Source organism: Poecile atricapillus, chromosome 10, assembly GCF_030490865.1.
Source record: "Poecile atricapillus isolate bPoeAtr1 chromosome 10, bPoeAtr1.hap1, whole genome shotgun sequence".
NCBI classification, from domain to species: Eukaryota; Metazoa; Chordata; class Aves; order Passeriformes; family Paridae; genus Poecile; species Poecile atricapillus.
In genome coordinates this window covers 17242491-17314386 of record NC_081258.1, presented here as the reverse complement: position 1 = coordinate 17314386, position 71896 = coordinate 17242491, and the positions used below count along the sequence as shown (strand labels likewise).

The following is a 71896-nucleotide window of genomic DNA, read 5'->3' as shown; positions in this document are numbered from 1 at the left end:
CTGACACCCTGGCTTTGCACAGGGACTGGAGAATTGCCTGTTCCCTCACTCATTGCAGAAGTTACTGCCTCTTTAACAGGAACTGGAAAAAGCCAACCTTCCTCAGCTCTTCAAACCCTCCAGCCCCTCTTTGCTGGCATAATTACATGCAGTGATGTGAAAGCTACACCAAAGTTGGGATGAAAAAGCAAGACAGAAGTAGCCGGCACAGATCTCTCAGTGTAAGCCACCAGGAGCAAATTAAGCATGGATTCATGTCCTATTTAGGGCTCAGGCTATAAATTAGGGCTCAGGCTATAAATCACAACCAACCATCCTTTATTCCCAAAGTCATGTGTCTGGGTGACACCCCAGTCTCCCACCTCCAGCATGGCAACACAAACAGTGGTGATCTTGGGGAAAGCAGAGGCAGTCCCAAGGGTGCTTACTGTTTGTAGGTACAACTCCCTTTTAAGAAGGAAAAAAAATAAAGAAAGACAAGAATAGGGCCCAGGAGGAGCCACAGAAAGGGAGCAGACCCCACCAGATGTACACAGAGCTAAATGCTCTGATCAGACCTCCCTGTCCCTGACCCATCAGACACATGAACTCACTTGCAAATACTGAAAGAGCACCAGAGGAAGTGGGATTTGGCACCATGCGCAAGCAAAGGGGAGCAGCATATGGTCAGTCCATAGTACATGACCAAGTCTGTGTGTGTTTTCAACACCTTGGCACCCCTGGGAAAGCTGTGGCCCTGGTTGTGTTAGCTCTAGGTGCAGGCTGGGCTTGGCCAGCACCACCTGCCAGCACCAGAGTAGCTACTGTGGATTTGCTTCCCTGTGGGTGCAGGGAGCTCCTTTCTGGACAGAGTCATGATGATGCTGATGTGGCAGAACAACTCCACTGCCATGTGGGAGGGCTTGATGCTGCAGCAGAAGGACTTGGAGGGTGTAAGCTGGAACCCAGTAAGTTTCATGAGTCACCATTGCTCCTAAATTCCCTACCCCTTGGGATGCTCCAGGTTTGGTGCACGCCTTAGAGAACCCCTGCTAGGACACTAGGCACTGGTGAGCCCCAGGACAGCCATGAACAAAATGGAATTCAAGCATGACCTATCTCATGGTTATCACTCATGTTGAGAGTAAGTTTACATACAATTTGCATAAAACCTTGGGTGGGGAGCCTCAGAGAAGGTTATGGTACCACTTGTCACCAAGTAGCTTCATAAAGGCAAATTGAAACATAAATCTACTGAAGAGACTACTTTAGAAAGGGAAGGAACTCATTCCTCTTGCCATCAGAAGCTCAGGGGCATTCACAGGAGATTCATTTCCCTGGAGAATATAGTTTCTGTTGAGCAGGAGGGGATTATGATGACCAGAAAAGCAAAGAGAGTGAGCAGGGAGGTCTAAAGGTGCTGGAGCAGTTTAATTTTGTTCTTACTTCCTCCTTCCAGCAGCACTGCTGTGCACAGAGGCATGGAAGGTGAGAGAGATCTCTTTGCATCATACTGGGCCCTGTGGCAAAGGAGATACCAGTCTGCCCCTGCAGCTACAGGGGACTTTCAGAACAGGAGTGGTGCAAGAAATTACACTTATCTCACAGTCAGCTGACAGCAGAAGCTCCAAGCAAAGTCCTTCCAACCATGATGGTATTAACCACCTCCCTGAGCAGCCTCTTCTCTCTCCCCCATGTCTACACACCATCGAGATGACTCTGCTCCCCAAAAAACCTCTGGAACTACTGTAGGAGCTCTAACAGCCTCATTCAGGAGGGGTGAGAGCCTCGGCCATCAAGGGTCAGCACTGAGGGCCAGGCTGTTCTGTGCTCCTCTGACAGGAACAGCTCCTCCAAGGTATGACCTGACTTTGAAGCCAAGAGCTCAGAGGATCATCCTGAACAACTTTCTGGCACATTCAAAGATCTGCCGCTCTCTCACCTGCCATTCACACAGACGTGCAAAGGGCAAGGACCAGAACTGAGGCCACCAGGAACCAAATCTCCATCCTCTTGCTTGACCATTTGTCTTTACCCCTGCTGAGTTTTTTACGATAGCTCTCCAGCATTCTCACCTGCAGCTCATTCACTGACACACAGCAGGTACGTTACCCCAGCTGGCAAAAGCAAGGCTGATTAACGGAGAAAAACACAAAATTTTAGGTGCTTTTCTGATACCAAACAACACTTTTACAGCATGAAGAAAATTAAAACTACCATAATTTCAAGTTACTGGGACCTCCTTTTTGTAAAAGGAAGATACAAATGGTTAAGATTTGAGGCCTCCAATATAAATAGAAACAGATCACATTTATGAGATTAAGACTTAGTATTTTTAGGTAATATTGTGAATTTGATAACATTCATGATTTAGTAGGACTGCAATGCAGAAACACTAAATCTGCTTTGTGCTTTGGACAAATCACTTAATCACTCTGATTCATGGCATCCAGCATTAATGAGAAGAGTCTCTTACACTAAACTTATCACACATGCAAGCTTTATTTCGCCAATCAGGACTGTGCCAGGAAAGTGCAAATACCCAAAGATTATAGGCAACGGTAACGGATGTAGCAATAAGGATGATCTTGATAATTATGTACCTTCAAATGAGAGGAGAAACTTGTTCTAACTTGCAAATGGAATAAACCTGTCATAGCTCTGATAGGAGTCACCCAGGCTGGCAAGAACTAGGGATTTTTTTTTTTTTTTTTTCAGGTCTCTTTAATAAACTGGTACCGTGGGGGAGTGGTGGAAGATTCTGTGAGAAGTTCTGCTGAGAACACACTCCTTTGGTCCTCTGAATTTTCAGATTTCCCAATCTGTTCTGCTTTCAACCACGCGCCATTCCAGGTCCAAGCAACACTTCCCTGTCTAGCAGTCTGCTACATTCACAGGTGCCTTACAATGTCAGAGCAAAGACTTTGCAAATAAAAGTCTAAGGAGAGCTCTAAATATTTGTTGGATTAGGGCCTTACTTTGAGCTCTTAGTGCTGCTCATAACCCAGGGTCAGCCCCAAGAGCAACACTGACATCACATGTTGGAAACACTGTGGTGATTCAGCCCAAGAAGTTTTGCAGAGTATTTTTTTCTCCCCAGTTTCTCTGAAACCAACAAAGGGATAGAGAAGCCTGTGGCTGTTATGATGGCTGTTTCCTTTAGTAAACAACATCATTCTAGCATTCTCCAACTCAGTTACTGTCTTTCCCAATGGTTAAATGCAGTCATAAAGAAAGAAGGACATCTCTCCATTTAACCACAAATTCAAAGCACATCCAGAGAACTGAATGTACCAGGGAAATCCTGTAGGAAGATGTTCTCTCACCACACCGCCAAGGAGACTGAAAAAGTGGAAACAGAGAAGACTTCTTGTTCAAATTCACTTCTAGAGATATGAAAAAATTTGGAATAATATTATACCTTCCTTTTCAGGAAGGTATAATTCAATGATAAAGTAGCCAACAGCTATGGTACCCCTAAGTCATTCCTAGCATCTATTTAGGCAAGAAAAAGTTAATCTTTAGGACCTTTATAACAATGTGCACAAAGAAAACCGAATCCAAGAAGCATCTGTCCATCTGTCATCTCAGAGTCTGAGGGTGGTGCCATTTTAATTACATCAGCTCCAAGGAACAGGTTGGATTAAGGGAAAAAAAAAAAAAGAGCCACCAGACTAATATCTTGAGAACATAAAACACCATCCAGCATGACGGAAAAAAGGTTGGGAAAAGATGTTAACATTGAACTGAGTTGTGGTGCACTTGATCCTGATGTTACATCTCCAAATGAAGACAAATGGAGCATGTCTGCGTTTAAAGCCACTTTTACAACACAAGAGAATGATACAATGGCACAAGGTTACAGGAGCAGGAGTCCCTGAGCAGGGACTGTTTAACCTTCACCACTGCTTCACACCTGAAGGGCTTGTCTCAGAATGTTCTTCCTCGGCCCTTTCCTCTCTCATCTCTTAACATTGGGGGTTACACAACCATTCAGCTGCAAACCAGTTTTGTTTTCATTTTAGCTTTCACAACTGACCTGTTTTCTTTAAACAGGTACAAAGTAGTGAGGGGATTTCTTCGTTACCTTTCACTGAAATATTCATACTAAGATGGAAAATTCCAGGGAGCAGTTAGGAACAGAGAAGGCAGGATTATCATACATCAAAGGGAAGCAGCATTTGCTAACTCTTTCATTTTACATGTATGTGATTCACGAACTACTTCATGAAAATGGAAAAGTGATCGAGGAATCGCTCAGGTCTGGAAAAAAAATAAACTAATAGCAACAACCTAATTTACATGAAAATGGGCTGGTCTCCAAAGCATCTGCCAAGACCAGACACTGTAGTGCTTGCAGCTTTCTTTTGTTTGCTCTTCAAAGCAGGTAGAGCCAGGAACATTCCCGTGCCTCATGGCAAGCTCTAAGATGTGGTACATGACTTTCAGATGAGGGAATCTCACATTTCTCCCTGAATATTTCACACTACAACAGCAAGGAGAAAAGCACAGACACAGCTGAAATGAGGAGGAGATGAATTGAAAAGCTAAAAATGTATTCTTCAGCATTACTCTGTAGTATGGGGAACTGAGAAGGCAATTAAAACCAACATGAAAGGAGATTTAATTGCAAATCAGCGAAACCTCCTGAAGCACAGATAGCAAGAGTCAAAAAAACACCCCACCTGAAGCACAAACCCTTCGCAGAGGAGAGCATTGCCTTCAGCTCCACGGGCAGCTGATGGGGAGAGACAGGCCCTTCCCAAGGCTCTGAGAGGCCCGGGGAGCCTCTCACTCAGCCGGGATTCACCCTCACACACACGGCCACAGCAAGGGAAGAGATGCGGGACAAACCCACCCAACCTCCCCTCCCCATCCCTGCCGGTCACCGCATCCAGCGCTGAAGAGAAAACCGAGGCCAGGTGCAAGAGGCCCCGATGGGCCCCGCTGAGCCCTGCCCGGCCGCCTCCCCCCGGCCTCGCCTCCAGCACCGCGCCATTGTTTCTGTGCCTGGGCTTTTAAAACTGAGCTCCACGGACCCCAACACCTTCCCCGAGGACGGGGAGCCGGGAGAAAGGGGATAGGAGGCCCGGCAGCTGCTGAGGACACAGCGGGAGGACAGGCGAGACTGGTTTGGAGGCGGTGGGCAGCGCACGTAGGAATGGAACGAGGCAGGTGGGAACACCCTCAGCCCGTCCCTTTGGTCAGGCAGCTTTTAGCATTTCAAAGCGTTTCTTCCCTTTGTGACTCCAACCGCTGACTAAAACAGGCAAGCAGGTATTTGCAGGATCAGCCAAGCCCCTCCTGCCTAGGTGGCCTGAAAGGCATCGGTGCTGTGTCCTGCAAGCAAATCGCGGTGTCTCCCTCGTTCGAAGGCTTTCCTGGTGCCGGGCAGGATTATGGAAAGGGAGAGCGGCGCCGGCTGTGGGAAATAGAAAATGTCAGGGCCCTGCTGCTGGTAAGGAGAAGCCTGGACTCGCCCCGGGTGGCGAGCGGAGGTGTCCCGGGTGGCAGAGTCCGAGCAGGCACAGTGACAAACCTTTGCCCTTCTGGACAAAGCTCCCCAAACCAAAAAGCAGCCCAGGATCTCAGGCACCTGATGTGCTGCTTGTTCCAGAGGCATGCGGTGGGGTACAAGGAGGGGAATCTGCTTTCCTCTTCAACACAGAAAACATCAAAGCTTTCCTAAAAAATTAAAAGCTTCTGGATGGGCTCTTGGTGTATTTTAAAACACAAAACAGATTCGTTTCAAAGCACTCTTTCCAAAGGTCTTTCCTGAACGTACATCACATGCAATGGAAAAACACTGCATGCCTGGCATTTAATATTTTTCACCTGTGACCCAGGATTGATGTCTGTGTAACTCCCTGATTTAATCCAACTACATGTCTCAGCAAGAAAAAAATCCTTTCACAGTTTGAAAAGGAGTTGGAAAAAAATAAAGTCACGCTCAACACTTCCCCTTCCCTGGAGAGATAGGAGTGCTGCTTGCCCTTTCCTGACGATAAGCATATCCTGGTGGTTAAAAATACATTTTGCTCTTACCGTAAATTCTCCATTAGCCAACTCCTTCAGCCCAGCCCACAGTGTTGGGGTTCATGATTCCTTAGAGGCCACATGTGACAGAGCTTGGCTTGTGCACGCCCAACTGCGCTGGGGAAAAAGCAAAAGTAACAGCTCTGATCCTGCTGCCACTGGCTTCACCTGGAGTAAAGAAATCTGTGGAGTGGCAAAAACATTCAGCTCAATTAATTTTCTGCCTTTACAGCTGCTTCCAGACAAAAAGTTGTATTGAATTATGAACAGCAATTATTTCTGTTAATTTTAGTGTTTCCAGTGATCATTGTGCAAAGGGACAGCTCAGTAAGATGGAGCTTAGTGAACAGCAGCGTCTCACTGCTTGATTTGAGATTCTGAAGGCCTGAAGCTTATTCTTCACATGGAAAACTCAGCCTGTTGAAAGATGGCTCCAAAACTTGGGCTGTGTGAAGGACACAGCCGCCACCTCTTACCAAGGAGGCACCAGCCCTGGCAAGAGCCTGGTTCAGCAAAGCTGGAGCTGCTCACACACCCAGATGCCTCCACAGCAGCTCCAACCTGAAGGGATCCTTTGCCAACTGCATGCCTCTCCTAGTGTATTCCTATCAGGAGAAAGCTGATAGGACACTCCTCTCTCAGGCTGAGGTAAGAAGCTAGTGAACAACTGTGACTCCCTGTGACACAGAAATCACCAGAGTCACAAGTCCAGTTGCGTAAACTCAATACTTTGCCTTCTTGGCAAGTACCTTGTAGTTAAGGAGGCACAGAGAGGCCTTGCTCCCAGGCATCAAGAGCTTCAGCTGAAAATCCTGTTTGAGGAACCAGTTCTGGATTTCTCCTGTGAGACTTAAGGAAAAAAATTTGAGGGGTTAAAAAGTGGCAGAAACAGGCCCTTCTAAAGTTCTATCTCCTCTGTGCATAAGAGGTAAAGGAAACCAGGCAGCAGCCCTCTTCCTTTTCTGTTAGGATTCCAGGCTGTGGAATAAAGATAAATCCAAGTTCACTCTCCTGTCTTTGTTTCTAAGACTCAGTAAGACAGGGGAGATATGGCAGAGCCCATCTGTGCAGCCATAACCATGGGAACACCATCAACAAGGGTAAATCAACACGAGATTCCCTATCATCAGTCTGTGTTTACACTGGAGGCCTCGGGCTCCCTGCACCAACCTGGCTGGCAGTCCTGGACCTTGGTATGGCTGTGGAACTAAGAACAGGGATTTATAAAACAAATATTCATTTTTCTGTCCTTCTTCCCACCATCTTATAGAGCACATATTTACAGCACCTGGTTTCTGCACTCTGCTTTGAAGCCATGATGCTGCCTTCCCCCTTCTCTCCCCTTGCCCAATCTGCCCCAAATCTCAGCTTTTCCTTGACTCCTACCTCACATTTGGCCTTGCCTTACTCCTTTTGTTTAGGAAAAGGTAGAAAGAGCTCTGGGTATTTTCCTGAAGATCAAACCCAGGGGAGGCGGCCCCAGCAGAGGCAAGGGCCGGTACCCCAGTGCAGGGAGCAGGGCAGCACAGAGGTAAAATACTGCTCAACTGGAGTTGCAGCTACTTGGCATCTTAAAAATGTGCAGGTCTCTGAACTTGCAGGGGTTGCGTCTGCACGCTGTGACACAGCCAAGGGTCAGAATATCAGGCAGCCCTGGAAGGAGCTGTTTGTACCTGCCCTTGGGAGCAGTTATGCTTCACATATTTTTCTCCTCCGCTTTCAAAGGTCACATGGAAGAGCAGTATTTGTGAAGGGGACACGTGAAGGTGACTGCTGGGGAGAATGGGCACCTTGAAACAAACATGAGAGCTTTTCCAGGTGAGCAGAAGCTCCTTCCCACTCCCATTTTTCCTGGGGTGGCCACTGACAACATCCACAGCCCAGCAACCACAAGCATTTACTGCCTGGGCAGAGCCAGGGAGGGATTGATCCTGCCTCCCCTCATTTCCTCATTGCCTTTCCTCCTCCATTTATTTCCTTTGGGTTTTCCCCTTTGATTAAACTTCTGGCATGTTGGAATGTTTAATAATAAAACAGATAACTCATGGGAGATGATATTTATAAAATCTACTTTTTTTTTTTCACTTTTTGTAAGACCTTGAGAGAAAATCTTGATCTACGTTCTTCCTTTTAAAAGTAAAAAACAAAAGCGGAAGGTGCAGTTAACAAGTTTTCAAACAATCAATGTTTTATTTGGTTAATTTATTAAACACCTTTAAGACAATTAATTTTGGTCTGTACCCTTCTATAAAATGATTCAAGTTCTGAACAAACCTCCGATACATAAAGCAAAGTTACTTTTACCATACGCAAATTTCAGATCAAAATACAACACTCTGTTTTCTTACATTTATAAAACCCAGTCAAATACAAACAACATTAAAAAAGATAAAACACTTTCACTGATCCTTGGTACAATATTACAGCACAATTTGCACAGTGGCAACTAAGTCCTCAAAAGCACAAGTCAAATACTTTAAAAAGGGAGCCTCCCTTTAGTCACCCAACGTCCTACTGAACACGTAAACAAAGCGAGTGCTAGTGAATCCAGGAAAATTGCCGTGTCCCTTTTCATACCATGTGTGAGCCACGAAGCAATTCTGCAAGGGAAGCTACTGGTGAGTAACCAAAGAGCTTTCCTACTTTGCTGTTACCAGGTTTTGTGCAACTACTCCATGAAAATAAACGAATGGAGGTGGACCAGACTCTGCACTAGGCAATTTATGGCAACTAAAGTAAACCAAGAAATGAGTGTTTTTTCTAAAAACAGACCACAAAACTATTTTTAAAAAAATCAATACCAAATTATCCATGGGTACAACTGGAGTAACTGCCTTTTGCTTCACTTTCAAGACATCTAATGGAGATACAGAGTGTTTTCAGTTGTTGAGTTTGTTCAATTGCAAAATCCAGTGTTTCAGCAATGGGTCAAAGTGCCACTAGAATTGCACATTTTTCTTCAATTACAGAATGCATGGTTGCATGAAACACTCATTTGGTGCTACACCTGAAAGCCTGCACTTACACTAACCTGTGAACATGTGGGATCTCCTATGAAACAGAAACAAGAATGGAAATTAAAACTACAAACATAAAATGATAAAACTCAAGTCTCAATTGACAGACATTCCTGGGAAGGTCCTACTTAACAAACCTTGCAGCAACACCTAGGGAAGAGAAAGTAAAACCAGAGCAATTTGAGCAGGGTCTGATGTATCCCCTCAGGCTATGCTTTGCACAGGCAGTCAGGGCAGTTGTACCACAGTGCAATTTAAAGGGTTTTTGCCTGGAGTTCTGCAACCCCTTCATTTCCCCCACCCCCAAACCATTGATTTTACTCACAGTTCAATTGTAAGTTCACTTATTCAGTCTCAGCTAATGTGAAAACATGTACATAAATAAATGGAAAAAATACACTAATGGATCTAACTTTCCTTTCTCCTCCCTCCCCAAACCCATGTCAAACCCATGAGGACACCACACACTCCAAAACTTTTCCTACCTGTTAACGTTCACATAATCCCAACAGAACAGAGAACTGCAAACTGCACAAATAATACATAGTTAAATAATGCTCAAGTGTAAACAATACAGGATGGACACAGTTTAATAAAACCCTAGTGAGGTACAGCAAAAACTTAATTTCCTAATTTAGTGTTTTAAGAGCAATTGAAACGCTGCTGTACCACCCTTCTGCAAACATCTCTCCAGAATTAAGCTGCACTACAAGGCTTATTCCCTTAAAGCTACATACCCATGCTATAACTCATTTTATTGACTTAATGCAAATATTTGTGGGGGAAAATTAATTTACAGGGTTAATTAAAATCTTTTTAGTATTCAAAAGGAATGATAGTAAAGGGATCAACCATGGAAAATGTGGTAATACATGTTTTTAAAAAGATTTCCAATAATTCTAACACAAAACAGCAAGTGTATTTTGAAAAATGCATAGAAACCCTGTCAATACAAAAATCCCCACTGAAATTACACAACTAAGCAATTTTAATCTAAATATTTTATGTGCTTTTCCTATAAAGGCCACTTTGACATACAAATACAAAATAATTTACATTTTTCCCCAAAATAAATTATTTGTTCCTCAATTAAAAATACTGAATATGGAAGCATAACAACCCTCTCTCATGCCAGCTGCTCATCTGCAGTGGCAATTTCTGAAGAAGAAAATCTCTTAATATTTTCGATTACCAAAAGAAATAAGAAATGGCTTCAGCCTGTGGTCTGCTTAGCACTAAGGAAAAACCTGGGGGGAGGAATGGAACAGGCTGAGCCCCTTACACTGCATGTGCTGGGGAGGGAATGGATGTACACAGACACCTGCAGAGACAGCTTTCCTGCTTGTCTCAAAGGTTATGCACCAAAATCCCTTTTTGGAATCAGAGAAAGAAATCGAGGTCAATCTGAATTAAAGAGAGACAAAATAGTAGAGGGAGTTAGGAGGCAGAAACTGTATGAGGTCCAGGGTGGGTGAAGCAAATGAAGAGTTTGTGATCACCTGGGAAAGGAGAGCTCCTCATGGGAGGCAAAACCAGGAAAAAACTGTACCCGTTTTCTAACAGGGGGAAGAAGAGGAACACAAGGAACAAATTACACTGGAAAAATGAAGCAATGGGAGAACAAAGAACCTTTACCAGCAGTCCTGACCACATGGGCATTTATTCCTGAATTGCCACAGAAACAGAAAAATCAAACTTGTACAGAAGCAGCAGACATGAAAATGTACTTGGACTGGATTTGAGACATCACAGGGATTCTTTACTGCAAGCACCAGATCCACAAGTGACAGACACAGGGAAAGCAAGACAACACCAATCCAGGGGGCACAGCAAGCCCCAAACACCTGACATGCTCTAGGGCAGGGAGGTGCAAACATGGTGAAGTGGCCCCAGCGGGTAAAGCCACACAGGTGGGGTTACAGGACAAGCTCCAGTTGACAACACCACGGGACGACAGGAGGGGCACACTTGGAGATCACATCATTCCGGGCCAAAACACCCAACAACCTGACCTGGATAAACTGCCAGGCCAGGCGAGGGGGCAGGAGGAAAAGCAATGAACTAGAGTAGATCTGGACACAAGATTCTTGGGCAGCCATTGAGTACAAGCTCTCCTAACCTTGGACCAAGGACTGGGTTTGGAAGGACACAGGAGCTGCACTTCTGTATCACAAGGAATTCAGCTCTCTGGTGTGCTGTATTGCATAGTTTGATTGAGGTCAAAGAGCATTTATGTCTTATTTTTCCCTGTTTTAAACAGAAGTAACTCAACATACTCCAATCAGAGCATTCCAAACCCTGGCCCGAAGTGATTCTTCAATTAATTTCTAAAGATGTTGGGGTGGACACACAAAAGCTACAACTCCATTCCCACACAAAGCACAGAATGACCTACAGAACAGGTACACACATAAAAAGCCTGTAACAGTAACCACATCTGTAAAACAGGAGTCAGAGCAGGACAGCTGGATGATGGGGATAACCCTTGCTGTCCAGCTGCATGCCACAGATGGTAAACAAGAGGTGAGTGCTTTTACTTCACCACACCAATGTGCCTTTTGTAGAAAAAGTGGCAATATATTCTGACAATATCCAGGTAATTACCAAGATCTTAGATTTGACAGGACATTGAACCTTTAGGAGAGTGGCAGCAATGTGACATCACATTCCAACACCCTCCTGTTACTTGGTTCATGGAATACAGCTATCATAATTGGATTATTCAATAGTTGTTTCATTCTCTTAAGATAAAATAGAGTATATATACTGTACAAAGTCAGACTAAGTACACTAGTTATCATTCTTATAATACGTATTCATATTCTTTAACCCAATCCCACAAAATTCATGGAACTCAATAAATATGATTTACAGAAGGAACACTCTGAAGACAGAGAATCTAATGTGAAGAAATTTTAGTTTTTCCTTCTGAAAGTAAAAAAAAACAATTCCAGCTTATCAGGCTCCCACTCTGGATTATGAAGCTGTGGACATACAAACTGGGATGCAGTTTCACATCTCTGGTTTCTCAAAAAAAAAAAAAAAAAAAAAAGTGCAGTGGAAAAACAGGTGGCCAGAAGCTCCCCAGCTATTTAGGCCAGTACCTGTGGTTCCACACTGCAGACATAGTTCCAGAACCCACAGTTTCATAGCTCCAGAAGACCCAGATTGAAATACAACAAATACAAAACAGTGGATCTCCTATAACAGCCCATAAATCTTTGTATCTCACCCTTATGTAAGGGACAGTGCAGACTCATCCTTACCTGTGCAGCAGGGAGCAGCTGCAAGGCAAGGAATGATGCTGCTCCTCAGCCTTCCCTAGACTGAGAGGATGAGGAATTTGCAAGCTCAGTAGTTTCTCCATGGCCCCTCATTTATCAGCTGCTTTTCAGAAGTGCTGCAGGTAGCACAGATACTCCTGTGAGGCCACCAACCGGTGGCTCCTCTACAGTGACAGCCTGGATGAGTCCGGGTGGCCCAGAGGGCAGCACCCAACATGTGAAGGAGAAGGACAAGGCAGTCTCTGGACTCTTTTCAAAAGGCTAAAGGGCTCCGAGATTAACACAACTGAGAAATGCTGCAGAGCCTATGAGAAGGCAATAAATAACCTGCTGTCTGGAGATGGGACAAATTCAAACATCAACCCTTGATCCTTCCTACTGCTTCAGACAGGGTAGGAGTAGGACTTTATGTGCTTCAGAGAAGGAAAAGCCTTCCCGTAGCAGTGTTACCAAATGCCTAAGCCAAACTGATGATATGGATCCAACAAAAATAAAGACAGCACACGAAGGACAACAGCAAAATTCCTATGCAGGACTAAAATTCAGCTCTCTCCTCCATGGCTTGTGTCTACAAGAGCCTCTCCTCGTAGTGTCCAAGCCAATGTCACTGTAATGGCAGCACTTGGGAGCTTCCCTCCTCCTTCCTCCTGAGCACCTGTGGCACCCAAACCCTGGGGGGCTGAGCAGGAGGGGTCTGAGACAAACCCCACACCGGGCCCAACATCCCAGTGATCTGCCAGCCACATCGGTCAGCGCGTCCCAGACACGCAGCCAGGTCCTGGGAAGATTAATATTTATGGAATAGCCACCATGATGCTAATGGAAGGCTCTGGAATCAGCAGCTAATTGCTACAGTCTGCAGAGTTATGAATAGCTCCTTGTTTCACCCCTACTATTTGAGCATGGCCACTAAAATTGTTTGCTACATTGAATTCAAAGTTAGTAGGAGCTGCTCCTCAAAATTTTAGAGGAAGTTGTTCTCCATGAAGCATTTCTTGGTTTTGCCTTTACAAAGAAAGGAAAAAGGTAGCATTTTCTCATTACATTTTGTATTAAGGCCTTTGACAGTTTGGAAGCTGTCTCTATGAAAAGGGATGCTTTTCAAAATAGAGATTGAATACTCAAAGAAAAACTCCACAGAACAAACACAAGCTGGTTACCAGCTTATATTGGTACTTTAAAAAGTCAAGCACAGTGTAAGGAATTCAAAACTATGTCAAAATAGCACCTTTAGAAGCAGAGGAAAACACACTTTTTAAAAAACTTCTTTAATCCAAGCAAAACGTACCAGAAGATCACAAAGAAATGGGCAATGACCTAAGTTCAGGTATGGAAGGTCGGTATTGATTTGAAGTTTTTCCTCTGCAGGTGATTAAATGGGGAACTCCACAGAAAAAATACCTAATCAGACATTACAGAAAAAGCAGTGAATATCTATTGAAATAATGGATCAAGTTCACAGGCAAAACAGTGAGAGCAGAGTAGGGGCAGAGAGAACACTATTTGATCTGCCCTTAAAAGAGCAGAGACTTCTATTTTTTAAACATATATTTTCCTATTTAAAAATTATCAGGACAGCCTTTCAATTGCTACTCTCATTTCCAAGTATAATAGTTACTTTCAAGTAATAGAAATTTTTATTTACTTTTTACAGCAGCTGCAGGTCAACCTTGGTCTTTTTGTACAGAAACATTAATTTATAATGAAATTAAACTGTCCTTGGGCAATGGTACCATTCTGTCCTGCTTCTTGTCTGCTTTTAGGTTTTTTTAAATTGAAGGACAAAATGCAATTTAAAACAAAACAAAACAAAAAATATTTGACAAAGTGCAAAGAAAGAAAAAATGAGGTAGCTGGGAAAAGGGGCTTTTCCCCCTGGACAAGGTGCCAGATTTCCAGCCACAGTTACACTCATGAGGGACTGGGCTACACCTGCTCTACCTGCAGGTTTGCTTACAGGTGTTCAGGTGATCTCTGACCTGCTGGTATCAGTTTTACAAGCTCAATGAAAAGTCATTTCATTGTGTACTAAGCACTGTCCCCACACACACTGTTGTGCAGAGATGTGCAAAAGCCACAGGAAGCAGGTTGGTGTGGCCACCCTCTGACCCAGAGGAGTTGTGCTCCCAGGGACCATGGACACAGGCTGGGTGCTCAGAGGGAGACTGAAAGCAAAATCCTGTTGATAACAGCAAAAGAGAAAACAGTTTCTGAGGCCAGAGGAAACATCATGCATGGAACACCCAGAACCTGCCCCTGATGAGCTTTTGGGGGGTCCAAACTCTGAGGGCAGCCAGCAGTGGAATTCCATGAGTTCTGTACCAAACCCAGCCACTCACAGCAAGGCTTGTGCAGTGTAAGAAGAATCTTGTACTGAACCTTCTCCCCACCTTAGCACTGCTAAGGAGCTTCCAGGAGCCCTGGCAGCTTACTGTTTACATCATGTAACCAAGATAGGATAGAACACTCGCTATGCATTGCAAAATGCAGTCTCAAACCCTTAAATACGTATTTCAATTGCAAGAAGCAAACCACTCAGGCTTTGGAAGTCAAGGATTAAAAAAAAAAAAAAAAAGCTTAAAATTGACTTAGCAGGTGTTTCCCCAAGCAAACAAAAGCTAGAACAGACCTTATGTTCTCTAAGCAATCCAAATTAGTCCTTTGGACTAGTTTAAGACCATCTCTGAAAGTGTTTCAAAATATTTCTTAAGAAGGCACTCCCTGGCTTCCTTCAGAAAGAAACTATAGCAAGAGCTCTACAGAATTTCAGCTGTGTTTGACTTGATCACCTCAGCAGATACCCCTGTGTACTTGCTTTATTCAGTCTAATAAATAAGCAGGCTTTGCTTTTTAAGTCATAAAAACAGTGAATCAAGCGACAGGAATGATAATGCTTTCCTGCTATCATGTGTAAATTAATAAAGCAGATGGATAAAAACCAAAGTTTTCACATGTGAGATCATTCAGGAGAGAACCTCAAGCCCAGCCAAGGATCAGGTTTTTGTAGCACACTATCTACTGCAGATGGAAATTTAAACTTTCCAAACTGGCTCTTGCTTTCACCAGGTACAAAGTTGTTCCATGGGGTTTTTTTTCTGTTCTGAAATTGGCAGAGGTGCCCAATAACAGAATGCACAGAAATGACACTTGTGAAACAAGTGTACAGCCTGTGGCAGGGGGTCTGTCAGGCTCTGACAAGGTTTAGAACTACAGATGAAAGAAACTTGCCCTCGACAGAAACTGAGGATGTCTCAGCATTAACTCAAAAGAAATGGAGGAAAGTCAAATAAATTAAAAAAATTAAATAAATCAAGTGCCTAAGGTGGTAACACAAAAGCCCCCGATATTAAAAAAAGAATCAAAAATTCACATTTTATCAATAAAATAACACTAATTACGCTGGGTATACTTCTTTTTATTATTGTAATCAGACCCATCAGCTTTTACCAGGGCTCAGAACAGCCTCATTTCATTCTGCAAATTCAAGGGCACAGGTAGGCAGAGGCATTGGGCAGCTTCATGTACTGAAGTGCACTGGCAGGTGCTCTCTGCTCACAGAAACCCTGCAAAACTGCTGGGCACCAAAGTTTAGCCTTTTCTCATTGAAAAGCTCCAGTCTTCTAGTTCACTTTTCAAGACATTTCAATAGAATATTTTAAATAACCTCCAAATATTATTCTATACAAGTCCCTTATGTATTGCAGATACTTTTATAACTAAGAAGCAGCTAGAATAAGTAAGAATTACCTAGAATAAGTAATTTTAAAAAAAATATTATTCATGTTTTGTATCACCAATAAATTTTCAACATAATCATCTGTTGGTAGTAGCTCATAGTTTAATGTTTTTAAGTAGGTGTTTATCTAGTTGGGCACTTTGCATGGCTTTAGTCTGTGTTTTTAGGTTACCTGTTAATCAATATTTTGGAAGAATTGATTGCTGGAGCACAGCTGCAGTCAGACTGCAGAGTCATGCTGGGCATGGCTGGTCAGAGGTGTCACCTTAAACCCTGGCTGCAATCCTTCCTACAGCAAGGAATTTCCCAGGGAAAAAATTAAAAAAAAAAAAAACCCAGAAAAACACACCAAAACCCATAGGGATGATGGAGAGCAGGTGCCAAACTCATTAATAAACTTCAGTGCACACAGAGGTGACCCCCACAGAAAATGAACAGAATTCCCCCCAAACCCCACTGCCTTCAGCTTTTACTGGCTCACCTTCCCAAGCCCTCTGCTCTTCTCTCACAGGCAACGTGCCCTGGGAACACAGAACCTACGGACACAGCTCCCAGCTCCAAGAAAAAACAAGGAAGAGCATCAGAAAATGGCAAATGTCAAACGGCTGCAGCAGTGACGACTGAAACACAGGCCTGCACTCAGTCCTGAACGGGAAAAGGAAATACTCCTTTGGGAAGATGGAAATAGCAGCTTCTACAAACACAGATGCAATTAACACCCTTCCCACCCACCTGAAGTAGCCATTTAAGTACTCCAAAGAGCTAAAGAGAACACAACCCCTAAATCCTCAGTGCTAAATTAGAGGCAGAAAGGATCCATTTAACGCTAAATTAAATATAATTCCTTGGAAAGCATCGCTGTGAGTGGCACCAAACCACACCTTAGTTACAATGCTCAGTCTGCTTGTGTCCCTGGGCACAGCCACACTTCCCGAGGCACAGTTTCCTTTCTGCAGGTCGATTAATGCAAACAAATTGCACTTAATCCAAACAGTTATAATTTTAGGTACTAAAGCCTGTTGTCAGCTGCCTTTTATTATATACTTGCATGGCACCAGTGCTCTAATAAAGAGCAAAGTGTCCATATACATCACATGGAGTGATACTCAAGGCAGCTGTGAAGAGCAACACAAACCTGCAGAACAGTATTAAAAGAAAAAAAAAAAGGTAGATTTACAGTGCTTTCAATAGCATTCATTTAAAAAAAATCAAACCACTGCTCTTTTTTGGAACACAGTGAATTTTAAGCATCTCTGTATTTTAGTATAACAGGTGAGTTATTGTTATACACAGAAGAACCCAAAAGTTTGGCACTTATAACAACTTGCATTTGTTATTGCATCCTCCAGTCTGCATGGCACATGCATGGTAGCAGAGCCCATGCAGGCTGCACGGCCACAGCATTTATGGAACAAACAGAGAAATTGCAGTTAAACCAGGGGAAAAACCTCCCCAAACTCCTCACTCCTGTACTTGTGCATTCACTGAGTCATGCAGGCACCAGAAATATTGCAAAGCGACCAAGCTGCCTGGTGTGTTCTGGAGGGGGAGTTCGTAAGCCAGGCGGTTCAGTAGCTTTGATAAAAACCTCTTATTTTCATCAAGATCTCTGCTCCTGAAGGCAGGCTGTGTGCCAGGCACGTGCTGTGCAAACACCAGGGACACAGCCTGACCACAGCTATCAGCGAGCTGATTTTGAGCTTCTTCTGGTTTCAGATTCACCTCTGTCCTTTTGTGTAATTTTGTATTAATCTGCCTTTAATTTAAAGGTGAAGTACCCTCAAAGCTACAGAAATTATTTGACCAGAAGCAGCTGGGTTTACACAGCACTTGCACAATAACTAAAATTTAAGGACTAGCTGACAAAATATTTAAGGACAACCAGACCTTGCTATGGTACAGCAAAACAGAAGGCTCTTCAGGATGCCTCTTCTTCAGGTTATAAAACCAGAAAGGGAGAGGATCTGAAATCCAACCCTGACTCTTTAGGAGTACAAGCATCTGTCAAGGCCAGGTAAGGAACAGAGCCAGGCCAGGCATGTGCCTCCCTCAAAAACTCAAGGCATTTATTTTATGAGAGCAACAGCACTTTACACCTTCACTTCTGTAATCCCTCTCTGCTGTGCAGAGCAGCCACAAGACTACAAGTGTAAAACAAGCACAGAGGACACTGCTGTGTGCTTACAGTAGTGTGTTTTTTTCCCCCCACTTTTTCCCAAATTGACAGTTCCAAAATTTTTCCAAGATTATCTGTGGCACGTGAAATAAAGGGAAGAAGAAACTTTTCTTGGAGGAATTGTGGGAAGAGATGGAGTGAGGGGGAGAAAAAAGTCAACACTCACCCCATCTTCCACAATTCCTACCCCATATTTGGTGATTTTCTGATTTCAGTAGCTGGGGTTGGTCCAATTCCTCAGCAGGGGAAGGAAAAAGGATGCAGTGGCCCAGCCCAAGTGCCTCAAGCTCAAGGTGGCCCAGCCAGTCCTCATCCTGCATGGACAGCTGTGCAGGACACACATCCAGTCACCTGTGGAAGACCTGGCTGAATGTCAGTGTCGACTCATGAGCTGGGAGGAATTAAGGCCACTGTGCCAAACAAGGACAACTTAAACAAGTTTCAAAACTGCCAAACCACCTAAAACCCCTGGACTGCAACTCAGAAAAACTCCTGAGTTGTTTCCTGTGTGGTTCAGCCATCATGTGCAGGGGTACACAGTGCCAGGAGAGCAGGGACAGCTGAGTGATGGCATTTACCAGTGAACCCAGTCCAATCTACAGTTGTTTGCACGTTCAACACACTCAGCAAGCTGGTGACCTCCCTCATCCCAGTACCTCTGCTATCATCACAGCCTCCCTCCCCTTCTGAAGTCAACCATCCCTCTGAAAAGAGAAAGAAAAGTCAGATGTCAGCTGTGCCTCTTCACTCCTGCCCCAACACTGGTACAATCCCTGGAGAAAGGGGAGCCCTGGCTTCAAAGCCTTGCTCCAAATTCAGAGGGAAATCAAGACTGGTTATTGCACAATCCAAGGGATGCACTCACAGATCTGGACACACACACAGACAAGAGTCAGACCCCAGAAGACACATCCCTTCCCTCCTGCACACAGAGAGGCTAGAACAGCTCCTGGATCAGTCCCACAGACAATGCAGATGGGGAATGGTTCCAGCCCCTCAGGCAAGGCCAAGGAAGCCAGTTTTGAGATCTCAGGAGTGCCTAAATCTTGAGCACGCACCCAAACCCCCTGGAGAGCATCCCTGGAGACCTGGGCCCCGGCCACGTGGAACGTGACACGAGTACAATGTGCTCAGAAATTCAGTTTGTGACTGGTTCAGGTACAGAGGCTTAAACTTCTTGGTCAAATCTCACTGAGTGCATTCGCAACACGCTCCAATCACCAGCAGATTTGATTTATTTGTTTTCTTTCAAAAAAAAACAACAAAGAACACCTAGTGTTAAACCTACTCTAAGTGTAAACATTTGGTTCAGTAACTTGAACTGCAGAACACTGCTAGAGTATTTACTTGTATTTATCATGTGCATTTATCACTTACGTTTTCTGGATGCTGAATGCCCTCAAGCGTACTGGGAAGCTACAGGGACTCGGGAGATAGCAGCTGGCAATATTCTGAATAACATTTTCGGAAATTTTCTGAGCCACTTAGAAAACTGAGCTCAAAGTGAAACAGATACTTAGGAACATTCATCACTTTTGATTATGGGATCTTGGCACTTTGTCTGAAGAAAAAAAAATTGATCCATGTAAGATTTTTCAAAAAAGGGAAGTTTTACAGATAAACTAACTTGATTTATTTCACAAGACAGCCAAGGATGGAAATACTGGTTCACATTTCTGTAGTAAAGCATTATATATAAATTTAAAATCTAAAGACATATATATACACACACCAAGTTTACTGCAATGCATAAATATATAAACTTTTTAATATGCCAACTAATTTAGGTCAGAAAATCAAAGTATATAGTTCAAGTTTTGCAGCACTTCAGCATTGTAAAAAATAATAAAAAAAAAAAAAAAGGAAAAAAAAAGTAAATGGATTGGCTGCTGCCCCTTTCCCTACCCTCCCACACTCCTCTGCTCAGGAATCAGAGTAATTCCAACCCCACATCAGTGCTGTGGAAGGACTGAGCAGAGGTATGTTTCAGAATGGCTCTTCAAGGACTATTTAGTGAAATACCGATATTTTGAACTAGTTTGGGATCATATTTCAACATATGTAAGATGATTTCCATAAAGATGATGAAGGTTTACACAAACACAACTGAGGGCAGAGTTTGTCTTGTCTGAGGTCCACAAAGTTGCAGAGTGGAAAGTCTTGTATGTAGTTATAATACTGGTTGTACAAAGTCTCTTTTTCTGAAGGGCAGGAGGTATTATTTCTATTTTCCATCTCTCCCATTTTATTCCTTTTAAATAAATAGAGGTTATGTCCCGCCCATCACAACAATGAAATCAAAAATTGAGGTAAAACTGTTCTACCAGCTGATCTTGACTACAAACAAAAGTCAATTAAATATCACTACTGATGTGAACAAGGCTTAGTAAGTAATAAAATGAAAGATACTAAGTTCTTGACTATAACCACACCATAAAACCCAGCTTTCAAAGTCAGACAGCAGTAAACAAGACTGTACTGTAGCACAGAAATCAATAGTAAACCAACTTTTGATCCCAATTTAAAGTCACTGTACAAATCTTCCTTAACTCTTAGTCCAAACCCCACGTTTTCTGCAAAATAAATATATCCTTGTCATATTTCACCTTTGTTCTAAGAGACATAAAATGCACCTTTCTACGATCCTCAGTCTTAAAAACCATTCTTAGCTTGCAAGTAATCTGAAGTAAAAAGGAACACAATCTATTTCATTTGTCCTTTTGCTCTCTCCAAAAGCAGCAATCATCACTAACTGTTCCAGACATGTCTTCCCTTTTCACTTCAAGGAAAACAGCCACCAAAGCCCACCCAGAAACACACGCCACCCACCTGCAGACCAGTTCATTGGGCTACTCGAATGACAGAGTAGAAAAAAACAGTTTACTTCTTTGTGGTGTACTATATCCATTTTCTGGGGTGTATCCATTTCATATTAGTCCATTTTATATATATTAAAAATATTTGTCGGAATGAAACCGTTGCAAATGAATGAAAAACCGTATGTACACACCTCCACCATTTTTTAGGCACAGACCTTATCTTTTGAGAAAGGACTAGAAATAAAAGGTGCAACGACCAATACCTCCTGTGGCCTCATGCTCCAACAGCAGCACACCAGGGAGGTTGGTTATCGTGTAGCTTCTGTGTTACAGCTATCCAGTTCCAGATAGCACATGGATTCGTATCAGTTCCCCGCAGGGGAAATGCACCTGAAATCTTTTTTTTTTTTTTTTTGCTTTTCAATAAGCTTTGCCAAAGGAAACCAATTCCCACCAGTTTCAGACACAAAAATCCTCCTTCAATAACACGTTTAAACTCCAAATGGTTACGACTGAAGGTGTTTCCTTGATTTCCCCTTTTATTTTCCCCCTTCTCTTCTTTTTAATGTGTACTTAAGTTATTTGTTCCCGAAACAAGTACTGAGACTCAAGCTTTTGTAAGCATTTAAAACAAAAACAGTTACCATACCAAAGCACAGCATACAGTGTAAGTTTCAGCTGTAATTTCTCAGCTTTTCCTTTAAATAGAGCTAGATTATGGTGGACTGCGCAGAACTCTTCCAGTCTCCTCCCCTGGCAGCACACGGATCACGGTGAAGGTACGCGGATGCGGAACAATCCCTGCTGCAGCTGCAGTCGGAAGAGTTTGCAGTTGGCGATCCGCAGCGCTGCGCAGCCCGTCCGCCGCAGGTCCGAGGGGAACAGCGGCTTAGTACGCTGCCAGGTGCCCGTGCTTCTCTTAAATTCCCTAACATAGTCATAGTTTGTACCTGAATTAAGGGAAAAAGAGGTGAAATGCTTATAACTCACTGCCGCTGCCGCCACATTTAACCTCTAGTAAGGCAAATATGTGAACGAGAGCATGCACAGGAACACAAATCAGTGTCCAGATGGGTAGTGGAAATTATCGTCAAAAGGGAACTACTACGACATTTCTGATCTACCAAACCAAATTTGGAATTTTGTTTGCGTGTATTTTGGAGAACGCCCTGCTACACACTCCTATATGTACACATGGCCACAAAAGTCTTCCAAATCTCTTTTACAGAGCGTGGCCAGATGCTGGCAGCTGAGAACTGAGTATGTTTGATAGCACACATCTGTCTGGTGAGAGCCAAGAGTCACTGCCACGTCCATATGAACCACTGGATGATGCTCCTAGAATGCAGAATTGCCTGTTTCCCACTGCAAAGACAGGAGTTACAACCTCAAGCACTAACAGGTCCTACATTTAGATAAAAGCAGTAACACACTCAGCCCTGATCTCTTGTGGTCTTCAAACTAATCAACCAAATCAACCCAATGCTCAAAGCACTGAACTTGTTAATGAAGAGGTCCAAAACCAACCTGTGGTGTTTCTGTATGTCCAGCATAATCTCCCTGACCCACAGTGACAAAACAGAGTCCCAACCTCTTATTCTTAAAATATTCAGTCTCATCAGTGCTAAGTTTTCAAAATATTGGAAGGAAATGAGCATAAAGAGGTTTCTGGTCCTGGTTCTGACCTGTATCGAGATCTCCGATCACGTATATGCTGGCTCCGATGGGCACAGCTCCATACACAAAAGAAGAGCTAGTTGGGATACATAGGTTCTGGTCATTTAGATAAATCCACCTGTAAAAATAACAATTAAAAAACAGGATTTGATTTTTAGTGGGCACATGTTAAAAAATAATCCAGAGTCTTTTTGCAGCTGTAATCTTTGACTCAAAAGCAGAGTAGGACATATTAATTTGTTATATAAAGAGAACATTGTATAGTTTGGGACAATCCTGGTTTCTCCCAGCCAGGAAAAGCAGCTAGTACTGCTGTTTCCTGAAGTTGCTTAATTTCAGAATTGCTCCACTCATCTGTATAATCTACCTATAATAAATTCTTCTTGCAGCCACCTGGTGTGATTTTCTGGAAGAGAGCAGGCATGTTAGACAGCCAACAACAGCTATGCCAGTCAATCTTCCCTACTGAGAAAATTTTAGGCAGTTTTGTATTAAAATTAGTCTTTAAATTGTCTTTAAAATAAACACATATAAGCTTTAATGATCCACAGTAGGGGAAATAACAAACTGTTGCAGCAGAACCTTGTTATTAAGCAATGTCTCCCCCATATAATTCTTCAACTTCTTTAGTAGTGCTTTATTAGGGACAACAAATCCTTGCCTGCTATGAAGAATGCAGCACTTGGCAATGCTTAACTTCAAACAACCGACAGAAGACTGGAAATCAAAGTGATGATGGAATTTGGAAAAGAAATGTCCTTCATCTGGAATTGCCACAGATCTTCCCAATCACATATTAGGCTCATTTCAATCCCTTTCCAGCTCCTACAGTAATATTATAATTCTGCTGTGTTCACTGTAAGCACAGGCTCATCTCAACACCACATCAGCCTGATCTTTCCACTGAGTGAAAAGCAGTTTTCCACATTGAAGCCTTTGGAAAGCCGGTAGGAATGTACTCCTCATCCACATGAGATGCTGGTTTATAAAGAGGTCCAAGAGTTATCAGCATTCTCTCTGTTGTTCTGAAATAAATTCCTACAAAATGCTGCTGCATCTTTGCAGATGCTGTCACAGTTACCATGTACAGACCCTCAGATGTACAAGTCAAGGCCATTTTAGGGGACTGCTCCTACCCTTTTTATTAAATAATTTACAGAGAACATGAAGGTCTGAGAAACCTTTGAAAATCATCCCAAATATTTTCATGGCCATACCAGGTTAATTTGAAAGAAAAAGTAAGAAAATGCCCTCCCAGATACTGCTGATTTTGAAAATTCTACATCATCTGAACTCCTGATTCGGAAGTAAACCACTCTTCTGGCACTGAAGGAGATGCTGCTCCATATCAATTATCATGGAGACAGAAATCAATTTTTAAAGGGCAAATGAAAGGATTAGCTGTCCATTATTTTGTCTGTGCTGTAGACTGAAGGATTAACGTTCTGTGCAAAGCAAGGAAATGGTTTGTAGCTGTCACAGAGGAGGACAGATGAACTAAGGAGAGAAAAGGAGAAGTTCTCTACGCTGGATCAGACACTCTCACAGATCAAAACAACTTGCACCATATTTCATTAGCTTCCTTCCCTTACTGTAGGAGGAGGACACAGTATTTTCACTGCTTTTTAGCAGCAAGTGACCTAGAATTCTGAAAACTGAGTAAGTGGCAGAGAAATGCAGAAATAATTTGTTTTTAATTTATTTCTTTTTCCAAAATGAATTTTTTTTTTTTTAATTCTAACTATAGGATCAGGTTAAGGAAAGGAAAAAACTCAAATCAGGAGTTTATCTGCACTATATACTCCGGGTTTTGGAGTTTAAACAAAAAAACCTAAACCCACAGGGTGAGACCCGAGCATTTTCCTCCTGTGCATCACCAAAGGACAGTATTCAACTATCTGTAGCTGCTTGTGAAAAGTCATCCTCAGGCTTTCTTAACATGTATACTTTAAAAAACAGGCACTACTTTTCAGGAACACTCACAGCAGCTTTAGCAGTTAAAACTAGGAAGGAACAAAGACAGGAAGGGCAAGGGGTCACGTTTCATCAGAATTTGACTAAGCTCCAGCTTAATGTGGGTTGTGCCTGCTGTTTGAACAGTATGGAAAAAACACCATGACCAAAAATTCACAATCTTCAGGAATCTGAAAACAGTCCTTGGAACAGAGCTCTTGCGTACTTCCCTGGGATGGCTCCACTCAAACCGAGTCCAAGAGGAGCAGGGGGAAGGCGAGTCCTGCTGCAACCACGGGCAGAAGTGATGGCTCTGAAACTGGAACAGGCTTCCACCCAATTTAAAAAAAGAAGGGAAGGAATCCTGATTTTTTTTTAGCCTTCAAGTGAGACAAAAAAAATGATCCATCCACACTGCTGTAATTAACATGTGGGATGGGGGCAACTGCTTTATTTCCAAGTGGGAAGTAAATAAAGATGGGATACAGAACCAACATATTCCAGACACGTCACCTCAAGATCACCCCAGCTGAGAAAGGAAGCCTGGAAATTAATGAAAATCATGTTCCTCTCATCTGACAGTGCTATCAGTCAGTGTTCTCATTACATGTGCATAAGCACTTGCTTTTAATGAAATTCCTGCACACTGACTGGAAGAATGTTGCTAATTACACATACTATGTTACATGACTATTTAGTTCACTAGTTATATACTGCTGAAAGCTCTTCCTTATTTTTATGACGTTCCAGTAGCAAAAAGGAACACTGAAAAGGATATTTTACCAAAGTACTGCTTCTGAAAATTATCTCTCACTTTTATCCACCTTAATACCTGCAAATTTTTGTAATCATTTTTTGGATCATGAAAAGAAGGAAGAAATCCTACCCTCTTACAGGCCACCAGGGAAAGGTAGCAGTGGCCGTACACCAGCAGATCTTGCAAAGAATCCCAAAGTCAGTTTGGGCTCTATTAAATATTTCCAACTATCGCTGCTGAAAAGAAAAGATCCGAGGGTTTACAGACATCATCCAATTCTCCACTCATCTGTGTGGTGCAAAAGGTGTATTATAAATGATGAACTCTGATAGAAAGAAAGTCTGACCCATCAAGGTCTTGAGTATGAATTTAAGATTTCCTGCTTTTTATGGAGTAGACCAGCACTAGATCACTGAGTGAAGGATACCTTCACATTTCCATCTTCCATTTTCACATTAATTAAATCTGTTTTTAGCTTGATCGATATTTAAAAAAACAGGATACAGTGCACACAAAGCTCAATCTACAGCCTTTGGAAAAAAATCTACATCCTGCAAAAACCCTGCAGTCTGACATAGAGCTTTTTCTATCTTTGGGTTCACTTAAATCCACTCATGCACATGACTCTAAAGACAGGCTGACAAAACATTTATTAATTGAAAAATCTCAGTTACAGCAGCACTTCAAGTATGAGAATTATTTCCTACATTACCCTGTTCACATTTCATGTGGATGCTACTATTCTGTCTCACTTCATTTATTTTATTACTTGTTTATACAGCACAGCTTAACAGGAGTCTCAATGTTTATTTTTTTGCTAGTGTGAAGATCTCAGCATATCCCCAGTCTTTGAAAAGTCTTCGTCATGGTTAAGAATAACAATTTTGAAAGACTCTGCACTGTGAGTTATTTTAGAGTAAGTTACTGTCAAAGTAAACAATATTAAACAAGTCCAGTCCTTTAATCCAATTCAAGCCAGAATTATGGCAGCTTACATGAATTAATATGTTTATATACTGATGTGAGTATGTCCTTAGACATTCACACAGGAGTAAAACCTGTAACTCAGACACTCAGACTCTGGGTGCCTGGGATGATGCTCGACCCTGTGCTCTGGCCATGAGGCCTGAGGGACTCATGGAAATTTGTGCAGGTGACACAGGCGTGCATGGCTGCACGTACACCATAACCAACACCGTCCCACTGAACTCACAGTCCAGAGAGTTCTCTCCATCCACAGAGAAAGTGAACACAATGGAGTTCTGCACTTAAAAACAGCTGGAAAAACCCACAGCTCACTACAAAGTATACAATATTGTCACGTATTAAAAAGTCACTGTGAATTTTGGTTTGAGACTGCCTAGAACTGATCTGTTACACAGATCTCTGAGGGTACCGAAACCTGGGATAACTGACAGACCCTGGAGCTGAGTGCTGGAACATAACACAGAGACACTGCACCCTCTTCTGGCTGCAGCACCCCTGGGCTCAGCTGGGGCCTTCCAAACCCCAGGAGCACCATCCCCAGGCAGCAGCTGCCACCATCCCAGCCTTCCCTGGTCCCTCACCTCCACAGGAACACCCACAACCTGTGCCCTGTCTGCAGGTTCATGCTGAGTTAGATTTCTAAGCTCAGACTGGGCAGTGGCAGAGCAGAAATGCAAAGTCTGATATCTTGGCTTCCCTCCCCATGTGCCTCCTCCATCAGCTCCATCAGTCACCTCTGCTGCCTCCCCTGCCCCGTGCCAGCACAGCCCTCACACCGCACACCCAGCGCTCAGAGCAACTGGGGCAGCTGCAGTTTCACCACTGGAACCCTGAAAGGCCTCGGGGATGCCACCAAGCAGACACAAATCCACACCACTGTGGCAGGTGTGGGTGCTGCAGTCAGCAGGTGGCACCACGGACTCACCTGCAGCACCCGGCTGGGCCCTCCCAGCTCCCCAAACTCCACATTGTGGAAGCTCAACCTGCATCAACCAGCCAAACAGGTTTGCAGCCACTGCTGAGGAATCATGAGCTACAACCTTCTGAAGAACAGAATCAGGCTGGAAATATTTCAAGTAAATCAGCTGAAAATAACAAGTAGGAGAGAGGGGAGCACTTCTTTCCACGGTTCTTTCTTTTCCAAAGACCTCTTGCAAAACGTTAATAAACCTCTACCATTTCCCCAGCCTCCAGAAGGCCAGCAAATGCTAAGGGAGCGAGCAGCAGCAGCAACAGCCCCTCTGATCTGCCTGCTTCCTCTAACCAATTTAAAGGATGTTTTTCTTCAGCTTCATTTGATTATAGCTAGTTTAGGCATCACTTTGAACAACAGAGAAGACCTCTTCATACAGAAATTAAAGTCTCTTTACAACCATATCTTGCAAGAAAATTATATAATGAATTTACATCCACTGTTCTATTTTTGTGTCCTTTTATACAGGTCACTGTCATAATCAGTCTTGATCTTCTAACAAAGACATGCTAATCTCCTTCTCTTGTCAACAAGCCTTGAAACATCTGACCACAAAGTCTTTTTAAAATTTAATTTATGAAAGAAGAATAATCCAATTTACAGTAATATGCAAGAAGAAAGTCACTGGAAGAACCAAGTTTGTCAGTTATGACTGGAGAATAAGGTGACTAAACAAAAAATTCAGTGTAAGGTAACATTTTGAATGGTTACCACATATAGTAAGGTGGATTCCACTACCAGAGCCAAGAGATAACAAATGAAGTAATAGGAAGCAAATTCAAAACAAACAGAAGGAGATGAGCCATGCAGTGTGGTGAGGTGGCTCTGGGATGTATAGCATCCATAGTGTCTTTCCTATGGCAAAAGCCTACATAGGTGTCATCAGCTCTAAATGCTTGGAACGGAAATGCATGACATTTCTTATCTCTAGCTTAGAAATTCCCTAAGCTGCAAATCTTTGGAGAGAGGATTGGATCATAAAGAAATATCCCTTTCTACACATACATTCTTCCATAGAACCATGGAATCACTTAGGTTGGAAAAGACCTGTAATGAGCACTCAACAGGGAGCTGTGGGCACCACAGGGGTGGGCAGCAGTACCCTGCACTTGGAAATTGCAGAGTGCAGGGGAAGAACCACAAACACCCTGTGTGACCAAGGTGCTTCTCCTGTCCAGGGGCACTCAAGACCCACATGGTGGCTCCAGGGCTTTAGGCTTGGCATGTTAGAAGGAAAAGTGGAGTGGATGGGCCTTCAGAAATGGCCATACCCTGTCACAAAGTGAAACGAGCAACAGGTACATGACACAGACCTCATGTGCTTTGGAGTGCAGGAACAAGGGGTGAGGGAACAGGCAGATGACTGGATGGCAAATTATTTTCTAGAGTTGCAGCCAGTTACCTTTTAAACTCATCATGGTAAAACTCCGATTTGCATGTCACCATCTCACTGGCTTGGCTGTCATCACGACTCCTGACCCCACCAAATACATAAAGCTCAGAGGCAACTCCACAGGCCACTGCCCCAAATCTGAAAATCCAAACGAGGAAAAAATATTAATGCAATGAATCAAAAACCTTTTGCATACCCTTCTGAACTTTCTTCATATTTTTCTCTTTTATTTATTTATACACGTTTATTTATACACATATACAGTTGCCTTAAATATCCAACAAGATGAGTCATGGATATTAATTGTAAGCACCTAATTCAGATCATAAAAGAAAAAAAACCAGTAAAATATTTCTGTCTAAAAATATTGTGAAGTTCCAATTGAACTACAATTTCTAGTTTTCATTTTTTCATCAGGGAACTATTGCTTGTATGTTTCTACAAAATTTGTATTTATTGCTTGGATGCTTGTCTTTATTCAGCCATATGTTAACTACAGGCTACCATGACTCAGAAAGACCTGGTGAGATTCACAGCCCATCTTCACAGATTCATCAGCAAAAGGATACTTTCCTCCGATCAGATTGCTGGAAAAGCAATCTAGTCCCACCCCCTTCCATTTTCCCTCACCTCCTCTCTTTGAGAGGACAGATTGCTGTCCACTGCTGAGTCCTGGGGTCGTAACACTCCACAGATTCAAAGAGTTTTCCATAGGAGCCTCCACCCATTGCATAGATTTTCTTCTTCATAGCTGCATAGCAGCCAATCTTATGGACAAAAAAGAAAAATATATCTAAAATGACACATAAATGCATAGTATTGAGAGCTCAAAGCTGTCTATACACACACACAGACACATTTTGGTTGCCTGTACCACGTGTCAAACAATGTGAGGCATAAAAATGCTCAGCCACAGTTTTGTTTTGGTGTATAAAGAGAGAAGCTGCTCATTCTCATTTCATTTTGAGACTATTTGCTACAGCTTCTACTTGAAGCAAAATATTAAAATACATATTTTTATATATATACATACATATATTTGCATTAGCTGTTTAACAAGAAGCAACACAATGATATAGGATGTAGTTTTTACCTTTCTAACCATGGTCAAGTCTGGCTGCTTGGTCCAGGTCCGGCTATAAATATCATAGCTCTCCATAGAGATCAGCTCCCTTTCACCATCCTCACCTCCCAGAATATACAGAATCCCATCAATCTCTACCACACCAAAATTATGTCGTGCCTAAGGAACATCAATAAAGTCAACATTGAAAAACATAACTGCCATTGTGAATAAATGAATACAATCTTATTTTTCAGAGTATCTGTCTGCAAAGTGCTATTGGTATTATGCCTGGCTTTTGTTTTGTTTGTTTTGTTTAATGTAAAGTCGTAAACGCCAGCATAAGATTATTAATTTAATCAACTAAACAAAACAAGGTATCAAAAGAAAAAAAAAAAAGAAGCAGAGCAGCAGAAGCCAAAGAGACCACACAGAAATCAGAGAACAGAGCTTGGCAATATTTCAGTTCCCATAGTGGTGGTCTCTGCAATGAGGCTGTTGCTTTCAGGTCTCTATAGCAGCAAAGCCTGGACCCATTATCTGTGCAAAGGCAGCTCTTCTATTTTGTATGTATGAGCCCAGCTACGCCTCAGTCTCACAGCAAACACATCACGAGCAGGAAACTTAATGCATCATAACTAAAATTGTAGCCAAATTTACATGCCTTTGTCAAACAGAGATTGCAAAGAGGAAAATCCTGTGGTAAATAACTTCTTAATAAACGCCCTGTGCTGATTTACAAAGATAAAAACACAGGTGTACTAAGGATATATGTTTACAAATAACAAACTGTTACTTTTTGATGGAATGTTATTATGAAGAAGGAAGCATTAACTCAAACCAAACCTAAATATGTCTGTGCAAGCCAAGTTCTGTATGTTGGCCAGTCCTCTGTCCATCTTTTCTGCACAGTCCGATCCCTTTGTCCATCTCAGAGGTCTCTTGTTTTAGAAGGCCAGTATACGCAGAACATTAAGTATACTATAGGACTGATTCATTATGAAATTCCTGAAATTTTGTAGTTCATCTTACAGTTAGCTCTTCACCAATTGTTTAGATTTTCCAGATCCAGCAGTCAGCATCAGACCACAAGAACAACAGGATATAAACAGGAGTCAGTCTGTAGCATGATTTTGAATGTGTAAGATGCAAGCGACTGGAGATTCAGAATAAAATTTTGCAGAAGAAAAGGAACATTTTGCCAAAGTAAAAACTTAAATCCCAACAGTTAGATAGAGATCTTGCCTCATGCATTGGTGGTAAGGAACTCCATGAATTGGTGTCTGGATCATATTTCTCTCCAGAGCTTAGCGTTCCCTTGTTTTCATCCTGACCACCAAGCACAAATAAAAATCCTTCTGTAAAACAAAATGGAACATGATCTTAAGAACAGGACTCTCAAGAAGAGCACTCACATCTGCACACTGAGCAAAACTACATGACTGGCAAGCTGTATTCTGGAATTCACCAAGAGATCCAGACCAGTCACAGGTCAGACTCTGAACTGGAGAAGGTAAAGCACAGTTACATCTGACTCAAGTCTACCCCTGCAGATACCTTTCAACATATTCAGTGATGCAGCAACTAGAATTTACTTAACACATGAAATACTCCTGGAGAGACAGATGTAGCAGATTCCCACAAAAAGTTGCAGGAATAGTGATTTTAAGACACTCAGATGACAGGGTTTTTCACAGAATCAAGTACAGTTTTGGGCAGAAAAAGGGGAAGCATGAAATAACCCCAGTGCAGTCAGTCTTAAAGAAAATATATTATTATTATTATTGTAAGCTGTATGTCAGATTCTGAGGCACTGGTAAGTTTTCATAACATTGAATTTACAAAGACAAAGTTCCCCTTTACCTGCTGACAATACTCCATGATTGATCCTTGGAATACTCATAGGAGCAAGTTCAATCCAGAGCTGTCTATTGGGATCATAAAGAGGACACATACACCGCATCACTGAGGTTGGTTTCCGTGATCTGAACACAGGGTGGGGAGGGAACAAGCAGAAACAGAAAGACAAAGACAGAGTTTTACAAGTTCACTGTTAACACCTCATGTTCAAAGCTTGCTCGTTCTTGTTTTCAAGATCTATATTCATCATGTGGCATTTCCCTGGTAAGCAGAAGACCCCCAAACCAAACGTGTAAATTGAGTTTGTACAGACTTGGAGACATGAAAAGCTTATTCACTTCATTCCTACTGTATCTGCCTGTAACCTTTTTTATGAAGTTTGAACAAGCTAAGAAGAACTGACAGAGAGTATTAGTAATGTCTGAGTAAAGTGATTCACAAACTGACATGCAAAATGTTATCTGAGTGGTTTACTGCACTTCTATAAAAGAGCTACATCTAAATGCTAGCTTTATTTAAACAGGACAGAACCCTTCCTTCTGCTGCAGGGGGTACTCAAGAAAGGGATTATTATGTAGAATGGGAATTTTCACCTTATCTCAGATGCACCAATAATGACTTTTGTTTTTGGAACCACATCTATTATAAACTAAACAGTTTAAAGCACACATTCATTACTTCTAAGTTTTGTTATAGATGATTGTCAGATCATCAGAAATGATTCTGTGTTTAAGTCTATTCAGTTTAAAAAAAAAACAGCGAACACTTACTGAACAAACAACCCTACTCTAAGTTTATTACACATTGAATGTCAGAAACAAAATAACTATTTATTACTGAATCATCCCCAAAGGTATTTTAGGTGTGTCTGACCAACCTAAAACAAACTGAAATGCTAGAGTAATAAGCAATAGGTGTGCATATTCTCTGCACTCTGTTTTTGGAGAGCCGTGAGTGCTGGCACTGGGGCCAGCTGTGGTGCCACCACACACTTACACTCTCTCTTCCCCCCCAACAGTCACGATGCACTCGGAGTAGCCCCGGGGCTTGAAGGAGGCCAGCATGGCCTCTCCCTGCTGCGGGGGTGTCAGGGGGATGTTGTTGCACTCCTTGACGATCTCGCGGACCAGCGGCTCGCTCATCATCTGCTCGCGCAGGTAGGCAGCGTCCAGGCCCGACACCCACACTGCCGACATGACATCCTTCATGTGGACCTGGGGAGGCAGCAGGGACACAAAATCACCCCCAGCACCGAGGCACCAGGACATGCAGATGCTTCTGTGTTTAGCAAATGTTCGAGAGATTTTGATACTGGCAAGCAATAAACTATACAACACAGTGTTAGTAACAAAATGCATCAAAGTCCTCCAGGTTTCTCTATAAATGTGCTACTTTTGCTTTCCCACCATGTAAACAAGATTATACCATCAAATGCCAAAATGGTGCTTTTTTTCTTAATGTTTATCAAATAATAAAGGCAGCAGATGATATATCATCAGCACACCCTTTTACTTCAATGCCATGGTCTGCATTTCAAGCAAAATTCAATAAATTCTATAAGATTAGTTCTGAAAGAAACAGATCTATTTGAAATAGATTAATATAATTCTATCTAATAGTTCCCACTGATTAGAATGAACGCTCCGATTTGCGCCATGTTCAAAATACAAACATTTGGATGTCCTGACCTTTCTGGATTCTGAATCATGAGAAATCCACCTAATCACCGCTTCAAAGACGTATCTTTCGTTTCCAACATTGAGCTTTTCCATCGACAGCACTTCTTTCAGTTTTTGAGGAGTCAGTTCCAAGAATTCCTCTGTGCTGCTGACATCTCGAAAGTGAGTTTCCAGATACTCTGAGGCAAGGTAGTGAACATGATGCAAACAATAGTGCAGTGCAAAGTCCCGAATACCAATACAGTTCTCAGCAGCTATGCAACCTTCTAAAAACTCACAGCAGAGAGTTTTTAAGTCTGTAAGCAGCAGGAGATCAGCTGCCTGTACCACATCTTGGATAGTTTCTTCATTTAGCCTGATCTGCAAGAATTAATTTAGAAGTTATAGCTACTATCACTCATTTGTTCCATGACATGCCTGCATTCATTACACTCATTCTCAGAGGCTGAAAAATGGAGTATCAATTCCAGTGTAAAAATTAGGAGAAACTGATATGATTGCTAACCATTTATTAATTATCACAGGGTTGGAAAGGCATTTGCTTGACAGAAGGTGTGAAGCAGAAATTTTGGGAAGTTCCTGAAGTAACCAAGCATAAAATTGCTCACCTCATCCAGGAACCTAAAATGAATTTTTCTGTAATAAATAAATATTTTTTTTTAAATACATGCAGGAATGAATTTCAAGCCAAATCTGCCTTTTCTTTTTCTGCTGAATGCTAAACTCGTTCAGCAATCTCAGTCTGGTTCCAAACAAACAGGACACACCAACTTTAACGGCTGCTAAGGCTCCTGGCAGGCAGATCTGAAAAGAGGCCAGAGAGGTGGGCACGAGGGGCAGGGAGGGAGGGTGCCTGGTGTTCTGTAATGCTCAGTCATGGGGTCTGCACCTCTGTGGCTACCAAAGCAGTCCTCTGCCACCACTGACAAACACTGACTGTTTTAAAGCAGGTAGCCACTAATTTTAACACAAGTATTTGACACTGACTCCAAATTTTAAAGTCCTCCCCTGCTGCACAAGAAGAGCAGAGACAACTCCTGCAGAACCTACTGCCTCTACTTCATATGCACAGTCCCACTCTGCAGAAGTTTTACCACAAAGCTTTAAACATCTTTCAGGATAGTAGTGTTAAAACTCAAGTTATTTAACCAAATAGTCCAAGTGAGGTTTAGGTTGGTTTTTTTTAATACCATACCTGCCCACTGAAGATGTAATCTAGTATCTCTTTCATGATATCAACAGATATCCCTTCGAGTTCAATCTTGTACGTTGAGCCATCATCCTTTGGAGGATTGTAATTCAATTTTGTTCTAAGAGAAGAGAAAAGAAAAAGAGGAAAGTTCAAAATCCAGGCATTGCCTGCTGTCAGTTTCTGAAGAATCCGACGTCTCAGAATATGGATCTCTCGAGCCACAACAGAGATGTTAAAACCTTTCAATGTGCCTTGAATTACCACGTAGGTATGGCCTCTGATACTGCTCATCACATCTCCAAACTGAACAAATCTGTCAGACTTGCAAACTACCCAGGTCATCAAAGAGCCAAAGTATTTTTTATCCCAGCTCATTCATCACAAGCATTCAGAAACTTCACTCAAACCTTGCAACAGAACAGAAGCCCTGCTGACAGATGAAACACAAGAATTTGCTTTGATAAAGGTGGAAAAAAACCCAAAGCAAAAAAAACCAAAACTTTTTTTACCAAGGAAAAATAATCAGAGTTAGCAGATGTGATCAGAATATTCACTGGCAGCACAAACATTTGGATTGCATTACCATTTTGTGTAGTTTATGATGTTATCAGCCTAATGCTGTGCCTGGCTGTAACCAAGCCATGCACTCACAGTTGCAGGAAACAGCCCATGTGCTGCTCAGCAGAGCTTTAAATATTCATCTACATCAGTGGACACTTCACTTACAAGCCATTTCTTTAAACATACCAGGAGCACTGTGATGTGTCTGTGAATAGAATGGTGGGAGCTAGGGGAAAAGGTGAGGAAATAATAATAGCACAGCAGACACTTTGCTTTCCACCAGCTGTCAGTGCAAGCACTTCTTTCAGGAGAGACAACCTTAAGTGTTCAAAAGGGAGCAGCATCCAGCAGTCTGGTGCAAACAGCCACAAGAGCTAATAAAAGATATTTTTAAACATATTTTTCCACATTTTGGTCAATGAAGAATACATTATATAGAGACAAGAAAGTTTGTTTCACTACATCTGGGTATAGTGACCCAGGTATAGTGACCTACATCTACACCACAGCACACTAAAATGAAAGCTTTTTAAACTTTTTAACATTCATTTGAATATATCCTTAGATAGAATCAGTTTCTTAATGTGAAAAGCTGTGGCTTTGCTAAGCTGAAAGTGCCCAGCCTCCTGCTATCCACACTCATGCTAAGCAAATACATAAATAGGTCTCAGCTAAGGGCAGATTCTGCCTCACTTACTCATATAGGAATAAATTAGTTTCTCACAAAGTAAGCTGTAACTCACATCAAATAAAACCTAAGTCTGTAAGGAGCTATTTTTAAGTGTGAATAAGGGCAGTAATTTTAGCCCTTCATCTCATCATACTTGTGGTTCTGTCTTCACATCCCCTTTCTGCTCTGCAGAACACCCGGAGGTAGCGGTGCACCAGGGCTGGGGCTGCATCCCCCTGTCTGTACAGCACCTGGCACAAGTTACAATACAAATAACAACAACAACCTGGTGTGGATTAGGAAATTGTTTATTTCCTAACACTTGGAAGGAGATTAGGAAAATTATGTGACTCCCATTAAAGCTCATGCTGCAATAGCAGGCACTGATTTACAGCTTGTCAGCTGAAAACTCCTGTCCCAAATGTACATTTCCAGCAGAATGTACAACGTGTACCTCAACCCCATATCCTTGCCCATGTGCAATGTGCATTTTTCATGTCTGCATGCTCCAAACAAGCCACAGAACATATACACACAGACCAATGTGCCTTTTCACTTCTAACAGAGCAAAGGCTTCTTTACACACATTTTCAAATCTATCCAAACTACCTCCATTTACACTTGAGTTCTGGGATTCTTGGTTTGTAATAAAAGGCACTTCTTGATTCCTAGGATGAAACTGTGTTTTCTTTTAATTGAACATAAAATGTATCAAGGTTCATGGTGTCTGGCTTCCTTCAGCAGAAAAGACAGACTGGATCTCACAGAAGTCAGGTACCTGTAAGCAGCTGTTATGATCAAATACACAGCAGTATCTACTCAGAACCCAGGGTGTCCAACACAGTGTGGGGCTTAAAACAGGTCCAAGGCATACAACAAGCATGTTGATGCCAGCATTAATGGGGAGATTAGGGAAAGGACTCGTGCTATTTATCATTAACTTTCATCTCAGCATCACCTGTACACACCCAAGCTAAATCACCTTATTGCGTGGACTTTACACTGGCGCCTCCTGGTAACAAGAAAGTGTTGTTCACAGCTTTTGGGTCTTATCAGGGTTGATGTTCTAATTACTGTGTACTTTTTCAGGCATCAACAGTTCTTAAGCTGAAAAGAAATGACCTAGGCCCTAATGCAAAGCCAAAACACAAAGCAGAAGAATAACCTTGAGAACAAATCAAATTACTTCAAAGTTAAAGACACTAGTATCTAAGCAAACATTCACCTCATGCAAACACTCCCCAGCTCCCAGATCAAGTTTTGTTCCTATCATCTGTCATGGGAAGCAATAGTGATACATCTGTCACATGATTTTAATTTGTTGGTTAATAAAATGCAAGGTTATTTATTTCAGTACAAGTACTTCTGAGCTATGCCAAGAGAGCCATTCCCAAAGGCAGCTGGAGGTACTCCTTGTCACTCACATCAAAACTGCAGGACAGCTACTGGCTGTTGGGAAGAGGGGAGGAAAAATATGATGCAAGGACATATTATAACTAGGTTTGGAGCTGGAAAAGTTTAAGAAAAAAAAAATTGTAAGTCCAAATGGAAAGAAAGCTGAAGGAGGAGAGAAAAGTAGGAGGTGTGTGAGCAGAGGGAGAGGAGCCACATCTCCTCTTGCATCACCCAGCACCAGCTGTGACCTGCACCCACACCTCCCTCACCAGCAAGTGAGGCCTGGGCATCCCTGTCATAACACACAGAAACAGAACAAGAAAGTTTCCAAACACGTTTGTTCCCAGTTCAGAAAGACAATGGGCAGCTCATGGTGAAATATTTAACCCTTGCCCTCTATCAAATTTAACTTTAGAAAATAAGTTCCCAACAATGCTCAAGCAGAGGCTTTCCAATCTGTCAGCATCCCAGAAGGAGGATGCCTTCTTTCTGCCACACTTCTCCTCAGGGTGATTTATTCAGCCTGTGATTTGTGGGGCTGAGAGCTGGAAGTGGCAACCGGCAACCCAAGGTGCAGAGATGCACCAGCTGCAGCACAGCTGCTTCCAACACAGGCATGTGGCAGCTTCCTACTGCAGACATTTCTAATTGCTTTAAAAGCACTCCAAGCTGTCAAACCACAGCAGAAAAGGCTGCCTCAGTCTTAATTCAGATGGAAGACCAGAACATCAAGATCTAGAAGGAAATAACCCTCCCAGCCAGGAGTTGGGAGCAGAGCACAGCCAAGACGGAGCTGGAGGAAATGAAACAAGGCAACTTCTTCATCCTGTTTTCTCAAGTAATTTAATTTTGAGCAACTTGACTCCATACACGCTTTAAAACAATAATTTCCATTTCTTAATTAAGACCATGATTGTAAGTTGAAGTTGCTTCCAGTAACATAAACTGTTCTATAAATTCTCAACATCCACCCCAACATCTTGTGTCTCGTCAGGAAAACTGCTGGCATACACAACACCTTGAGCCAGTGGCATGAGAACAAACGGGTTGATGTTGTGTTTTGATGTTGTCTGTGTGACAAATTTAGAATCTGCTGTTCCACATCACTTAAGGAATACAATCCTAATGAGTCATCTGAAATGCTCTACATGAGGCAGAATGAGGATAAAAATTCCAGTACCTCCTCTGCATATGTAAGCAGTATAGGCAAGGTGAATCCTCAGAATGAAAACACCTCAAGAACTGATGCTGATCCTGCTAGGAACAACAATTTACATCTAATGAAATAAAAAAAAACAAACAAAAAAACAAGGAAAAAGCAAACCAACAGGTAAATTAAGACTGTCCACAGTTCTTGTTAAAATCAGGATGGAACTTCCAATTTACTGTAACTTTGAAAGAGCAAAACAAATCAAAATACAACCAATACTTCTGAACTTACAGTCAATCCCTGTGAAAGCACTGTTGTGGGACAGTTATGATTTTTAAGGAGCAGGTTCTAAAAAAAAATCTATGGGTCTGCAAACTTGGTTTTCTTACATTTTACAGTTGAAAGTTTACAGGAGGGGAATAATCACTTTTAAAAACTCAACTAGACAAAACAACAAACAAAGTGAAAATTCAAATTAGGAACTTGGCCACCACCAACACCACTTGCTTTCCTGAGTCAGACCTAATTTTGTGGGAATATTTTAATCTTTGAAATCTCTGCCTTATCTGTAAACTATTAAGAAAAGACAACTGATGTGTTTTTACTATGGCCACATAAGTTATACAGAGAACAAGAGCACAACTCTTGGAAAGCTTTAATCCTTAGAGTGCAGGTATATTGGAACCTAAACAAGAAAACACCTGTCTGCAAAGACTGTGCCTATGAGAATGCTCCAGACCACATTCACCACAAGTAGACTGTTGATATTTACAGTGAACAGCCATCAAAAAATCTGACAGACAAAAAATCATCATAAAAACAGACAGACGCTTTGGGTTTGATGCTTTGCAACACAAAACTTTTACCTGCTCTCACGTCACCGCGGTGCAAACGCAGTTCGCTGACCTACTTACACTGCAGGGTGCCAGGAACCAGACTGCAGGAGACAAGAGGGAGACACTTGTCTCTTGGAAAGGAGCTGTCTTCCCAAATTAATGATTTTGCTCCAGATTAGCCATTAAGGGCTGGTCTACACATGCTCTGCCAGTATTGCCACACTAGCAAACTTTAATACTCAAGCAGCAAAGCTGTCCTTCGAAACCAGAGGGCAATAAAATTGGGGTTTGATGATTTATCCTTTACCTGCACCAGTGTTTTGGCCCTCTCCAGAGAGCATCAGCATTTTAAAATGAAGCTGGACCTCCAACAAATGGTTCCAGCAAAGACATGCACCAAACCTAAAACATGTTCACAAGGATGACTCAGTCCCAAAAATGACAAGTGAGTACTTGGAGATTTTGCATCTCTAAGGAGAAAACAAAAAAAAATCTGTTTTGATGCAAACATAAGGTCAATTTAGTCTCCTGGTCAGGGCTTCCTCATGTAGCTTTGAGTCTTTCAAGTACAAGTTTTCCATGGTAAATCTAATTAAGTCCTACTTAGGACTGGCCATCTTAATGGTCAAGTTTTTCATTTGTCTGCCTTTATCCTTGCAACATTTTCTCCCATAAAGGCTGGTCTTTCTACGTGCAAAAAAAACCCTTAATAATCACATTATTAAACAGGTCAGACATAAAAACATGATGCAGCAGTTCACTCCACCCACTGCCATCCTCCAAAAAGATATTTTACAACCAAATCAGAAGGTTTCCTTTCAGGTCGCACCCTGGCCTTTAGCACCACACATAAAAGCCAGTCTTCACCACACCCTGCAAAGGGTGCCAGCTCTCAGAGGATTTTGGCTGTGCCTCTCCTATGTGTCTCCTATGTTTCTCTCCTTAAGATTATCTGTAACTCCAACTTCAGATCTCAAGGCAAAGCAGTCCATTTAACAGCTCAGCACAAAAACCTGCAGAAGTTGCTGTGTTTGCTTTAAGAGAAACAAAAACTGTGACATATAACTTAATTTTTTCAGCTATTGAAAAGTTTAAGTCAGGCAAAAATGTGGCTTCCCCCCTTTCCATAAGAAAGGGAACAAGGCAATTCCTTCAATAGCAGCACAGGGGACATGTACAGGGCTCATGGGCTTTGCTCAAGGAAGAGCTTGTTTACCATGAAAATCTGAAATTATCCTGATTACACTGAGCTCATCCAGAGCTAGATTGTAATCTAAATTGGAAATCTACCTTCAACCAGAGTGTCTTGCCTAAACATGTGAGTTAGCCCTAAGTAGACAGAACACACACTCAACAAACTGCCAAGAATGGACCCTGGGAGCTCTCAGCAGCACCAAGGACCTGATGTTTCATTTCACTTTGGGTTTCTTTTGCCAGCACAGAAAACAACCAAGCAACTGCACCAACTGAGCTTGCAAACAGGTCAAACACAAGCAATGCAGACGAGCTGCTGGGCACCTGTGGCTCGTGCACCCTGCACATGGCACGAAGAACAGCTCGGGCTCTCCTGTGATGTGGTGGAGCAGACCTGGTTCAGCAGTCGCTGTTCATCTGTGATGGACCTTCCTGTGATAGAAACACCTGACACTGGGTTTAGAAAGGTGCTCTGGGTTTGGTTTTTTTCTGCTCCACTTGACATTCGAGTCCACTCACTGAACTGAGGATTGCCAGAAGTGTGACACTTTTTAGCTAGCGGTTTGGAACCAGGACTTCCTCAGAAAAAGAAGGGAAGACGTTTTTGAAATAGAGTTTTAAGCCAAGAAATGAAGCGTGTCTTACTTGAAATATGTCTTCTTTCAAATGAACTCTACTTTTGAACTTGTTAAAAATGTTTTTTTAGAAGAAACAAGTACAGTGCCATACCCATGCTGCCAAATTTGCTGTTAAATATATTTATGAAATGCAATGCTGTGTAGCATGTGTCTAATAACCCAAATATTCCTGTAACTTACTAATATTATTATTATTTAACAAACACCAATAGATCTGCTGGGAAAACTTGGATTAACCAGGTTTTTATACCTCACTTATCCTCACAACACATGGGAGGAATAAGCAACAGAGTAGGAGAAAGATTTTCATAATTGCTGGTAAGTACAAAGTCAAATGGACAAAATTTTAAGTGCATGAGTAGTATTGTGGAACAGCTGGAAGATGTGTGGAATCCAACTGAGGGAAGCACCGGAATTCTGGATATGCCCAGAGCTGGAAAACACAGATCAGCAAGACTTTCACAGAAAGCAATGCCATGGCCAAGAGGAAAAACGAACCAGGAACACGGATTTCATCAGCACACGAGTCTCCAACACAGAGCACTCCCCATGTCCATAAACAAGAGCACCAGGCAGCCCACATCATCCAGGGGATGTAAACCAATGTGCCTGAGGACATAAACCAGCCACTAACCACATGGTATTAAGGACATACTTCCTTGACAGGGACAAGGATTTTCAGAGCTGTGCATAAGCAGTGATTTATTTTGGGTTTTTGGATGTATTAAGCCATGGCAAAGATAAAATATGAGAGGCAAAGACAGGAGTGGAGACTCTCCTGTGAATGGGTAGCACTACTTTGGTACTCAGTACCAGCACAGAGAGAAACTTCTGTACAATATTCAGAGTAAGAGTCTGAACAGAGTGAGGAAACAAATCCTTTCAAACCACTCATTACCGCTCATATTTGTCAGTCCACACCAGGAAAAAGTTCCTTTAGTAACTGCAGCTGAGACTAACACAAACAAAAGCAGGTTCAAAGAATTAAAAAAAAACATTACCAAAAAAACCAAAACACAAGTCAAGCATTTCAGACTCATCAGCTCCAGACACATCAGCAACTTCAGAGCAGCCCTGTTCCAGCCACAAAACACATTCTAAATCAAGAAAAAAAAAAAAAGTTCTTTTAATAATAAAAGTTTTGCCAAACAAGGCAATTAACACAAGTGTAAAGGGAACCTACAGAGTATAAATTACCCAGACATCCCAAGCAGCCCCATCCTGCCACACCTTCCATCCCAGCTCGCCTCTTACGTCAGGCATGCAGATGAGCTGCACGTCTCCAGATACAAAGAAAGGACAAGAAATTTCATCTCTAGTTTTCCTGGGTAAACATGATGCTCTGATTCCCAGTTCTCCCTTTGCCTGACATGTAGCAGCAGCCCAACTGTATTTTTTCACTATTTTGGGCTGGGTAAGAGCCTTATGGCTTCTTCCCTTCAGGCAATCTCTAGGGGCTTGTTGGAGCAGGAATATAATTAACAACTCCCCATTCAAGCCTGGTATAGTGGCTTCTAAATCCCTTTTTAAACCATAAACTTTTAACATACCTTTATCACTGTTGCCCCTCAACTGCTTATCCAAACATAACATGCATGTAGGCACTTCTGAGTTATGCCAGGCAGAGAGTTTCTGGCCAAGGCAACTATTTCGATTCATTGCCTCTCAAAGTCACAGAGACTTTACAACTCAGCTACCATTAAAACATAATAGGTAGCATTTCAATTTAATGTTTTAAAAAGTCAAAACCAAAACAAAACTATGCCCAACTTAAAAAACAAAGTCTGGAAGCAAATTCTGGCCTGATCTGTTTCTGACTTCCTACTGCCAGGGCAGCCTCCAAAGCTCCCAGGAGACTGCCAGAAACAAACTTCTCAAAAGAAACCTTGAAGACAACAATGGCTTTTTAGCTCTCCTTGACAGTGCAGTTACCACAACACTGCCCTGCACACCCAGTGAAGAGGGAAAAAGCCCTGGCACCAGTACAGCATGATTTGGCTAAAGCAGAACTTGGGAGCACGGGATTCTGACAACCAAACAGCTCCCAGCTCCAGCTGCCATGTGTTCCTGACTTCAATAGTCATCCCAAACTGAAGAAAAGTTTTAAAACACTATAAAAGATCTCTATAAATGTCAGTAAAAACCAAATAGGTACCAGGAAATAAGCAGCAGAAGCTCCTGACTCCTACTTGACCTTGCTCTACAATATTCATTGTCCAACAGGTGTAACAAGAAGTGCCCAGTTGCACCTCCCGGGTGCAGGAGGGACATCCCATCCCACCTCCCACACCTGCACTCGTGGATGCTCCCAGACACACTCACACAGGGATGGAGTCTCAGCAGGCTCCCCTCGTGCCAACTGCAAATGCTCCAAGTGCCAGCACATAGAGGAAGAGCAGGAGGTCAGAGATGGGGGGCACGTCCCCCCACAATTCCATGGAAATCTATTTCAGCATTGGCCGTGGCAGGGCCTTACAAGGTCTGCAGTGTTTTGGGGATGTCAGAAGGTTGAACAGGTCAAGTGAGAAGATGCAAATGCTGTCAGGTTATTTCTGACCAGAACACATTTACAAGCAGTACAGCTATTTATAAGTACATAAAAATAATATGAACTTAACCTTACATTTACATTCTTTCTTAGTTATATTTTGCTCATCGGAAAAAAAGATTTAAGTATGATTACTGGTCCATTACTGAGTTTGAAAAGCCTTAGGGAATAGTATAGAACACACAGGCATCTGTAATCTGCTCACGCAGATGCGTGAAAATCAAAGACAAAACTTGCTGAGGTGACAAAAATGTCTTAATTCAATTTGTAATGCAGCAGCACAAGCTCTGTGTAACATTAAATTTGTCTAAGAACGTGGGTTTAAATATCCTCTTTGTTCAGGTAGCTCCCACATGCTCCCTGTGATCCAGGCACGAAGACAGTAAGTGAACAAAATAGAAAGAGTTGCAAGTTTCAGCTGGCCAGGAACGACTCATGCCAGACAGTGACAGCTCTGTTCAGATGGGAACATCTGCTGCTACTGCTGAGGATACCAGGAATGCTTGGACCAAATCTATCCTATAAAAGGTTGGCAGATTGATGCCACAACTCAGGCCAAACTTACTAGTGCAAGCATGGTTTGTTCGGGTTTGCTCTTACACCACTGTCATTTACACCAGGCTCTCAAACTAAATAAATTAAACCAGGGCAATGGATCTACACTAAGGCAATTGCCAGGACAAAGAGTGCTACCAAAAAAAGTGCAGGTTTCTGGCTGATTTGTTACAGAAGAGAAAGCCAAAAGGTAACCTGGCTTGAATATAACTGCTCTGGGATGCACAGCAACATCGCCTTGAGCCAAACCACGCTTTGTCCTGTGGCGGTTTCCTCCTGAGGAACCCTCCTTTTCTCAGGCTCAGGAACATACCACAAGATGTTAGAGATATGCAGGGAGACTCCTGTGCTTTGTAAATGGCAGCATTTGCTCCAGGGGCACACAGAGGGATTAGATAAACCTGTACATATGTGGGAATTCTGTAGGAATTCACACAACCACCCCAGACCTCACTGCCCTGAGAGAGCTACAAAACCATTTGGCATTAAGCAGTTGAGTCAAGACCTCAAGGATCAGACTACCAGAAAGATTAAACTTCTTACTGGTCCCACTGTAAAATTTGAAAATGAAAATGGCCATTTTTATTTTTCTGTATTTGCAGAAGGCACCCTATGGGTCAGACAGGCAGGTGGGACCCATGACACCAATAACACTTCCAGTATGTTTCTGTGCCACTTCATGCCTTTTTTTCTCTCCCCACTGAAGCTGCTATCTTTGAGCTGCGTGGATAATCCAGTTGCCAAATAACTAGTGGGAAAACACATCACTGTAATTTACAAGTGTCCTACTCATAACCAGTCAGCCAAACAGCTTCCATGCAAAACTAAAAAACAGGTAACGCTCCTCTCTCTGTGGCTGCACAAATCCTTCAGCACACACAGACTCTGCTCACACCCAACCACCCCCTCACAAAGTTCATGCCTACTTATTTTCCTACTCACACCCTGAACTAGGCATTCATGCAAACCCTACAGTTTCTGAACTCGCCCACCAACTTGCCCACAGCCACAGCACATAATGACACAGCCAGACACTGAAAACACCACATCAACTCATACTTCCACTGCTTCACTTCAAGTTTTATTCCAAGTTTTACTTCTGAAATTACTTAATGGATTTTTCCGAGCTTTATATTGGAATTTTTCAAATGAGAACAATCTGAATCAATTGGCATTTGGAGACTGTAACAGCCTGTGGTACCAAAGCTTTGGAATCAGATACTCTTAAAATACAGAGGCAGAAAATTCTTGTGTCTCCTGCAATAACTGTTTACATAGAGGCCTAAACTGATTTGCTTTTAAAAAACAGCACTCAAAATAAATGGGACTTGCACAGACTAGGTATGAAGTGGAGATTAATTTAATCTCCAAAAAGAGCCACTGAAACATTACCCTTGGCTGAAAACACAATGCTCCAACACTGGCAACCTACCTCACCAATTCTACCCAATGTGAAGACCAGATGGACTAAGAGAGAGATCCTGGAGTGATAAAAAGAAGAAAGACAGGCAGCAAGTGACAATTAGGCTCTGCAAAGTTAGGTAATACAAGTGTGTTTCCTAATGTGCCATATAAGAATCAGGTATACGTATTTTTGGTTCTTTACATCTTGAAAGCCTGAGGAGAAGACATGAGTAAGCTTAACGAAAAAAAAACAACCCCACACTTAATCATATTTATATATTAATGCAGGTAACCTACTTTCACACATAGTTAATGAGTTCCTTCATGAGATTTGAACCTGAACAATTCTGAGTTTAAAAAAACCACAACTCTAATGACTACAAGTTTTGTTGCTAATGTAGTTGTGTCTGGAGCTCTTATTCCTCACACACACAATTAACCCATGTTTCCCCAGTATGTTTTTCAGAGATTAACAAAATGCAAAATTTAAAATGAAATTCTGTGAAAAGGGACTTCTCCGTAGGATAATCTACAGTATCTTTTAATTAAGCATTTTTTTTCACAGTAAAAAAATAGACATTTTCTGTAAACTCATCCTGCTGTAACAGTTGAGCAGCAATTTTTCCAAGGACATGACCTCTTACCACCTACAGCAATTCTTCTGAAACTCAATGTCAGGCATATGGTCATCTAAAATATGATGGCAAATGACCTAAAAAGCATTCAGGCATTTTGAAGAGTATGAATCAATGGCTCATTTCTATTTCATATCTTTGATTTCTTTCACCACAGTCTTCCAAACCTGCTTCTCAAGACAAGTAGCAACAAAAAATTATTAGTAGTACACAGGCTCCACCATGTCCTTTTTGCAAATTCTTGATGATTTTCCTTCTCAGTGCATTTTATTTCATATCTCAGTTCTGCTAGCTCAATCAGTGCAGAGAACTGTTTACTTAAGTCTGTGCATGATCACTGCTATTTAAAAGTTATTTACCAGCTTCATATTCTATTTATTTTTAGCTTATTTTTGTACTTGAGAATGTTGAAGTTGTACAACAACGGTCACCCAAAGTACCGTATTGCCTAAAAGCAGATGATGTGACACTGCAGTAGGATGCATTTTTCTGACTGTAGCATAAAGAATCCCTATCCTCACCTAGCAAAAAATGCAGATTTTATGACAACTTCACAGGAAGCAGCAGCTGGAAGAAATGTCCAAACAGTACAAAAAGTCTGCTACCGGATTTATGCTAATCCTGTGTTTAAATGGTACTGAAGGTCTGCCCCTACTTTACACATGAAGACAAAACAAATGCCTTTATTACCTGCAAATGAGTGGACTGAAAAACCCTTTGAAATTAACCACTTGTACGTTTTGTTTACCCTCTCTGGCATGCAGATATGTACCATAACATCTCACGGAGGGTATATTATTTTCACCTGATGTCACTGGACTTGTCAGCATTGAGTGTGATGGGGTCAAACCGGTGTCAGCAGGATTTCCATGACCTGGGTTTCCCTGCACACACAGCCCAGGAGCAGCAGTTTCCCAGGCACCTCGGAAACCATGACTGTGCTAATGCAGCTCGTCCTCCCCAGCACTCGCTGTCAAGTGGCACAGTTCTGACTGCACATGCTGGTGACACCCCTGCCAAGAGCTGCCAGCGATCCTGGCACAGCCAGGCTTTATCCCTCTGGCAATTTCCAAGTGATGTTCTTGGATGGGGGGGGGGGGGGCACAAGTGATGGGGAGACAAACCTGTATTTTTATTTCTTAATTTAGAAGCCAATGTACTTCAGAACCCATGACCACCACCTGGAGCCCTGTCTTGCTAAAAGGCATTAAGGAGAAAAAAAATGATGCTGAAGTGCTGACTCGGTGCGGCCGAGGGACACACACAGCCCAGCACCTCACAAAGCCCCTGGGATGCTGCCCCTCGGCCGGACATCTCCCTCACCATCCTCACAGCTCATCCTTTCGAGGTTACTTGTTCACATCAGGCTCTTGGCAGCAATAAAGTTGTTGGGGGGGGATTTTTTCCCCTGGTGGGTGACAGCCCCTCAGAGCTGGAAAAAGCAGCGGTGTGATGCCGAGAACACGACGGCACCGGCCGGAGGCAGGGAAGGAGGGAAGGACGGAAGGAGGGAAGGAGGAAAGGAGGGAAGGAGGGAAGGAGGGAAGGAGGGAAGGAGGTGGCCCAGCAGCTGCTCCCACAGAATCACAGAGTAGCTGGTGTTGGAAGGGACCTCCGGAGATCACCCGGTCCTGTTCCTCTGCCAAGGCAGGGTCACCTGGAGCAGGTGACACAGGATCGCGTCCAGCTGCGGTTTGAATGGCTCTGGAGAGGGACACTCCACACCCTCCCTGAGCGCTCGGGCCAGCTCCGGGCCGAGGCGCACCCAGGGTCCGCAGACTTCCCCGCCGGCCTTCCCTGACTCCTTCGTCCTCACACGCCGTGGATCCCGCTCCTTACATAACCCGGGCCCCGCTCCCCGGAGCGCGGCCCCTCCGAGCGGCCCCCGGGGGCTGCGGGCCCGGCCGTACCTGATGTAGGGGCTGGCGGCCGCCAGGATGTTCTTCTGCACCGGGATCTCCTCGCCCTCCAGCACCAGGTGCGCGTCGCAGAACCGCGTCTCCTCCCGGAAGGAGCTGAGCGCCCGCAGCAGCCGCGCCGGGTGCTGTGGGTCCGACACGGCGCTCGGGCCCGACATGGTGCTGCTGCCGCCGCCGAGCCGGGCCGGGCCGGGCCGGCTCAGTCCCTGCCCTCACACCATGGCTGAGCGCCCGCCCGCCGCTGACATCATCTCCCGGCATCATCTCCCCGCGCCGCCCCGCGGGGGCGGCCCGGCCCGGCGGCCCTCGGGCACCGCGGCCCCTCCGCGGGCGGGGCGGGGACGGCCCGCGGGAATCTCGGCTTTGTCGCCTCACGGCTTTGGAATGTCACTAAAGGGGGTCCAGAGAAGGGAACGGAGCTGGGGAAGGGGCTGGAGCACCAGGAGGGAGCTGGAGGGGCTCAGCCCGGAGAAAAGGAGGCTCAGCGGGGACCTTCTCGCTGTCCCTGGCAGGAGGATGGGGCAGCGGGGAGAGTCAGACTCTTGTCCTGGCAACCAGCGACAGAACAAGAGGAAATAGCACTAAGCTGCGCCAGGGGAGGTTTAGGTTGGACATTAGGAGAAAATTTCTTCCCAAGAAGGGTGATCAGGCATCGGAACGGGCTGCCCAGGGAAATGGTGAAATCACCATCCGTGGAGATGTTTAAAAGCCTGGAAGTGGCACTCGGTGCCATGGTCTTGGTGACACGGTGGTGTTTGGTCACAGGTTGGACTCGATGATCACAGAGGTCTTTTCCAATCTAATTGATCCTCCTGTAAAACTGGCCTTTAAAAAATTATTTATTTATTTATGTGTTCCCTTACATGAGCTGGAGGTGAATGTTAGGGGTGTAGGCACAAGGAAGAGAATTACCTACTTGGAAGATTAATTAGGGTATCTGGAAGTGACCCTGTAGGGAGGAGAAAATAATGCCTTCACAAAGGCAGCCTTGTTCTTTCCAAGCTGGACACAATGCTGGTTTGTTCTGCAGATGGAGACTGCAGTTGGGACATCCTCACACATCAGCCGGCAGTCCAAACCCTGCACCCAGGTGAAGAGTGTGCTCAGCCCTGTTGGAGCCAGGCTTTACAGCTGAACCCTTGCTGAAGTGCTCCCTGACTGGAGAGGGCTCACAGGGAGGAGCACCGTGCTGCAGGTTTCTTGTGCAGCTCTGAACAAGAGTTTTAGAAGCAGAGGAAGTAGGACAGAGGCCCAACCCCAGAGCAGTGTGCAGGAAACACCAGCGGCTCTGCAACACTTGTTGTTGTACATAGCCATTTACAAAGATTAGAAGGCCACTTTGTCTTGCTTGGCTGTAATTATCCAGGATGTCAGGTGTCGGTTGAGGATCCAGAGGACACATCCTCAGCTCTCTTTGAGGGTAATGAAGGTAGAGAGCACACTGCTCCTTGGCTGCAGGGGAAGATGTATTTTGCTTGTCATTAATAGTCAGGTAATTGCAGACCCAAGGGAGCAGTGGTTTAAATTATTGCAAAAGCTGTCATTGAGTGGCCTGGTTATTGAACAGACACCGGTGTATTTCCCTGCCACCTGCACAGGTTGTTACAGAGGAAAACATTGTCACATTTCTGGTTTTTAACACCTCCTTGTAAACACTGTTTTGCTTCCTCCTGCTGCCTATGTGGGGCAATGGGACAAGGTGTAACAGATAATATCCAGTTCCAGAGAACAAATTCATCGTTATACCTTGTTATTTGTTCAATTTAATGAAATGATTAACAAAAAAACCAAACAAAAAACACCCCCAAACCAAAACAGCAACAAACCAAACCACTCTATCAAGGTCCATTTGTAGCATCTGTGCAGTAATTAATTATATGTATGCATACCCGTGGCATGATTCTCTCACTCAACTATGTTTTTTTTTTAATGAAGATACGTATCTTTACCATTTTTTATTTGTAGCCACTACATTTAGATTTGTGTTAAGCCATCATTATAATAATTCCATAAATTTTGTCAGACTAATTTATGACTTAAATTGGTGCAAAGGAAGAATCAAATCTTTCTGGCCCTTGAGATTTCATCCACAGTGAAGGGTGTCAGAAGCAAACCAAATGACATTACCACATGCCATGTTACCACATCAAAAAAACCCTATGAGCCTTGCAGCCACTTGGCAAAGCATATCTGCATTTCCCCTTGCTTCTGTCAGCCTGGAAATGATAGTGTGTTACCATATTCAGGGTAAATGTTTCATCAGATTGGTATTTCAGCCACTAAAAACATTCTTGAACAAATTTGTGATTAGCTGTATGGCTTTATTCCTATTGTCTCTGCTGCAGGAGGATACTGGGATTAGCAAATGCGGATTTACATCACTGTTTTTCTCCTTAGGTTAACTATAAACTTAATGCTAATCAAATCCTGTGTAGTACTGACCAAGGGAATATGGCACATCTCATTTAAAAAATCATACCCAAGACAAGTTCTTATCATTTGTTCTCTGCATTGTTTCTGCATGAATGTAAATAACACATTTGCTTTCTTAGACTACAGGTTGTTTTATGATGAATACATCCCCTATCCTGTCATCTCTACCTGTAAAAATTATCTCCTCAGAAGTTAAGAAACTCTTGTACCCAAACCCATGATCATCCAAAAACAACCCTGTGAGTACTACAGAAGAAATTCTGGAGACAAACTCTTAGAAGAAAATCTGTAACAACGGTTAGGCGTTAGATTCATTGCCACCTTGTAATTCTAGAAATGTACTTGTGGACATTTGTTAAATCCAAACATTTTCGTATGAAAAGAAACAACCCCAGAGCTGATGTCTTTTGCCAATATCATGAGTCAGTCTTCTCTTCCAGTAGTGATTCCATATTCTTTACAAAAATGGAATTAATTTTTTTCTTTAGAAGATAAAGTTCTATCAAATACTAATGGTGATATGCCTTGAAAACATTAAAAGTGACTATTTCTGCAGACACACCTTACTGAAGTGTTTATTTCCATTTTATGGAACATGTAAACATTTGAATGCCCAAACCTGCATATTTTAACTAGATCTGATCACAGTGTTGGCGGTTTTTTTTACATTAAAAATAGCCTGTATAACCTAACAAAGTGCAAAGACTTAAGCAGAGGAACAGAGGTCTGGCTGTGACATAGCAGACAGGAACTATGGATGATGTTGGTTCAGTTCCTGCTCTGCCACAAACACCTTAGGTAATCACAAACAGGTCACCAAACACAGATTCTCATGTGGTGGGGAGGTAGTAAATGACAAGAATTTCATCCTGTTTCCTTCCTGTGAAGCTCTGTGAGCAGCACAAGCACTGAGGGAATGTGTGTGTCAAAGTGAGAGGTACCGAGGTACCTGAGTTGTGTGGTGATACAGACAGACCAGGTGAACACCCAGAATGGATGGATGTGCAGCTGGTTTTCTCCATCAGTAAAGATGCCTCCAATAGCAAAGAAATCTACAATGAGAAAATACTACTGAAAGAAAAAAAGCTCTCATTTAAAGAAAAGTCAATATCTCAAATCAGGAATATATTCAGGGGGGTAAGAAATGCCATTTCTGTAATACAGCCAGTCGCACTGTGCTTGGCACTTGAACTTTATGTTGAAATGTGCTTTTTAATTGTGACTGTGAGTGAGAGTTGTGCACTTTCATTAAGAAGCATCTGGTACAGGCAAGGATAAACACATGTGAGAACATGGATGCTCCTAAGCAAATATAAGGCAAATGCTTAGTTATGGCAATAACTGCTTCTTCTAGTTTCAGCTACTGTGGGGTTCAGATGAGGCCTAAATTAGATCTTTCACTCTTTCCCTAAACTATTTGCTGCACATGTGTGTCTGAGTTCTGCTAGAAATACACTGCCCTCGTTCACATACATACTGCTATTAACAGAAGCTAGTGGCAATAGCAAATACTACAATTCTTATATTTTACACAATGTAATCATCTAATTACATGAAATGCCATGGAAGATATCTTGCCCAAGGAAAACAGACTTAAATACAAACTGCTTAAGACTGAATGTCACTAAAGTATAATTGAATGCTACATATAACCATGTACTCTATTTCAATAAAGTTACTTGGTTTTGTCAACATAAAAGCAAAAAATACACCATGAAATTATTAGAAAAGTGGGGTGGGGGGAGGTAAGGTACAGGATAAGAAAAAATGTAGCACCTCAGCATAAGACTTTGGTTATGGTAGAGTTTAAGAAATCAAGCACCAAGAGAATAAATTGCCATGAATTATTGGCATCATGGTAGATAGTTTAACATGAGTTTTTCTGGCAGGAGAAAACTTTCATTGTCAGCTGCAGTCTTGCAACAGCCCATGGAAGTTACATGACCTGCAGGCATGTGTGACTCATGTCATGTCTCACCCTATGACTACAGTACTTCATTTGCTCAGAAAGCTTTGTTCTACTCAAATAAAACATTTCTTGTTACCTTTGTCTCCTATTCCTTGCCCCACGAGCTGTATTCAACATTAGCACTTCATATTGATAATTATTATTTTGGAATAGTGATATACCAGCTGTGAAAGCAATAATTCGTAATAAAGTAATTTCTCTCTCTTTTAAGAGATTATATGTAGATATTGAGGAGGTTATAATTATAATTCTTATCTTAAGATATCATTTCTTATCATAAGAGAAGGCTGTTCCTGAAGGATATTATCCCACATTCAGTAGAAGGTTATGTCATCTGTGTGATACAACAAATAGATTTTACTCAGTTTCAGTTTTCTTGTCTTGCTGTGGTATAAACATTCCATGCAGGTCCATATGCATTTCCACATTTACTGTGGCTCGACCCAGCTCTGTGAATGTTTTAGCATCCAAGATAAGTAGGAAGGGTGGATCCTTTGGATCAGTCTTCACAACACAAGTCAGAACAACCCCTGTGACATACAAATGAGGAATTAGAAACATATAAAAGTTTCACTAAGCAGAAAAGATAACCCCATCTCAAAGTGGAAGCATCAACCCAACTTTCTTGACTAAGAATATTGAAACTTGGAAGATTTAATACAAAATTCGTGTAACCCCAGCTTTCAGAACATCGTCATTATTTTACCATCATCCTCTTCTTTTGCATCAGGGCTGGGAACAAAAACAGGCTCGGATGGCCAGCAGTCGTCCTGTCCCCAGTGGAGCATTTCCTTTGTCTGGGTATTAAATTTTCCAATCTAAATGGTTGTGACAAAAAAGAAAAATGTCAGAGACCCTGACAGTGGCTTTTTCCAAAGGTGCAACATGAACAGATTGCTGGCAGAGGGGACCAATTCTAAGAGTTAAGGCAGGTATCATCACGAGAAAAAACACCTGGAAAATGTTAAATTTTGGAGTCCCATTTTATGGCTGCATAATCACACAATGTTCTTTTAATTTCATTTCATTAGATTACAAATGCACCTTTCATTTATGGGTGTTTAATAGTTCTGGAATGTTAACAGGTCACAAGAAACCCTTCACTGTAAGTAAGACCCCTCACTGCAGAGAGTCCAAGATACAGAATATTTAAGAGACTTGTTCTAATTCACTGAGATTTAGTAGTAAATCTGAAAACAGGATTTAAACTCGCCATTTTCTAATCCTGTGAGTTCTTTTTCCGTTTATTGCTCCTTCCATATTCCTCACAGCCTTCTATTGCAGTAGGGTACATATGCCAGAAGAAAGGATGTTCTTAGTGATGTGTAAAGATTAAACCAGTGAGGCAGATACTGGTGTTTACTGAAGGAGCAGAGTGTGGATTTTCATCCCACTGAGTGGCCAAACCAATGGCCAGAGGGGATGCCTGGCATTTTCAGTTCAATTCCATTAAGGCTTTTTCTCTACCCATAGAGATGAAGTTCTATTCTTTTCCATTTTGATATTTAGCCAAAAAATACATTTATATAAAAGTGAAACTATTCAAATTACTTGAGAGAATTAGAAAGAATTCTCTCTCCTAGCCAAGATGACAGCACTTTCACTGACAGACTTTACCTAAGGATTAGGTTGTTGTGTTTGCATTCATTAAACTGCAACTGATGTGAAAAAGATCTCCCTACCAGCTTTTTTTATTACCTTTGAGTCAAACAGAGATTATCTAAACTGTAAATCATGAACCTGCAGATTTGTTTGAGTTATTGTCAGATGTGCTGCAATAAATTTTCTTGCATCATGCAGAAATCCAGCTTTATTTTGTAATGAGTTGTGGTAATTTTATGCAAGAACCAACAGTGACTTCAGTTTGTGGTGCCTTGTAGTCACAGAACAAGAACTGTAAAGAGTGAGTTTGTCTGTATAATACTTGTACATTTAAATCTAAATATTTTTCTTTTTAATCTATTTGTACTTCAGGCTGTCTCCTGGCATCATATTATATTAAAATATTAAATATATACACGTGAATAATACTTCTTTTTCCTACTCTCTCCTTTGTAGTTGCTGGCACATCACAGGAAGTTCAGCCCAATTTAGCAGAAAAGTGAGGGTCTCTGTAACTATTCAAAAGACTTTCACAAAATATAAAGCTGGAGTAAGAATCCTGAGCTTATGAATACTTTATGAGGGAAACGGTACAATATGAACTTATCCTTATGAGAATTTAGGAATTTCATGTTTCTTTGCATGTGAATGACCCACCAATGGGAAAACACTAACTTTGTAAATGTTAATTATACCTTTGTAGGAACTGGACTCCACTGGACTTCTGTGGCATAGACATATTTATATTTTTTGCCATTATAGTCATAGTTGATGCGAGGCAGTTCTATCCCTGCATAAAATAAAGTTCAAGACTTAGGAACAAGACAAGGGAAAACCTCAAAAGTACATCTATATAGAAACACCAATTTTCAGGAAGGTTTGCCCTGTAAAAAACCTTGAACCTACATAATAAAGGTGTTGTATAGACTTGGAATGTCTGAATTTCTAAGAATCTGGAGATGGGTATTAACATAAGTAAACCAGGGCTATTAGTTCAAAAGGCAACAATTTTTCATTCTTAGGGATTCATTAGACTGGAATTTATGAGGTTTTTTCTGGTTTGGGCTTTTTTTCTTTCTTTATAAATACATGACGTGAACAACTGGGATAGAATTGGAGGCTATCATTCTGAGAAATTACTTTCACCTTAGGTAATTATGTATTTACATATTCCTGTTATTATCCTCAGATAAAAGGTTAAAAATCCTCTTTCAAAGGCAATCTTATAAAATGTAGCTAAACTTGAAGTACTACTTGTAACAGACTTATTTAACTAAAATTACACTTTTAACAAGTGGATTTGCAAGCCATATTAATAGCTGCAAGATTGGACTTGGAATCCTGTATTAATACAAAACTGATGTAACATCAGATATTAAAAGTACGTGTCTCACCTTCACATAGTATTTCAGGCTGGCAATAGATGTTTCCATCTTTCTCCTTTACAGCAGTTGCAGTAGAGGGAAGTGTGACTAAATTAGAATCCAGTACAGCATCCTGAAAGAGACAAATGCTGGAAAAGTCATGGATCTCTAAAAATATGCTTCTAAGTTAGATTTTTCATCAGGTTTGATATTAATATTAATGATTTGGGGATTGAACAAATAAGCTTCAAGAATATTCTTCTTATGGCATTTTAGATTCTGAGGTGTTTTCATTAGAAATCTTGTTGCACTCAGAGTATTTTAATATAACATAGAATAATTATTTTTAGTCACAGTAAGTCCTTAGAAATGTTTAGATACACATGGCTGTGGTCCAGAAGTACCATAAATTTGAGAATTTAATAAATGAAGATGGGTTTCAAGGAACAGCATGTCAAATTATCACTGAAAGTCACCAAGGTTAGGTTTTTGCACCTGCTAAAAATCAAGTGCAAAAATAGGTGTAATATACTCTGTAAAATCCTACTGCTGAATTCTTAAGATTGCAGAACAGCTGGTGTGATCCAACACATCCTTTGTTGCAGAGCTGTTTCTGAGACAAGAACAGAGCAGCAAGGTTCTAGGATGTAGAAAGAAAAAGTAATATCCATTCCAAAGGTATCAGGCAGAAACTTGCCCAAGCTGCTGGGCAGTATAAAATCTTCCCTGCAAACAGTGATGTAAAGTGATGCTTTAAATTAAACTGACAGATAAAATCTTTTCTCTTCTTGCTATATATCCCACTGAAATGGAAATCTTCTAGTTTTAATTGAACCATTGCACCAGCTGGGCGCATGCGTGTATTGTACATGGGCTTCCAGTGAAGTGTAAGAAACAGATTGTGCAAAACCTCATGCATGCCCTTGCAGTTAAAAGCCAGGTGGGTGCATCTGCTTCTATTGTTTGATGGTATTTAACAAATAATCTCATTGGGAAGAAAATGACATGTTCTTCACAACCCTGTTCTCAGGAGTGGATGGTGTCAGAACCAGGATCCTCACAACCATGTGCAGCTGCCCACTGGACACACAAAACCCAAACTCCTGCACACTCTGGGTATCACAGAATCAGAAATTTGCACATAAGGGCTGGCAACTAATAATACACCCATTATTCACACTGATGTATTTTAAATTACTGATCAAAGAACAGGTTAAAAATTAATTCCCTTTTTACCTTGTCATACTGCAGAGGAACCACAAATCTTTTGCAGGTTGGTATGGAGGTAAGTTTGGTGCACTCTTCAAAGTCTTTACCCAGGTTTTTTAAATAAAACATATCATACAAGCTATTGTCTGTATAGGCAATAATATCAAAAATTATGTGGCCATCCTCTTCATAAGCATTTATATGGTGAAAAAACACCAGAGCATCGGTGTAAAACTTGGTGGATACTTCTTTTTTAGTCTTCCTGTCTATAAAGTGAAACCAAGTCTGAAAGAGAGAAAACATTATGTAAAACCATTCAGAATCAGAAAACAGTTATTTAGAAAATTGTTTTCTAATGGTAACCATCAGCATTTGAATCACTGTCTATTTGTGCTAAAAGATATTAAGAACTCAGGATTTGCTGCTAGGAGACAAGAGGTTCCAACCTGAAGGAAACACAGCAGCAAAATGAGTGTGGAACAGCTTCAAGCTGACTCTACTGTTGCACATTACTATTTGGTATAGGCTGAGGATTGGAGTTTTCCAAAAAAACCTGGAAGATGCCCTGCTCTCTTTTTAAGTGAAATAAATCTGCCTAGGTCGAGAGTTTCTGTGATGCTGTGATGCCCTATACCTCAGCAAGTCACATGTTTTTATGCCCAGAGCATGTGGAAATAAGAGCCTCAGAAAACACTTTTTCCCTCAGTTTCCACAGTGAAACACTCTTCTTTTGTTCAGTGCAGACTTTTCCACTAGTCTGGCTCTCCAGCACATGCAATGCATCTGGAGCAGATCTCACCCACCACAGACAGAATTTTGTTTGGACCAGGAGCAACTGGATCTGTCTTGGATGCTAGTGCAGATTGGAATTTCTGTGCTAGCACACAGTATTTCTAGCAATGCCAAACTATCCTCTCTCTCACGAGCTTCAGCATCAGATGTTTATTGAGAAATAAATATATTGAGGAATTTCTGGATATGGGAGATAGTATTCTAAAACATACAGCTTCTAAAAAAACCATGCAGTGTGAAAGTCAAGGTTTGAAAAAGAAAGAGTGACTACTGAAATAAATGAACCAGATGAAAAACAGAGTAGTGTGGAAGAGGTCACTGGCCTGCCTGACTCCATTGTTCAGCAGCAGGAAAAGTACCTTATCATCCTTACTAAAGGCAAGGCAGGAAGCCCAGCTCACACCTCGGATGTAAGCAGTTGCCATTTTGAGAATATCCAGTCTGAAGGGCTGCTCTATGAAGATAATGTAATTCTCTGTGATTCCAAAGCTGTGGTAGTAGCTGGGGTGGAGCAGAGAGCGAGAAGGGATGGAACAAACCACTTCCAGGTGCTTGAAACAAGATTTCTTCTTTTCTTGTTCTGAAGATAAATGATAAAAATTAAAATCATATTTCTAATAAATTTCATTCCAAATTTGTGCTTGGATTTCTCCCAGGCAGGGAAGAACTGGTTTCTCTCAGTTTTATTTGCATTTTCCTGTTAAGAAAGTGTTAACTTTATAATTAACATAGAACTTTGCATGCAGGAAGCAACACAGTGAAATCACACTGCTGGATCCATTCAGGCATAGCCCCCTTGTCTTGGGATTTGATTCCACTGATTACTGTCTTCAGAAGTTCCAGCATGGAGGGGAAATATGTTTAATTAAATCAGCAGCTTTAAAAAGGGGTTCAAATGCCCCTGTATTTTTTAACTTCTAAGGAGCTGTTTCCAAATTTGAGCCCCAGCTAGAAATTGCCAACTGTTCTTAGCTGGGAGGCCTCTTGATTGTTCAGGAGGGGACAGGAAACACAATAGAAGCTGATTTTCAACAACACACACCAAAAATAGACAGAAAAAGAGCAAGGGGTCTGCTCTGTGAATAATGGACAGCATTTCAGCAAGGGCCAGTATTGGCCAGGTTAGAGAGGAATTAACTCTATATTAGGTTTTATTTGCTATCATGCTTCCCCATAATCATAGTATCAGCATTTCAAGAGAATTTTCATTTACTAAGAAATTAAAATTTATAACTTCAAATTATATGCACTGCCCTATAGACAAAATTGGTTTAGAGTCTTCATCTAAAAGTAAGGTTCTTCCAACTGAAACACCCTGTTTACACAGCACTCAAGAAGAGCCTTTGTAACAGCACATGCCCAGACAGACTAAGCAGTTAATATGAAGTTCACAATAAGTTGAAATTAAGAAAATGAACATCATTGGTTACTAGAACAGCTGTATCACCACCCTTGCCCTTTGAAGAAAAGAAATTGCTAACAAGTTTCTATAAAATACCAATAACAGATATATTTTACCTGGTACAGAGGAAGGAATCTTAAATAGAAGGTATTTTGTCTTCCCTTTATCAACTATTGAAGTGCCCATGTTGAGAACATTTCCAGCACTGTCATAGTGTGGGTGAGAAGTTGCCAAATTTACAGCTACATATTTGTTGTAGTCAACCTGGAAAATGATACAATAAGATTTGAGAGATGTGTAAGAGAATGAAAATTGATCTCAGTTAACACCACAAAACCACCAGATTTTTAGCCCTGACAGCCTTACATTGGCACCCCATTTGCAAATGGTTTTGAAATTTAAATAATTAAACCAAATGATTTGTGTAGGTATTAAAATTATTTCCTTATTCAAGGCTAAAAGAAGTTACAGAATCTGAATTACAGCCACCTCTCCCTTGAAATCACATAACATCAGGGTGGATTAGCCAAGCAAGTTATTCTGCAAATTCCCATTTCACCCTGAAAGCACTTTATTTAACAGTGCTATCTGGCAATCTGCTGGAGAAAAAAACCTTCTATTTTATCTAAAGTCTGGAAATTGTACTCAAGCTGTAGTGTGGGCTAGGAAAAAAACCCCTTGTATATATTTCAATATCTCAAGTTCTCATTTTAATAATTAAATAATATCTTACATAAGGTCCTTGAAAAGTAGTCATATAACTGACCTACTGATTTTTAAATTATGTAAATAATTTTATAACTACAGATACATAATAATGGCAATCATCCAAAATAATCATGTAACTGTGCTATTATTCCTGCAACCTTCTCAGATTATGTACAAGAGAAATTGCTCAAAGCCCAGCTTTTCCCAAACTAAACAGGATTTAAATTTGAACTCAGGAGTTTTTAAAGGATATCTTTTGATATCTTCACTATTTCACTTTATCATGATTTCAAAAGTAAGACAACAGTAGAAGAAAGGTATTTTGTATCCTGAACGTGTTAAAGGATCTTTATGAGTCAGTTTGAAATTTATTCATCAGCAGACAAGGAACCAGAGTGACAGATGGTGGTTTGTACCTTCTCCAGTGTCTCCAGAGTCTGTGGATTAATTTTCCTGATGAAGTTTGTCTCGCCAGTAGCATAAAAATCATCCCCAGCTTTCATGATGTTGATCAGACAGTTGTCTGTGAACTCAGGAATGGTGTGAGACAGATAGGAGAATGCCCTGTTCAGAGGGAAATTGCATTAGAGCCACGGAGCTGGAGCTGCCTTTCCCCCACATGGAGCACAAGTGACCCTGCCATGCCACAGACCTGGGGCTGCCTCTCCTTGCTGTGCCACTCCTGGCAGCTCCCTGGAAAGGGAAAGCAGAGGAGATGCCCTTGGCCTGACTGAGGTTAAGGACACTCAAGTAACTGGTTTTGCACACACAAATGGGCATCCAGGCCCATTCCTGCTGTCAGCTCAAGGACGTGCACTGGTTTATCAGGATGGGCTAATTACACACCCTCCTGTGCCTGTCCTGGGAAATGCTGGTACCTAAATGCTGGCAGGTTTTTCAGTGTGTGCCTTCATAAAATAGATGGATTCATATACTCCTCAATGGAATATTTTTGTTCCCAGTCTTATTCCGTATCAGAATTATGATTTCAAAGAAGATTGAACTTCACATAGGCTTGACAGTTTTCTTTATCAGTATGTGATTTCATCATAGTCACTAGAAGCTGAGACAAAGTTGTTATATCCCTTTTGAACTTAAAATGTCAGACTTTATTGCTATTGGAAGAGGGAAGAAAATCTCATTTCAGGGGAACAACTTACAACATACCAGCTCTTTTGCAATAACTGTCTGTGTATGTGTCCTTACCAAATATCAGGTTTGAGGTCACTGGAGGTAGTTCAGTGACAAGAAAGAGAGAAGGGTGACTTATTTACCCTTGTTAGTGAATTTCTAAAGCAAATTTTACAAAACCAAGGATAATATGATGGCCTACACCTCACCTTTCTGCTAAACTATCTTTAGTCAAAAGGTTTTTCTGGTTTTTTTGTAGTTACTGATGCTTCTCTGTTTGTTTGGTGTTTTTTTGTTGAATAGACTTTATTAATACCCTCCCCATCTCTAAATCTTTTTCTTCCTTGCTGCTTCCCCCCTTACAGAGTATCAAAATATTTCACTAACACTGGAGAAAGAAAATGTTTGGTTTTTGTACAATCTACTTGCGTTACTGAATAAAGCAGCAAGTAATGGCGATAAATGAATTTTAAATATTTGCCTTAGGCTAATCCATAAGCAGTACCTATCTCTTAGCCTTTTCAATATTCAGCAATTGTAAATTTACAGATCAACTATTGTATTTGCACATATGTGTCAAGGGTAAACAGAAAGATATCTGTGCTAAAGAGAGAAGTAGATAGAAGAATCTTGTTGGGAAAAGCATTGTGAATATTACTTGGCGAATATGTTTTTGCATGGATCTGGATAAGCCATAGTCCCAAACTCAGACACCACTATTCTGTTTGCTTCTATGTTGCAGTTGTACGTGTCACTTCGGAGATATTTACTTCTGTAGTAAACTTCACCTGAGGAAGAACAAACAGGTCTCAATCACATTTTATACTTACACCAACAAAAAATTAGCACAGGTAGAGCCAGAGTTTCTCAAGCAGCTGTCCTTTAGCCAACAATAATTTGGAATGAAACCAACAATGTCCTCAACTCCTTGTTTCAAAGGCTTTATGGCTGCTGATATTGGTAACAATTTGTCAAGACTCGCTGATTTGCACTACTAATACTGGGGAACTTTTGAGGGAAAGAAGGGCTTTGGATAAACTGTTCCAGAAAATAAAACAATGTGTGCAAAAATTATTAATTATACAGTCCATTTATGGGTGGTGAAAAATCTCTTGTATTGGAAAAATTTAGTTATGAGTGTAACAGACTGCTTGAAGGAATCAGTTTGATGAAGGGTTTAATGAACTTGAACTGAGCTCTGTTTGCTTTAGGTAAGTAAGGTATACTGGCAATTTAAAAGACACCGATTATTTCTTCATAGGTTATTTTTTTAAGGATGTAGAGCTGGATAGGCTAGAGATCCTGCAATAGCATTAAATGCTTCCAATCACAGAAATGGTAACACAAAAGTAAAACAGAAAAAGTAAACACAAGGATTAGAGGATAACAAGAGTAAATCCCACTTTTTTAATAGATACATATTTTTTGCCACAAGAGTCCAGGTGTAAACCTTCCTGTCTCCCACTGTGAAACAGCTCAATGGGTGAAAAATGTTTTAACTGAAAAAAAATAAATGTAATTGTTTAAGGTAGATAGCTGCCTGTTTTTCCTCCATAAGGATGACAAGCAGGAGGAGGGACTGTAGGGTGTCAAATATACTGAGGTTTCACATGTGAAGTGACACAGTGGCCCAGTTTCCCACAGTGTCACAGCTCCCTCCTGGCAGCTGTTACTGCTGCAACCAAATCCCCGATGGGGAATGCTGGTTCTCTCTGAAGCTGGCCTGTGCATCTACAGCAGGACAGCCTCTGGGCACTGCAGAACTTGTGGCTGCTCTGCTCCAAACAGCAGAGGCTTTCTTGCCCCGGCTGGAAGGCGAAGGCTGCCCTGCAGTGACCTACCCCGAGCTGGGTTTTGTGGTTTGTGCTGTGCTGGGGTGACAGCAGCACTGAAATTTGGCACTGCAGAAGAAAGGACAATGCAACATCTCCCTGCAAACAGCCCTGCAGATGCTCCAGCTGCTGCTGGGAAGGGAGAGGTGTGAGGGGCTCTGTGGGGAGACCTCCCCCCAGCAGCTCCCCCTCACACACCACTCTGCAGACAAAACCCACAACTCCAACCCAACTCAGAGCACAATTAGCAACGTGAGGCACCAAAGTGTGGGTTGTTGAGTTCCTTTCAATCCAATGTGCAACAACTTACCATTTTTAAATGTAAAGCTGTGCAGCAGAGCCAGGCCATCAAACCAGTGGTTATACTTGCTGTCCCCTATCGTGTGCATCCCTGGGCCATTTCGGAGCAGTGTCCCTTGCAACCAAGTGGGCAACTGCCCTACAAACAGAAAGGAGTTACCAGTATCTATTCATTTAGGCAAGGAGGATGTTCCAAGACAGTTTTCCCAAAAGCTGAGGCTTCATGTAGTCAGACAGACTGTAGGTGTGTTAGATTTGCAGCACCATATAATTATATTGGAGTCTGGGTTAACTAAAATTTTCCCTACTCAAAAATGTGGCACTAGTGACATCCTGCATGACTATTGCTATCAGAAATTACTATAAGAAAATGAGATTGATGGAATGTAATTTGTTGTTATCAGGAAGTAAATAAAATTGGACCTTTCCTTCCTGCATTCATATTTTACAGTGATACAATTAAACCCTTCTACTTGTGCCATAAAAAACTCAAGCTTATCAGAAATAAACATATTTTATAAGTTATATGACTAGCATTGGCTTTCAGCACATCAGCTTAGACTTCAGGCTAAATTAATTCCACTAAAAATTTCATTAATTAGATTACACCACATAATATAGTGTTATTTGGGAAGTGTTTTTGTGACAGTAGTCATAATGTAGTGTTTTGTACACAAATAAAGTATAGGAATATTTTACTGAAAATGTATAAGTACTGTTGAGATTTGAATCACAAATGTTCCTCATCAAGTCCCTGCAAGAAAAGCATCACCTACCACTTGACTCATTGAATAATAATAATTAAAGAATGTCAATAGGTTTAAAGAGATGAACAAAGGCATACCAGATATTAAATAAAAAGCTTGACTTGCTTCTTTGTGCATATGACTCCTGAGGGAACATTTAGGATCACATACGGCTTCTCCACACAATTCCTGCATTGGGAATTGCATAAAAAGCTCTTCAGAACTTACATTTCTCCTTATCATTTAGTTTGTGACCCCACAACGATTATGCTGACACACTTTTCTTGTTAAAACCCCTTTACAACAGCTAGAAATGTCCTCCTATGGACCTTAAAAATTAACTCGTTCCAACCCCTGCCATGGGGTTTTTAAGATTTTAAATTTTAAAAGATTTAGATTTTAAGGTTGCTTAAAATCCCATCCAACCTGGCTCAGAGCAATTCCAGAGATGAGGAGCCATCATTAGGGCATAATTCCATTAGGGTTACAGTTCTGGAATACATGAGGTACATAAAAAAATGTTGACACAATGGATGAACTTTCATCACGGTCATCATTATTGTTGTTGTTATTTTCTAGAATAGCCTGAAAAACTAAACCTTACTTCCCTTTCTGACACAAGAAACTCTAAAGCAATAACTATAGCATATTTTTATATATGATAATTTTGCTGGGGAAAAGATCCTTTTAAAGCACTGTGGACTTAATTCAGTTTCTGAAATTTCTGGTGCAATTCTACACAATTTCAGTATGAAAAACAAGGAGCAAAGAGTCATCTAGTGAGGTTTTCAGATAATTAATCTTGGTGGGAATTAAAAATTCACACAATCAGCATCCAAAAGTGCTCATGTAGCTTTAAAAATGTGGACCTTATTTTTTTCTGAAATGTGTGAGGACACATTGGTGACACAGTGAAGTTCCCAAATATTTGGACATTTATTAGCTATGGTAACACGGAGTCTCAGAAAATCCCATGGCTGTAGGAGAGCATGAGTTAAATTGCAGCTGATGTTAGAAGTGTGATAGGTATTTACAGTGTACATATTGAGTAGCAAGGAGCCAAAATACTGGCAGAGCTCAGGACTACCAAAATATTTTAACGGGTCATGGTTGTCTTTTGTTTTCTTTAGCAATGAAGGAATGTTTTGAAGGTATAATTTTACCTTCTGAAATACGCAGTCTTTGTTCAAATAAACCATTCCATAATAAAGGAATAGTTTCAGGTCTGATAAGTTGTTTGCAAATAACTTCAAATGTTTTGATAATAAGTTGTTATCTTGAGAAAAAAAAATTGAAAGGCATCAACCCATAAAAGCATAAAATAATTCAAAGGCATTAAAACAAAGCACTTTGTCTGACTTGACACAAAATCTTTTCCAATTCAACCACCACACTGAACAGCAACATAGCCCTGCAAGTTTTGTAATCTCTTTAAGTTTTGTACTTGGGAATGGTAGATTCCTACCATTTCTTGGACTGCATATCACAAACAACACGGCCAAGATTTACTAAGTAGGGGTTCCCAGCAACAAACCTCTCCTGTACTGTAGGAGAAAAAGTCTTCTGTAAAGTGAAAGCAATCGGGAAGAAGAATAGGTTGGTCGAGTGTCATCCCTAGCCCTGAGAGCCACTTTAAACTGTCAGGCCGAAGGATACTCCGCAGCTTCTCCTGGATTGTCTTCCAAAGCTTCTTTCTATCGCTGTGGCAGCCTGTAGCGGAGCTTTGCTGGTTAGGAGTGCTGCTGGTGGAGAGCCCCGGTTCGGGAGCCCCGGTTTGAGAGCCCCGGTTCGGGAGCCCCTCTTTGGGAGCCCCGGTTCGGGAGCCCCGGTTCGGGAGCCCCGGTTTGAGAGCCCCGGTTTGGGAGCCCTGGTTCGGGAGCCCCGGTTCGGGAGCCCCGCTTTGGGAGCCCCTCTTTGGGAGCCCCGGTTTGAGAGCCCCGGTTCGGGAGCCCCGGTTTGAGAGCCCCGGTTTGGGAGCCCTGGTTCGGGAGCCCCTCTTTGGGAGCCCCGGTTCGGGAGCCCCGGTTCGGGAGCCCCGGTTTGAGAGCCCCGGTTCGGGAGCCCCTCTTTGGGAGCCCCGGTTTGAGAGCCCCGGTTCGGGAGCCCCGGTTTGAGAGCCCCGGTTTGGGAGCCCTGGTTCGGGAGCCCCTCTTTGGGAGCCCCGGTTCGGGAGCCCCGGTTCGGGAGCCCCGGTTTGAGAGCCCCGGTTCGGGAGCCCCGCTTTGGGAGCCCCTCTTTGGGAGCCCCGGTTCGGGAGCCCCGGTTCGGGAGCCCCGCTTTGGGAGCCTCGGTTCGGGAGCCCCGGTTCGGGAGCCCCTCCGCAGGACCCCGGGAGAGCGGAGGGCAGGGCAGGCTTACAGAGAGGAGAAAACCGAAAGTGTGAGCAGAGCAATGGGGGAGGGGGTGTCCGAGAGGAAATCTCTCCCTCACCACCAACTCCAGTGAGTCCTGTTCAAACAGACTTTCGAAAAGTACACAGAAATGCTCATGGAGTGAGAAAAGTCCCCCGCTAGGGTCACATATATTATCTGAGACCATCCTTTAAACAAAATTCCCTCGCGCCTCTCTCAGTTTCCCTTTCCAGCGCTGCCTCGGGTCAAGAAGAGTCGCAGCTTTTACGGATCGGAAAACACCGAAATAGCGGCTCGTTTTACAACAGGTTTTCTTTCACTTACCCTGCACCTCAGCTTTGACGGGCTCTGGGTGCTCTTCCTTATTCCTGCCATAGAGCGTTTCCATCTCCGAGGAAAGCCCCGGTGCCTGCGCTGTGCCCCAGCCGCTCCTGCAGGCGCCGGTGTCCCCCCCGCTCTGGGCTGAGAGCGGCTCTCCCCTGTTACATATAAAGATAAGGTCAAAGTGCAGCGTGAGCTGGTGGCCGGTGGCTTATAGATTGACTATTTATAATAGCTGATCTTTAATCCCTAGCACATACACTCTAATTCTTGCACATTCGTATTAAAATTAACTCTTTCAGTGGCTCGAAGGGGAAGTAAATATGTCAGTTCTTCTGCTTGCTCCATATGAACCTGGCAGAGGCAGGCAGGAACACCCAGGGGACAGCTGGAGTGGCTGAAATGTCACCTGCATCTTTCCAGGTAAATGTTAGACACTGGTAAGGACGCCTGTCCCATTTGGCAGGTAGGGAGAGGAAAAGAAAAGAAATCTCTGCTCACTCTTCTGGATTTGGTGCTTTGGGAGTGACAAGCATGTCAAAGCAAGGGATCATCCTTTTCTTTCCATTCTGTGATTTTAAACTGGGCTGTTCTGCAAATTAACAAATTATCACCACTGAATAGTCATCTGATGTATTTCTTTATGTACAAGCTGTTCCAGAGTCAACTGAGTGGCACGTCTTTGAACTGAGTATCTTTTCACTCTACCATATTCTCCCATATGTTACCCAAATCCACCTATGAAAATGTGGCAGGATTCATTAAAACTAAGGCAGGTTTTTAACTTCATGCTTTTGTTTCTAGATAAGGTACTTAACTGAGTTCAATGTTGTTAATTTTAAAATCCTCTGGAAAAAGAATTATTTCAATATAAAGCATGTGATTGCAGAGTAAATCTTAGGCTCCATTGACCATGAAGGATAAAGAAAATCTTTGCACAATTATATATTATGCAATTTCATATGGGGTTACCCTAAAATCCGATTTTTTCAGCTGAATCACCATTGTTCACAAAATGTTTAACATCACTTCTGACGACTGACTGATCTCTTAGAACTATAACAATTATTTTATTCAAAACATAGTTTGTGCTACAGACTCTTCTGACATATTTATTATACATTGTTCCTCTTCTCCAAACCTCCTGTCTGTTTGATGGCTGATCTTCACTCTGGGAGATCATCAGGACAGCGTGCCTTGGTCTCTTTTTGGAAAGCACTGACAGAAGCAGATGATAACAAAATAAAAAGCCAGATTAGAAGTGAAAATATAAAGTCTTTGTTCGAATTATCAGTATTAATAAACAGCAGGATTGAACCAGAAGGCTGTAGCAGATGCAGGGGATCAAAATCCACATATATATGGAGCTACATACACGTAGACATGCATATCCACTGTATCCATGTGTGTACTTGCATATATATGAGAGTGTGTGTGTGTGTGTGTGCATTGAGATGTTGATTCACTTTATACACAAAGCCAAGTAAGAGATTTTTCAGCAATGCTAAAATGCTGGCAAAAACCAAAGCTGCCCAACTCTACTCTCATTAAGCCATGGGGACTTTTTTCTCTCTACACAATGTTCTGTTTTGATTTAATATGTTTGTTTCAGTCTATCCTCATCCCTTTATGTGTGCAGCTCTTAATGCTGCAGTTTTAATTATCTGACTTATGAGTTGTCTAATCTGTAGTGATATTAAGATTTCCATAGAGCAAGCAAGCAATAAAAAGATTAATTCAAACCTCTTTTGCCTCCTCCACTCCAAGGGTTCATGTAGGTTAAAGTTCAGCCATGATAAGATAATTGGAAACCTTCTTAAAAGTTGTCTGAATGGAAGAATAAGGAGTTGCAGATACCCAGCAGCTTCTGAAATCAACCTAAATGTGTTTGTTAGCTAATTTTAGGAGTCTGTAACTGCAAATTTTGTCTCATATGTTATACAACTTAAATAAAGAAGCTTTGTGAAGTTAGTTTTTCCTGCTTGTCAGTAAAAACTTAATTTGCCAGCAAAATGCTTTTTTTTTTTGTTTTCATCACACTAATGACAAATAAGCAGTTTAGTACAGTATGTGGAGATTAATTTTCTTGCCAACTGTGTGATTTCCCCCCTTTTTACATTGAAATGGCAAAATATCAAAGCACTGATTTGCAATTATAATGTGTAATTATCAGCAGTAGAGGATGTGGATTAGGTGATTTTTCTAATTTTCTTATTTCATAATGTTACTTCTTGTTGCAAAACACTTCAAATATAAATCTTCCCCCAGTCAAATCTCACATTTCTCTCCACAGTTTCCTCTCTCTATTCATCTCTCATGACAACATTTTTGAAGTCACCAGCTCCCCACCATGTGCAGATTTGCTTCACTACATTTCCTTCTTCTCTAAACCGTGCTGAAGGCCACAAGCTGTTTCCTCTTGGGCTCTTTCTCACTTTCGCTTCCCTCCAGTCTCTGCGTGCCCTCAGCTTCTCTCCCAGACTTTAAAAGGGCCATGAAGACATTTTTGGAGGCCGGGGGTTACATTTTGGGTGTAATCTCTGTGGTTAATCAAAACAAAGCCTTCCAAGGCAGCAGAGCTTGTTAACTGCATTTTTAGAAGAGTAATGTAATTGCTGTGTGCCTACCTTTGTACTTTTGGTTCACTTAGCAAGAAACAAATTATTGCCTTATAAATCACTGAGAGACCAATATAATTCCTTATCTCTATTGTACTTAATTAATTTTAATCTCAATCTTTTGCTTATAGAAATTGAGTTTTAATTAAAGCCCATTAACAAAGGTCAAATTGACTTGGCATATATGACTTTAAGCTGTGCTAAGAACTTTCAGCTATCAACAGTTATCTGTTACTACCAAATAAAACTCCAATAGTAAAACTGATATGAACTTAGGAGTTGTTCTCGCTGAAATAACACTGATTGCTATCTCACTTTCTAGAAACACAAGTTCTTATCTTTGTTAAATACTCTTTTATTGGCATGATCTCATTTCACAAAACTGCCACCAGAATATTTAGAGAAATGTCTCTTGCACTGTCCAGATATAATTGCAAACACAAATTATTTATGTAGTTTGTTCAAATCTAAATAACAATAGTTGCTCTATATTATTCTGACCAGATATTATTTGGGTCAAAACTCTTTTGATCTTATACTGTTTTGCTCATTATTTGGACAAAAATAACTGGGTTTGTGAGATTTTAATTTCTTTGATAAGATCTTAATTTTGGGGAGGGGGAGATTTTTGTGGGATTTCACAATTTCTTTGATAAACAAAAGTATTGCTTTTTTACAGTCATAGTTTATTACCTATCACAAGAAATATTGAATTGTACATTAGAATAATTATATAATGTAACTTAATATGAAAACTCTTCAAGTGCTGAGGCATGGAATTGTTGGCCTACCCATACTGGGATCCATCAGACTGAACCTGCCCAGTGATCATAATGCCCAAATATTTAAACACTAGACCTTAAAACAAATAAACAACCACAGTACCCACATGAACTTCCTCACTGTAAGACTTCTATAACCTTATCTGCACCTTTCAACATCCCTATTTACATGTTTTAATATGTAAATTATACAGTTCAGTCATGTGTTTTCAAGTGGGCAGAATGACAATGGGAAGGTTGTCATTCACTTCCATGACTGAAGCTGTAGAAATGGGATAACAAATGAGTACAAAGACAGAAGTTAATGTTGAGGCACTCTATCCTACCTGGTAGCCTACTGTACATCTTTGGGGAAACATAAATAAAAACTCAAAAGGACTGCTTTCTAGTTTTAGTAAATGGCAACTGAGTGTAGAGGGCTTAACACAAAAACAGTGTTCTTGAACAGAGAGGCTGCTGGGCCTCCAGTCCTCTCATTATGGGGATTGTGAAGCTGATCTCTTTTGTAAGCTGTTGGATATCTACTCGTAAGAGACATTATCAATGAAAACTTGTAACAGAGCTTTCTTCCCTCTCTGTTTCCATGCCCTGTAAGCTCTGAAATAGCTCATAATTAGCAGAAGAAAAATGTGTAACCAAAATAAATAAAACAAACAAGAGGTGGAAACTGAAACACCTTAGAAGTCTGGCCAATTTTACACTTAGGGAAATCTGGAGAGACTGCAGAGACAGTGGCTGTAAATGATGGCTGTAAATTCAGACCCAAGCAACTTATTTTACCTCTGTGTGTGCTGGGCAAAGTTCAGTCCATTTGTATCTTCCAGTTAATGTTTTACTCAAAGAGGGCACATTTAATGCTTTGAACAGTCCTCTAATTAAGATATTAAGGCAATGGCAGATCTGAATTGTGCCATTTAGTCAGACATGATCACAAGGACACATGAGGTGTCATCAGGTTCTGCTCCTTTCTGTGTGAACTTGGGGCTCCATTTGGCCATTGATAACCACAGCTCAATAAATGTTCTTATGGGGCCCACTATCCCTGTCTTCCTAACAGTCAAAGTTCTGCTCTGAAAGGTAATAACACAGAGGAAATATCTGGGAAAGAGGCAGGGATTGAGGAATCAGCTGTGGCAGTGAGGAAAGGCCAGCTATGAGCCTAAAGGCAATGCCAGACACCTCCAAGGGGACAGTTCCTATGAGAAGATTGTCAGAGACTTATCCAGGTGACTTATCCAGGTAACCATACACATCCTATAAACAGAAATTATGCTCAAACCAACAGCTCCTTAATGTAATCCTACTCATCTTTATCCTGACCCCATCATGCCAGGCATAACGTCTAATTTAATTATTGCGCCCTGTACAGATAAGAATTGTTTTCCCTGTTTTTATAAACAAGATAACATCAAAATTGCAACTTGGCAGGGATCACTGGTAAGTTCAGTGTGTTGCCTCATGGAAAATTAGACTGTAGAAGCAACAACAAGACCAAACCCTTTTCAGTCAGCAATAACTGGGTCTCACCATCAGGAAAAGCAGCACAGGAGAGCAGCAAGGAAGGAAGTGGAGTTGTGATCCACCTTCTTAAACTAATTGGCAAATGGGCATTTTTAAAGCCAGCTGAAGAGATGGAAGGTGTAGGTGTAGAGTCTGCTCAGGACTCAGTACTTCCTACCTATGAGGGTAACAATGTTCTTCACATTGCAGAAGTTTACATGACACAGTAAAAAGGATTACTCATAATTTTGTCTCAAGTTCATGATATCTGAAAATAATCTTTTTTCTACCTCAAAGTCAAAGTAATAGAAGTCAGTTTTCCATTTATGTTTATTTAATTAATAGAACACAGAGACGTTTATATTCCTGATAAAAATCTGTGTATCACATTCAGTAATATTCAGGAATGTAAAGAGGGTAAAATCTTCCTCTGTAGAGAGTATATTTACTTGTTCTTCCTCAAGGCAAATGAACAACAGCCAAAATGAACAGGGGTGTGATTTATTCCTTCTCTTTGGCAGCTCTTCACTTCCTTAATTCTTCAAATCTAGCACTTTCTGGTCTCTATTATGGATTGTCAAGCTATTCTGCAGTGCTGCAGTTTGAATCACAGGACGTTCTCAGGCTGTCACGATGCAGCTGTGATCTGTGATCTGCACTGGGGTACAGAACAGGACCACTCCAAAGTCAATGACTTCTGGCATAAGAAAGCTGTTTTTAAAAAAATGTCTTTCTGTTGAGGAAGAATGC

General features: G+C 41.7%; 2 protein-coding genes and 1 long non-coding RNA gene across 5 annotated transcripts; 1 reads left to right on the top strand and 2 right to left on the bottom strand.

The window, feature by feature from the left end:
- Positions 1-20156: 20156 nt before the first annotated feature.
- On the bottom strand, positions 20157-48477 carry GAN (gigaxonin). Its single transcript, XM_058846110.1, has 11 exons — positions 48078-48477; positions 34585-34699; positions 33399-33749; positions 32707-32924; positions 31714-31835; positions 31096-31208; positions 29881-30030; positions 29418-29554; positions 28797-28925; positions 22733-22842; positions 20157-21997 (listed from the first exon to the last, which is right to left on the bottom strand). The coding sequence occupies exons 1-11, from the start codon at positions 48242-48244 to the stop codon at positions 21816-21818; spliced, it is 1794 nt and encodes a 597-aa protein (XP_058702093.1). The 5' UTR covers positions 48245-48477; the 3' UTR covers positions 20157-21815.
- A 24-nt stretch (positions 48478-48501) lies between these two features.
- Positions 48502-50889, top strand: LOC131582680 (uncharacterized). Its single transcript, XR_009278379.1, has 2 exons — positions 48502-48692; positions 49117-50889. It is a non-coding gene; the product is annotated as an uncharacterized LOC131582680 (long non-coding RNA).
- Positions 49833-66615, bottom strand: BCO1 (beta-carotene oxygenase 1). 3 transcript variants are annotated; one of them, XM_058846106.1, is made up of 12 exons: positions 66507-66615; positions 66250-66404; positions 62839-62962; positions 61355-61484; positions 59982-60129; positions 58974-59121; positions 57815-58035; positions 56691-56948; positions 55485-55587; positions 54786-54880; positions 53195-53306; positions 49833-53018 (listed from the first exon to the last, which is right to left on the bottom strand). In XM_058846106.1, the coding sequence occupies exons 1-12, from the start codon at positions 66592-66594 to the stop codon at positions 52846-52848; spliced, it is 1755 nt and encodes a 584-aa protein (XP_058702089.1). In that variant the 5' UTR covers positions 66595-66615; the 3' UTR covers positions 49833-52845. The 3 variants fall into 3 exon arrangements, with proteins under 3 accessions (XP_058702089.1, XP_058702090.1, XP_058702091.1); XM_058846107.1 differs by lacking the exon at positions 66507-66615 and having other exon boundaries at positions 49835-53018; positions 62839-62967; positions 66250-66414; XM_058846108.1 differs by lacking the exon at positions 66507-66615 and having other exon boundaries at positions 49835-53018; positions 66250-66410.
- Between the last annotated feature and the right edge of the window lie 5281 nt (positions 66616-71896).

Coding starts and splice junctions, on each gene's coding strand:
- BCO1 (XM_058846106.1), bottom strand. CDS start 66,594: ATGGAGCAAGCAGAAGAACTGACATATTTACTTCCCCTTCGAGCCACT. Junction 56,949..57,814: donor CCTTTAGTAAGGATGATAAG/GTACTTTTCCTG, acceptor TCTCTCTTTCAG/ACTTGGTTTCACTTTATAGA. Junction 53,019..53,194: donor TGCAAAAGAAGAGGATGATG/GTAAAATAATGA, acceptor TGTATGTCACAG/GGGTTGTTCTGACTTGTGTT.
- GAN (XM_058846110.1), bottom strand. CDS start 48,244: ATGTCGGGCCCGAGCGCCGTGTCGGACCCACAGCACCCGGCGCGGCTG. Junction 31,209..31,713: donor TCATGGAGTATTGTCAGCAG/GTAAAGGGGAAC, acceptor TTTGTTTTACAG/AAGGATTTTTATTTGTGCTT. Junction 21,998..22,732: donor GATCGGAGATCTCGATACAG/GTCAGAACCAGG, acceptor CCCTTAATTCAG/GTACAAACTATGACTATGTT.